The following is a 72,089-nucleotide window of genomic DNA, read 5'->3' as shown; positions in this document are numbered from 1 at the left end:
AGTTGGTGTGGGGTTGGGGTGGTTTGGAGTCTCTAGTGCCAACTCCTGGGGGGTGTTTAGAGTATCCGTCATGTAGCCGTATAACTCCCCAAGACTGGGAGGGTGCCCCAAAAGGTTATACAACTCCCAAAAGATGGTCTCCCGAAGATCAGGTGAGCCTGAAGAGCTTCTTGGCCACATGATGAACTGGAAAAAAGAAAAATCTCAGCTGGTGTGGGGTTGGGGTGGTTTGGAGTCTGTAGTGCCAACTCCCATGTAGCCGTATAACTCCCCAAGACTGGGAGGGTGCCCCAAAAGGTTATATAACTCCCAAAAGATGGTCTCCCGAAGATCACGTGAGCCTGAAGAGCTTCTTGGCCACATGATGAACTGGAAAAAAGAAAAAACGAAGATTACTGATGAACTGAGAAGAGAAAAAGAGAGAAGGAAAGAGAGTAGAAAAGAGAGGAAAAGCGGGGATAAAAGAGAGGAGAAAGGAGAGGAAAAGAGAGGAGAAAAAGAGGGGATAATAGAGAGAAAAAGAGAGGAGAATAGAGGAAAAGAGAGAAAAAGAGAGAAAAAGAGAGGAGATAAGAGAGAAAAAGAGAGACGAAACGAGAAGGAAAGAGAGGATAAAAGAGAGAAGGGAAAAGAGAGGAAAATATAGAGTGCAATCAATTTTTTAATCATGCTTTCCCTTTCCATCATTCATGCAATCCCCTTCTTCAATCATGCAATCCCTTTCCATCATTCATGCAATCCCTTTCTTCATTCATGCAATCACTTATTTCCATCATTCAATATGCAATGCTTTTCTTGGAAGTGGAAGTGGAAAGGAGAGAAAAAGAGAGAAGGAAAGAGAGTAGAAAAGAGAGGAAAAGTGGGGATAAAAGAGAGGAGAAAGAAGAGGAAAAGAGAGGAGAAAGGAGAGGAAAAGAGAGGAGAAAAAGAGAGAAAAAGTGGGGATAAAAGAGAGGAGAAAGGAGAGGAAAAGAGAGGAGAAAACAGACAGAAAAAGAGAGGAGAAAAAAAGACAAAAAGAGAGGATAACAAAGTGCGTCTATCTTCGCGTATAACATCGCGTCTATAGACGTGGCTATTTGTTTCGAACATAGAGTAGACGCGCTCTCAGACGCATTTTTAGATGCGCTCTCAGATGCGTCTATAGATGCGCTCTCAAATGCGTCTATAGATGCGCTCCGACAGACAAACAGACTATTCTAAAAACTCGAAAAGGACATGCCCCAACACAAAAGCACAACAGTTGTACCAAAAACAGAGCAACTTTCAAAGAAGATCAATCGTAAAGAGACTTACCTTGGATAGAGGTATGGAAGCTTCTTGTCCTTCTTCAAAGCTACTTCTCTTTCTTCTCTTTCTTGTTCACCCTTTGCTTCTCTTTCTTCTCTTCCTTGTTCACCCTCTTCTCTTCTGTGCTTGGAGATGATTGTGTAAGCCTGGAGATAAGTGTGGGTGATTGGAGATAAGTGTGGATGCTAGGCTGTGTCTGTGTTAATAGCAAAGCAAGCCCGTTAAAAGTATGTGAAGAAAAGCAAGCGTGCTAAAAGTAGGTTTGAAAATTGCGTCTATAAAAGCGCATCTAATATCGCGTCTAAAACCGCATCTGTTCTGTGTAGTGCACGTCTATAGACGCATCTAAATGCGCGTTTAATTGCATGTTTACAACACGGTTTAGATGCGCCTATAGACACGCACCACACAGAACAGACGCGGTTTTAGACGCGGTATTAGACGCGCCACAGAGTTTTTAGATTAAATATTTGATACAAGAGCAATTTTTTTGGGTTGTTTATTTGTAGAATGTCTTCATCTTCAACAAGTAGCTCCAGTGAGGATGAATCCCTCCGTATCCACCATCGCGAAATGTGGTTGGAGCAAAAAATCAAATGTATGTGTGATCGATGTCGAGGAAACATGTATCGTGCTGCACGCAGGATTACACTCAATCACATCTCAAAGTATGCAGAATGGGATGCGACCGTAAACATGGTAAGTGTTAAAGAGTTAAGGTTGATTGAGATACCTATGGGTGTTCATATGTTTGAGTTATGATCCCGTTTTAATTTGATACAAAGGATGCAGTGCCATACCCGCATATGTTGCCCTATGCTCGTCTCGTGAGGAGGCAAAGCGTCGTCGATATGAGGTGGAATCTTCAGGAGGGACCGTTACGGATGCATGGAGTGATGGTGATAGTAGCCCTCTGCCATTACCTCATGAAGCCGTGGAGGAGGACGCGTTTGATGATATGGTGCGGGATTTATATGTCCATCAATCCGAAGGGAGGGATGATAACATGAAGCAGGACGATCTTTTTACCATAACATCGAGTCCACTGTTTGAGGGGTGCACATTCTCTGTTCTACGTGCCTCCCTTGAGTTACTAAACTTACAAACCATCTATGGATGGAGCAATGAAAGTTTGAATGCATTACTCAAGTAAGCTTTAAAGTCTATTTTGCAAACATGGTGAATTATGCTAGTGGGTCAATTACTCGAATGCTTTTCCTCATTTATGGTCTTCACGTGCAAGCTATTGTGTAAAATGCTTCCAAGGGAGAATAAATTACCGACCTCAAGAGATATGGCAAGACAACATGTGACCTCTCTTGGAGGATTAGATTACAAGCGCATCCATGCATGCGTCAACGATTGCGTTTTGTTTCGTGGACTACATAAGGATGCAAGAGAGTATCCTACTTGTGGAGAGGGAAGATATAGAGCAGATCTCAAAACTTTGGACATGCCTCGTAAGGTTCTGCGACATTTTCCCATAATCCCTCGCATTCAACATATATTCAAGTGCAAATCCATTGCAGAGCTCATGTCATGGCATTCCTCCCATCGATCAACCGATGGCAAGTGGAGAACTCCCACAGACACTCTTGCATGGAATCATATTGAAGACACATGGCCAAGCTTCAAGGAAGAACCTAGGAGCTTGAGACTTGGATTGGGTATGGACGGCGTGAACCCATTTGGTCTCAAAAGCACCTCTTATAGTGTATGGCCACTGATATTGGTGAATTATAATCTTCCACCCTCTATGGCGATTAAGAAAGGACATGTTATGTTATCCCTTCTAATTCCAGGGAAACATAAAGTCAAAAATCTTGATGTTTATTTGGAGCCTTTGATTGACGAGCTAGAGATACTTTGGAGAGGTATCGAGGTGCATGATGTAATCAGGCCTCCCTCGTCATCACGAGACTTCAACTACAAAGCAGTCTTGATGTGGATGATGCATGACTTCCCAGGCTATGGCGAGTGTTCAAGTAAGCATTGCACTTCTAATTATGAGTAGGCAAAGGATGTGGCACCCTAAACCCAACTTCAACTCTTAATTGCGTCTATTGTTCAGGTCTCACTACATCGAGTTACCATGCATGTCCTGTTTGTGGTCCTTTGCTTGTTGCCTCACGGGAAGACGCATTGAATAAGGTCATCTATGAGAATCACCATCGATTTCTCCCACCTGATCATCCTAGATATGTTGCCCCTTCGAATGAAGTCCTCCCACAATCACTCACTGAGGGAGATTGGATGAGAATTTGGGATGGTTCCACGACTCCTCCACCACTTGGCATGAGCCGGTAAGGGTTTGTAACTATTGTGTGCTATATTGGCTGGAAATAAAGATTGCCCGCTAACACCATCTTTTGTTTAGATACTCCATCTTTTATCGTTTACCATATTGGTCCCATCTCAAGATCAATCACCTGCTTGATCCCATGCATATCTTCAAGAATGTGGCATCTACCATTTGGGAACATTTGAATGGGACACGAGATTCCGTAGGCATCAGGGAGGATCTACGTACCACAGGGAGGATGCATGAAGCTTGGCCACAAGAGAGACCAAATGGACATATTTTTTTACCTCGTGCACCGTGAAGGTTATCAAAGCTAGAGATGGTGGCGGTGAAGCGTGCTATTACTACAATTCGTACTCCCACACTGGGGATGCATGAGGTGTTTGAAGGGGGCCTTTACAAAGAGCAAGAAAAGAGGTGTAGAGCAATTATATGAAATCTCATGATTGGCACAAGATGCTCCAAGTAAGTATTTTATGTGCATAATATCTTTTTCCTTTCAAATTTATGAGTGAATTAGAAGCAACTAATCAACCATTCCTCGTGTCTTCAGTTCATACTACCTACTAGCATTTCTCGTAGTGCATCGAAGGACGTGAAAGATTGTATTTACAAGATAGGCGAGCTTGTGAGGTACTTTACATGATACAAAATGTGATGCGTATCAATGCTCCATGCAAGGTGTTCATATTGCTAATATGGTGTACTTTTTCATTTCTAGGTATGTGAGCACAAAGGAAATCGATCCCACCATGCTTGAGAATGCTTGAGTTATGTCAGTGGAGGTGGTTTGTTTAGTGGAGGAGACATTTCCACATTCTTTTCTTACCAGCCAACTACATCTCATAGTGCATTTGGTGGATGAGATTGCTATATGTGATACTATACATGCACGATGGTTGTTCTTCCTCGAGCACTTCATGAAGACCTTGAAGGGTTTTGTGAGACAAAATGCAAGACCCGAACGTAGCATGGCCGAGGGTTGGTTGGTACAAGAGTCACTTGTATATATTTTTGAGTTTCTTGTTGATGTGAAAAGCTCTCTCCCACGACTATGGAGAGATGATGAAGACCTAAGGATGACCTCTATTGTGTCTCAAGGAAAAGGACGCAACAAAGTAATAGACACGGAGTTGCTTAATAATATAAACCTCTATTGCGTGCAAGAAGACAAGAAGAAAGGGCCCTCTTTCATACACACCACGGATCTCGTGTGCCATACCCTCAGTATCTAAGAGCACTTCCAAAGGATATTCATGTGGATTGGCTACTTGACGAAATGGAGAAAGCAGAGAAAGACAAAGAGATGCATATCACAATGGAAGAATGGGAGTATACTAGGGAATGCATGAGCAAGATCGGTATATAGAATGTTATGCATAAGTTAGGATCTTTCAATAATTTAGATTGCTTATTTAATTGATTTTGTCTTGGTGTAGTGCACTATGTTCAATGCTATATGGTGTCAAGGCAAGCATTTTCGAACACAACGGTGTGATGATAAGAGAAACACACAAGATTGTGGCGTCATTGCTAGCTTTGAGGGAGCCAATGGAGCCATGGATGATTATTGTGGCATAATCCAAGATATTATTAAGCTTGAATTTCGACGCTTCTTTGTGTATGTTTTGGATATAAAGTGGTTTAAGGACGTGGTGGAAAGAGGCCCTAATGCAACAATCAAACGCCATGCAAGTGGCTTTGTAACTATTGACTCCACAAGGTGTTGGCAAAGTAAGAAAGACACACTAGTACTACCGCAACAATGTGAACAAGTACTGTACACACATAAGAAGGACACACTAGTACTACCGCAATAATGTGAACAGGTACTGTACACACATATAAAAATACTCACTTTTAAATATTTGATACCTTCGATGCAAGAAAAATATCATGATTGTATTTGTGTTTGAATTAGGTTGTCTAGCAACCAATGGTGGATAATAATAGATGGTGGCATGTCATACCTATTATGCCACGTTCCAAAGTGATGTATAGTACATTTACGAATATGGAGCGTATGGAGGATGATCATGGCCATGGAGGTGATGATGACCGTGATACGAGAGAGGAGGATGATCATGAGATAGGAGATATAGATATTGAGGCTATTACCTGTGAGGATGAGCCTACCATTGGTGATGCTGATTTCGATGAGCACATGAGTAGCACAAGTAGTAGTGGGTTGAATGTATTTGTAGATCTAAACATTTATTTGGATTTTGAAGTAGATAGTTTGGCAAGGGTTGATCTCATTGAGGATGAGATTGAACCGTAGCCCATCATTGATATTGGCAAAACTATTTTACAAATTGTCTCATTCTCCTCACCTCACTTAATTTTTGTATATGTGGGTTTGCAAAAAAGCATTGATGTTTTTGTTAAAATTATGTGCTTTGGTAATCATGGGCAATTTTTGGAAAGCAGTGATGTACATTTACCAGCCTACACCAAAATCTCACTTTTTGTATTCTCTGTTTTGCATCTAAATACGCATCTAATTCTCAGTGTAGACGCATTAATAGACACGCTAATACACGTGCTAATACACACGTAAATAGACGCGCTGTTAGACACAGTGTTAGATTCTCAGTGTAGATGTGCTAATAGACGCATCAATACACGTGCAAATACACGCGCTATTAGACGCGCCCGTAATTACTCTATTCAAGTAACGCCTATAGACGCGTCTGCTATTTTGCGCGTCTATCAAGCGCGTCTATAGTTGCTTTATGTTGTTGTGAAGCCATATCATATGTATATTAATCTTGAGGAAAAATATGCGCCTTTGAAGAAAAAAAACCAATGCAAGCTTTTAATCAATGTAAGAGAGAAGGAAGAGATGAGAGCTTTCAATCAATTTTGTAGCACAGTTGGAGTATAATCATTTGAAAGGATATACACTACTCTTCAAAAAATCCATTTACATCATTGAGGAAACCACCTTTTAAACATTTATCTTATGATAATTATTGCTATATAAAAATGACCATAACAATGAGATATGAGACATCCATGGGATCTAATATCTCATATTGTGTTACTATGGCCAATTTAGAATAACCTTATTTTAATTATTTAAGTGCTTGCATTGAAATGTCAATTAATAATTAAAGAACTGCTCCAAAAATATAGTATTGCATTCAAGATAAGAGTACAAGAGACTTTAAGACTGGATGATGTTTCTCCAATAGTTGTCATTGACATTTGGTATGTTTGACATCATAGACGTGTCTGGCATACCTCCAAATCCCGAGAAAAATTATGAATTCCCTATATTGCGTTGTAGTGGTCATTCTTGTTCCATGTCTATTTTTACCATATATCCTCGTTCCGTCATCGGAATGCATTGATCCAAGAGTCGTTCTTGGAGTTTTGAGGCATGCCGCTGGTGGACGCATCTATGATGTAAAAAACAACAAATTTTAATCACAAAAACTATTGGAGCAACATCATACAGTCTGAGTCTTAGAAATCATATCATATTGCATTAACGAGACACCATAAGTAGAAATCAAAATTGAATCATAATAGCATAATTCATAATACTAATCTTATTGGATTACTATAATTTATGCTTCAACACGTGATGGAATTTTCTTTAGATATTTATTTTATTAAAGCAAATCCATCTCATAATGTTTAGTGAAGGAGCAGTGGATAATAATACTTTTAATGACGAAGTAAAGAAGAAATATGGTGAAAATAGACCCATTTAAAAGGACCAGAATAACGCAATCTGAAACGAAAGTCAGCATAAGATGTCTCATATTGCGTTGTTGTGGTCGGTTTTTGCATTGAGAATATTTTGCTTCAGACACCTAAAACAACATGATATGGGACATAAGCTAACATAGGATGTCCCATATCGCATTGTTGTGGTCGTTTTTTTCTTTGAGAGTATCTTGCACACCAAGCATCCGGACGCATCTCTGATGCAAGAACGATAAATTTTAATCACAAAAACTATTGAAGCAACATCATAGTCTTAGAAATAATATCATATTGCATTAATAAGAGACCATGAGTAGAAATCAGAATTGAATCATAATAACATAATTCATAATACTAATCTTATTGAATTACTATAATTTATGCTTCAACACATGTGAAACATGGTGAAAATAGACCCATCCAAAAGGACCAGAACAACGCAATCTAGAACAAAAGTCAGCATAAGATGTCCCATATCGCGTTGTTGTTGTTGTCGTTTTTTGCATTGAGAGTATTTTTCATTGTGGACAGGCACCCAAAACAACGCGATATGGGGCATAAGCTAACATAGGATATCCCATATCGCATTATTGTGGTCATTTTTTGCTTTAAGAGTATCTTGCACCAAGCATCTAGAATGATCAAAACAACACTAGAAGGCATTTTTGTATGGAGCAAGAAGCCTAGTTGTATTTTGAGCCACTTAATAAGCAAGATATTTTCATGTATGATGGCCTTCTAGATCATTTTGCCATATCAAGGAATGCAAGAGCACAAACAAGAAATGGCATTTGGTAGTGATGAGAGTGCAAAAAAGTGAGAAAATCATGCGTGTGTTGTTAAATGTGGGAAACGTCAGTTGAAAAGTATAGATGAGAAATGTACATTTAACCCTTGCGAAAATGTTAAATGTTGACAACATCCGACATACTAAAGAGAAAGAAAGAGAGAGAATGTCCATTTTAGTTTTCTTTAGAGCAAAGAAATCCAACCATTTTTGTATATTTTTCTCTTTTTTGTTGCATTTCTACGTTACGTAGACTTGTTTCTCATTGGTTGGGTGTCTATTTTTCTTTTCGCTACTAAAAGTCCCAAGAATGAGTCCCATATTTCCCTAATGATGAGCTAACGATCCTCATTATGCCATTGGTTAAGCGATGAGTAGGACTGCAAGGGGCCGATGGGAATGCTATAGAGAGGCAAAAGGGGGAGGGATCGTAGCCACAGAGAAAGAGGAAGGGGCAAATGGAGTGACTGCGGGAAGAGTCAAAGACGAGGGTGGGGGAGATGGGGAGGCGAGGGGGAGTGGGAGTGGGAGTAACACTATATTCGTGAGTTTGGGAATTTCCCAACTCCCATTTTTTGAATACTAAAAAGGTGGGACCTGGATAACATGCCTATAAGTTTTTCAAAACCATATCATGTGACCTATTGTTGGAAAGCGCTTGGAAAATGGAATCTAGTGAGCTATAGAGCGCTCAATTTGGAGTAACGGTATTCAAGTTATGATTAATCCAAAGATTTGACCACGTGTCCCAAACTTATGGAAAATTCCCATATATCCCCAATATGGTGTTGAGTGGGAGTGGGAGTGAGAGTGGGAAGGCAGAGAGGCTAGAGAGGGATGCTGCTGAGAGGTATCCATCAAAGAGAAAGGCTATTGGGGAAGGCTCGACGAGGCAAGGGTGTGGTCAACCTGAGTTCTGCAATCCCCTTACATTTAAACATGTGTTGGATGTGACGAATGATAGAAAAGTGTCTCAAATCCTTTGGAGGAACTTTATCGCCTTGCAAATCATCCCTAGGATCTTCCCACATTCTAGACATTGTGTTGCATCCTTATTAACCCCTCTAAATAGCACAATCATTGAGACATGCGTGTATTTTTGTGTAATCCATACCCAGCATAGAGCATTTTACGACACCCATCTCGTGAGTTTGGGAATAGATTTTGAGGGGAAATAATCTTCTTGAGAAGCCTACAACATAACACAAGAAATCATATGTCAAAATATTAGCAAGGAGAGTATATAAAACATGAAACATTTTCTATTTGAGATAATAGAATGAGGCAGTCTTACCGAAGAAAACTTGTGATACGCGCATCACTCCATCCATAAATTGTTTGCAAGTTTAATAGCTCCAAGTTTGCTCACAGTGTGGAGTACGAACATCCCTCATACAAAGAGGTGCTTGCTTCTCTTTGTGACATAATTTGGAGCATGCTTACTATCATCTATGACCTCCTGTCCAAAGAAGTCATTCACCATGTCATCCATGATAAGATTCTCTTCCTCCTTACGTAACAATGGTGAAGACACCTCATTCATTGATTGGGGTATAGGAGTCTCAACCATGCTTTCCATATGAAGCCTTGCCATCTTCCACACGCCACCCGATGTCACCGAATGGTGTGGCATGTTACCTAGCACTCTCCTATGGTTCTCCTCCATGTCATCATCCGCACTTGGTCATTCCAATACCTCATGAAGAACATATATTCGGATTAGGGTTAGGTCAATAGACTATGCATAGCCTTATGCAATAAGCATTATGCATAAGCCTATTTCAATAGGCTATGCATAGGCCTTATGCAATAGGCTATGTATAAGCCCTTATGAAATAGACTTATGCAATAGCCTTATGCATAAGCCCTTATTCAATAGGCTTATGCATAAGCCTTATGCAATAGATTTATGCATAGGGACCTCATACAATGGGCTATGCATAAGCCCTTATGCAGTAGGTTTATGCATAGCCTTATGTATAAGGCTTATGCATAAGCCCTTATGAAATAGACTTATAAATATGCATTATGCATAGGCTTATGCAATAGGCTATGCAAAAGCCTTATGCAATAGATTTTGCATAGGAACCTTATGCAACGGGCTACACATAAGCCCTTATGCATTTATGCATAAACCTATCAAGCATAAGCCTTATGCATAATATGTTAAAATGAACTAGAAGAGGTAAGCCCTCTTTTTTCATTCTTTGTTTATGATTCTTCTCTTCACGTTTTTGCACCCTTGGACGCCCAAGATTAGGGATAGGTCAATAGTCTATGCGTAAGCACTATGCATAGGATATGCATAGGCTATGTATAAGGACTATGGCCCCTATTCATAGCCCATGCATAATGCTTATGCATAGGCCATGACCCCTATGCATACCATGTGCATAGTGCTTATGCATACCATATGCATAGCCTATGCATAGTTCTTATACATAGGCTATTAACAAAAAGAGCTATGCTTACCCTATGCATAGGCTATGGATAGCTTATGTAGCACTATGCATAGGCTATGCATAGCCTATACATAGGGTGTGCATAGCCCTTATGTAATAGCCTATTATGCTTAGCCCTCATGCAATAGCCCTTATGTATTCACCTTCAATTTTTGTCATGTTATGTTTTGTAGGTTAAGCATTGTTGTTTTCTCTAAAAATAGTGGGGAGCATGTAGAAAGTCCTCAAAAGTTATCATCTAAAAGGGACGCTGTCCACCCTCCTTGTCTACGAAGTATTATAAGAGGTCTCAATAATGTTCTAATATCACATGTTGCCTTTTTTGTCTAAGCGTTAAGCATGGCTTTTGTTAGAGCAATCGTGTTTTTTTACCTCATGCATGTATGTATAGACAATGTGGATCGACTACTCATAAGACCCAGATGTGGCAAATCTGCTATCTATTTTAAACGAACAATATAGGCAGCAAGCTTGGTCTCAATTTATTCAGACACAAGTATGGTTCTATCAATGCGTTCTATAAGTCTTATTTTTTAATCTAACATGCAGGCGGACTAACAATCTACCCCACTTGGCCAGTCGGGACAGACCATACCTTTGATAAGCATGAGGCATAGTGGTGTAGGGCCGAGTGGTGCAAGCCCATCACGATATAGTTTTGATGAGCCCATCCACCTGCCTTGACTAGACCCACCCCCACTCCCTCACGTCCGTCTTCACCACAATGACTACGTAGTCTGGGGGGGGCTAGTAGATGTGCTAGTGGCGGGGAGCAAGAATGCACCCTCTGAAAAAAAATTAATGTGTTGAAGTGAATAAAAATCAAATGTCTATATATGTAAAGTTTTTTCCAAGAAGAAACCTAGTGCACATCCCCGCCATTTACTATAATGAAGCACGCCTAAAATGTAGCCAGTACTCCCTTTTAAGATGTTTAATAATGCACCTAATTTCGTTTGGTGTTTCGTGGTTCTTTAAGAATAATATCAAAGAAATAGTAGTGTATGATTATTTTTTTCAAAGATGCGCAAAGCCCAGCACCACAAGTACAAAAGCAGACTCAGCCTATTAGACAGAATAACCTCCACATTCAAAGGCAGGCCACCACAAAATGTGTTCACCAGCGACCCCAGATAACACTTGTTGATGGTTTTCATTTGGACAGGTGGCTAATCTAAGGAATTCTTAGAAGCTCCGACACTAAAGAAGAGTGGAAGATCCGCCATGGGTGCAACGAAAGAGTATTAGGTTTTAAGATGAGTTCCGTTTTCAATTTTCTCATGTGGTGCTCACATGGCTTCATAAACTACACAGGAATGTGGGGATCAAGTACCCTCCAAAGCTGAAATTTGAAGACTTGCTAACTGCCCTAATCTCAAATCGAAGACCTTTGAAAGAATTAAAGCGTCAACTGTGAAAGGGGTTAATAAATTAAATTAACGCCTGAATCGCAGAACCACAAAATCTTCAAATTTCAGCACTGGTTTTTTGCTCACACCGTGCTAATTTATAATTGTAACAGAGAAAGAAGCCTACATTTCTTGTGAGCATAAGAAACAGTTTTCGATTAAGAACAGCTCTAAAACATGTCGTCCTAAGGATTCCAATGCAAAATACAACAATACAATAAGGCCGGTCCTCGTGATGAAGATGACGAACATAGCACCGCCCTACTGCATGGGGATGATGGAGCCATGGCCAGTGGCGTCCATGCTGTCGACGAAGCCGATGTTGGACGCGTGGGCGGCCGTGACGTGCAGGTGGTGGTGGGCGTGGCCGGGGCTGTCCACCATGACGTACTGCATGTCCTCCGACGGCTTCCAGTGCCTCTTCCTCTGGTTTATGAACCAGTTGTTTATCTGCTTCTGGTCCAGCCCCGTCGTCTCCGCCAGCGCAGCCTTCTCCGCTTCCTAAAAGATCCACCCCACCACACACAACCATTATAAGCTCATCATGCCACCATTCAATACCTGTTACTATGTTAGTAGTTGTTCTTTGATCATAACTTGCCAATGTAGATACACAGTGATTAGGTTTAATTAGCTCTAATTTCACTGCACATATAAAGCTCACCCTAGGTAAACCTAATTCTATGCTTAACCTTTAGTTTTAGCTCCATGTCAACCACCATCAGCTCATTCCTAACCGTCACTCACTTCTGCTTAATTATGTACGAAACCTCGATCAAACGTCTAACCGCAGCTTGTTCCTCGTCTACATGTGTCTCTTTGGTACAACTGCACTACGTAGACCTAATTCTATGGTTAACCTAAGCTTAAGCATTGTCAATTATCAGCATCTCTCATTCCTAACCGTCACTCACTTCTGTTTATATACGTGACTCTAATTATGTGTCTAACCTATGATTATTTTCTTTGTGAAGATGCATCTGATTAGTACAATAGACATAGAAGGAAATCACAACCCACACGACAGTTACAAAAGAACAGCAGTTAAAAACTTTATAGCATACATATCACATGATGGACACATTGTATCATATAATTCTATGAACTTCCTGACAAGAAAAAGGCATTAGTTTATAAGATTGTAGGTTGTGAAGCCCAGGGGAAAATGGTGTGATAATCCATAGCAGGCGCAATCTGTCAGAGTCTGGTTTTCAAAAAAAAAACAGAGGGAAGTGGAACCTCTATTCAGTTCATGCGAGAAAAACAGCATTTGAAAAGCTGGGTATAGTTAGTCATTAATGCATCGTCAAGGTCTATGGAGAACATTGTGCAGACTGGCAACCAATGGTCTGTGACCTTTTTGTCTGCGCCATGGCTCATGATTCACATTCAAACGTCTCTTGCCATAGCTTTGCAGGTGGGCAGGTCGGGGTTTGAATCGCAACTCATGACATCTCTTATGCAATAGCTAGCACATATGCTCCCATTTGATTCGTAGAGAAGCATCTCTTGTAATTAATAAATGGCCTTAATCTAGCTCTATGATCACGGACAGGAATTACGACAGTACAATATTCACCTTCCTAGCAATTGAAAATACAGACTTGAAAAAAACAAAACCTTAGAAGTGGACAAGGAGGGCGATCGTGTTAGAATCATAATCAAATCTTCCTCTTGCAAATTCCAAAGATGGCTGTAAATGATATCCACACCGACGATACTCCACTTAGAAGAGCCCTAAGAAATGGGGATCCCCACCCACACACACACACACACACACACAACGCAAAGCCCCCGAGCATGTAAACATTACTAGTCGATGGCATCCATGTCAACACGTGGCATGTGTGTCAACTTTTCAGGGAGAGTGCCCAAGGTTTGATTTTAAAGTAAAAAGTTCTCTCCCCAAGGTTTGATTTTAAAGTAAAAAGTTCTCTCCCCAAGGTTTGATTTTAAAGTAAAAAGTTGGACAATCCTAGTTGTGTGCAACCAATAAGGTTGGGCACTGTTTGTATAAGAGTGATAATTTCTTTTGACCCAAAATTTGTACGATCAACATCATAGTCACAAAAAAAACCGTTTCTAACTTTCAAAACCTTGAAACTTCGAAACAGATTCAAAATTTGTACAATACGGTAGTTTTGCCCAAATTTCAGGTTCCGTTTTCTTTCATTTTTTTGTTTTGCTTTGTTTTAATTTTTTTCATCATCTTGCAACTTCTCTCCTACACTTGAAACCCTCTGCAATACGGTAGTTTTGCCCAAATTTCAGGTTACATTTTGTTTCATTTTTTGTTTTGTTTACCTTTTTTTCATCACCTTGCAACTTCTCTTCTCATCCTTTGTCTAAAAAACCAGCCTCGAGGTTTTTTCATCATACTATGTTTTTAGATGGCTTTTTTGAAACCTCGAAACCTTGAGGTTGAGGGACAAATCCTTTCAAAAGAAAACTCCAAAAGCCTCGAAACGAAAAAAAAAACCTCGAAACATTTCTTGTGACTACGACCAAGATTCAAAACAAGTTGCATATCATGCCCTCCTCATATCCTATGAATAAGGCATGCATTCCCTGCTCAAACCAAGCCTGCCAATGGGTAGACCATAATGATAACTAGTGTCCTATCAAGGATCACAAAGATAATGTTCCATCCCCAAAAATGATTGTGTTTGTACAACAAAGCTTGTTATCCACTTGCTCCTTTCGTTCCACCACCAACCTCTAGCATTGGCATTATTTTCTCTTCATGCATGGTTACATCATCATATGAGTGACAAAGGACTTAATGAATGCCAAGCAAGAGGGATTGGCACTATTCAAAACTTAAGACATAATAGAGAAGGGATATGTAGACCTAGTCTATGACACATTGGGAAAAACACTATATTTACTATGATGTGAACTTGGATATTTGGCATGCAAAAGAATCCTGAGTATCCACCACTTGTGCATCCTCTTAACACAAATGGGGACTCCTAGATCTTACCGATTTCGCCTAGCTGCTACTCTTAGTCTTGGTTATCTAGCTCTTTAAAAATAGGAAAATGAGAGCAATTCAGGTTTAGGTCTAGTACGTCCCTTATGATCCCAAAAAACCATTAAAAATAGCCTTAATTGTGTTCATATCAGGCCCAACTCGTTTATCACAACTATTGGCCAATGTCTTGGGCACCTCTGGGTGCCTATTCGACTCCCAAACCTACCAAAATTAGACAATACTCACTCTATCCCATACTTTGCCTAGAATATGCCTACAAGTAAAAAGCATCCCATACATTGCCTAGAATATGCCTGCAAGTAAAAAGCATGTCCATGTGACACTTACATGGGTGATGCTATTCCCTAGTGCTAAACTTGGAGCACTCATGCAAATTGTGCATCTTTGCTCCACTTCTATTTCTTTCCATCTATAACCTCGACTCCAAATCCACTAACTTGAAATACAAGTTCTGTAGTTCAATTAAAAGCGGATACTAGAAACCTTTCCAAACTCCTCAAATAGTACAATCAACTCTTCCAGACATCCTCTCAGGTCAACTCCAACCTCCAACACCTCTAATCATCCACCAAAATAGCTCAACTCACATCCAACTGACATCCTCTCAGGTCAACTCCAACCTCCAACACCTTTAATCATCCACCAAAATAGCTCAACTGGCATCCAACTGACCAAAACCCTTTTCAAGTGACACTGCGCTGATTGTAACTTGCTTCTGAATGCTAATGCTAACTCCAAGCCAAAATGAGTCCTTCAAGATTCTCTATTGTCCTCCAACATAAGCTAACCTCAAAACCATAACCCCAGGGCCTTCTTGGACACCTTGCCAACCCTCTGCTGACACCTCACAGACTGAACCTGCCTCGACAATCTGACATAGAACCGCCTGATTCGGAAGCCTCAACTAAATAATAAATCTTCACTCATGTGTTCTCTGACCTTCCCTAGTTCTTTGGAAGTTCCAATATCAAAGAGATATCACACCAAAGACTCACCGCTGACTCCAATTGACACCATTCTAACTACTCTGACCAAACTGACTCAGTCAATTCAACTGGGTCAAAATTCCTCTCCTCTGTGTCCGTTGACACCTCCAATCCCTCAAACACTTCAAAACCCACCACGACTCAACTCCCTACAATCACAATTAATAGCTGCTGACAATCTTCTCACTCAAGAAAACCTTTCCTTTCAACTTTGCCTGACTGCTGAGAGCTGACTGTCAGACTTGACCCAAAACTTTCCCCTTCAACACAGAGGCCAAAACTACCCATGATCGAATCCTACTAGGCTTCTGCTGATCCTAGTTGACTCCCTTCTGACCTGGGACAATCCTCATTTGACACCTAGACCACTAGCAATGCCCAACCTGTCAGAGTGACTTTAGACTGGTTCTAATTGTCGGCCCAGATCTCACAAATGTTAAACAAGACAAGACAAATACTTTAACAACCTCAACTGACTTATCGTGACACATGACTGATAAAGGTTTGATGCTTAACTGGTTCAGTTTTGACACAACAAATTATAGGTTTGCACTGACAAGTGTTCCTCCTCCATAATCTCAATGAAAACAACACAAATATAGCACCATGGCAAAAAGTCTTATCAATTCACAAAGAACTCAAGCTCCATGCAATGTATACTTCATTGAAAGAAAACTAGACTGTCTCAAAATCCATGGGTCCTCTGTTGATAGACTAATGCGACAGTTCTTCACAGCAACATCTTCATCCATGGCTTAAAACTTCAAAGAAATCACCACTCAACCGATACTCTACAGCTACTATTGAGGAATTCTTGTCTTGACCATGTCTCTAATAGAGGAGCTACACAAAAAATCTAGGGAACACACCTCCTAGCGGACTCTGATCTCCAGCTCTTCCTCTACTATGACCCAAACGATTCCTCTCACTGGCTTGTCCTTTTGTCTACAAACCTTCAACAACTTCAAGTACTCCAACTTGCAATCTACAACAAAAACAAACCAACATGTAAGAGTCCACTCTCCAATCCCTTTGATATTCTCTCTAGCCATCCCCCCTAGGAGAGTCCCCTGATCTTCGATTCCTCCTCTTGACCTCGTCGCCGCCTCAATTATGTGTCACTGCTGCCCGGCTCCTTAGCTTGCCATATGCTTTCTTTTTTTGGTTTCACGCATGTATGCTTACACTCTTGGCCACGCAACAGTCATCTATTTTCTACGGTTCCAACCATACATCTACTAGCTTATTTCAATTCTGGTGTTTCGATAGGCGCATCTATTGGGCTCATCTCTTGGGCTCAAAAAAATAACCATCAATGTGTTTGAACAAAAAATCCAAACAATAAGAGAGCAATTACATACAATCATAACCTGAAGAATTATGACTCACCCATGCACCAGAAGCATAAATAATTTCTTATTGTTTTCTTCCCTCTAATCAATATGGTTTGACCTTATCACTTGATTTTTCTTTCTTAAGAGCTGATTGGTGTTCTTTAGAAAGAGTAGATATCATGGAATTATAAAACATTAGCTTATTTAATTATGTCCTTAGTAATATAGATATAACCTAAAAAAGAAGTGCATGGGTGGACCATGCCACTAACCTTATTAGTGATGGATTGAAAACAAAGATAAGAATAGGGCTATCAAAGACTTCAAAAACGTATGAATAGTACGTATTTTAAATGTATTTTGAAAGGTAAGAACTTGAAAGGAGAGAACCATACGCTTATACAAATATAATACACACATGCATACACAATATGTAGAATACATATGTATGCATGATGCATGTTTTTGTGTGTGTTATGAGATTTAAAAAAGGATTTTATGGTACCATACATTAGAATAATATGTCGTACCATGCATCTCACCTTGACACCAATCAACTCTTAATAAATAAAAAATCAAGCGATCAAGTCAAACCACAATGATTGAGTAGTTAGTGTAGAGGAAAAAATGCAAGAAGAAATAATTTATGCTTCTAGTTCCATGGGTGAGTCATAATTCTTTAGAAAGAGTAGGTGTACTTTATTTGTCATACCGATCATGAGACCATAAAAGATTCCCTTATTTAATTACATCCTTGAGTCATAATTCTTTCGAAAGAGTAGGTGTGCTTTATTTGTCATATCGATCATGAGATCATAAAAGATTCTCTTATTTAATTACGTCCTTGGCAAACAAATATAATCCAAAAAATAAAGTACATGGGTATAGCATGCCATTAACCTTATTAATGATAGATTAAAAACAAAGATCATAGTTAACAGGGCTATCACAACCTTCAAGAACATGCAAATTGTACATATTTTGAACGTATTTTGAAACTTAAGATCTTGAAGGAGAGAACTATACACTTATACAAATATAAGTATATAAATATATACATAAAACATACTTATAACTAAACATACACACATGTATACACAATATTTAGAATACATATGTACATATATATGCATGATGCATGTATTCAAGTGCATGTTATGAGTTTAAAAAAAGGGTATTAAGATACCATATATTATAAATAATACAAGTCATACATTACATCTCACCTCGTTTGACACAAGTTTTCAAGTATCATCAATTGCGAGTTTTTCATCTTACAACTTTAAAAAGTTCATGCAATTCTCCAACTCGTGATTTTTAAAAGCTATCCTAATAACTAAAAAACCCATTTCAAGAACACAACACTACTACAACACATCAAGGACACAACAATGTTTTGCAAGGAGGAGTGTCGAGGCTTTTAATGCTACTAAGCAATGAAAAAGAGTTGCTTAGCGCTATTAACAGTAACTTTTCGCTACTCTTCAACACTTTCTTTTACTGCTCAACAATGTTTTCAACAACAAAAAACCATTGCTACACTGTAAAAAAAAATTTTTGAAATCTACTCTGCAACATGGCCTAGAAAAAGTAATCCCGCTTCTTTTGCTGCCGTGGAATGTTATAACATTGATACCTTGGTTTTTTTGCATGTTTATATCTAATCTATCACTTCTACCTCTCCTATCCTCTTCAAGCTCAAGCAAGGTATGTTTTCTCTTTTCCTTCATCTCTTTTCTTGTAAGTATTTTCCTTATTTTTCCTCTCTTTTAAGTTTCTCTTTTCTTCCTTTCCGTTCTCATTGAAGCTTAATCCTAACCCTAACTTCTACATAGAAACCCTAATAGAGAGCTTTGATGGAGAGTTCTCCATCAAAGCTCTCTATTAGGGTTTCTATGTAGACGCTAGGGTTAGAGGTAGGCTCTAATGAGAAGCGAAAAAGAAAGATTCAATAAGTTTTCGGTGTTATGCAAAATCTTTCATTAAGATTTTTATTAAGATTAGGATTTTGTACGGAGAGCTCTCCATCAAAGCTCTCTACTAAGGTTTCTATGTAAACGCTAGGGTTAGGGTTAAGCTCTAATGAGAAAGAAAAAAGAAAGATTCAATACGTTTTCTGTGTTATGCAAAATATTTCATTAAGATTTCTATTAAGATTAGGATTTTGTATATGGTTTCTTTTAAGGTTACTAATACTTTTTTTTTTCTTTATTTGGTTTGATTTTGTAAGATATACACACATACAAGCCTGATAAGGTAACAAATATCTCTTTTATGTTTCCTCTTTTACGCTGTTATATATTATAGGGTTTGTAAGTTTTATATCAGATTATTTCGGTTTTTCTTTATAGTACCCATAAATTGATATCACTTCCGGCTTCACTAGAAAAAAAATTCTACCGTGGATACAGACTTTGCATCGATACGATTCTGTTCCGTGTCTGGCATTCATTCCAGTACTTGACCCCAGAGATCGTTGACCAATTAATCAGTTTTCATTATGGGGAAAGAGCTTTTATTTGAACGGGTCGCACACTAAGCATAGCAAAAAAAAATTTATTTGAAAGAAAAAAGTGAGTGTAGATTGTTAGAATTGGAATAGAATGAAGCTGTTGTGGATTCAGCCAATATTTCTCAAATAGTTTCACTTCCTATGGAAGGAATCATTCAGTATCCATAAATATCCAAATCTTTATGCCTAAAACCCCATGAATCGTTTGGGCCGGACAGTAGCAATAATTTATACAGGCCCTACTAGTCTGGAGAGGAACTCTACCCTCCCTGGCCCACTCGACTCGAGCCATTTCACTACAATTGAGACGTCCAGCTATTTGTATCTTAATACCTTTATTACTGGTTCTTCCAACCAATTCGATAGCTCTCTTCATGGTCCTTCGAAAAGCAACCCTATTTTTTTGACTGTGAAGCAACATGTTCCGCTAGGATTTTTGGTTCCCCATATGGTTGAGCAACATTATTCAGGGTTATTCGAAGCTTTCGATTCCCGAGACCTAACATATTTTCTATATCGCTTTTCATTTGATCAATTCCTAGACTCTGCTCCTCAATGAGTAGATCGGGAAATCCTGTATGTATCTCAATCCGAATGGGATCCGTCTTTCGCTGAATCTCTATATGCCCAATCCCGCCATAATTTGAAGAATCCTTCACGTGTTTTTCTACATACCTCTCAATGGAGGTGCGTATTTTTCTATCTTCTTCAAGAAATTTTGGATAATCTTCCATCTGTGCGAACCGGTAAGAATAATGCTTCTAATTTACACCGAGTGGATGAATCTTTCGCCCCATATATATCCTTCCTCGACTCAATATTAGATTAGTCTTTATTTGATATTCCTCTATCTCCCAATACGTCCTCAAAACTGTTATAATGTTATTTTTTCTCCCCTTTATGGATAGCCTTTTGACAGCCATGCTTCTCTCAAAATGTGTCCATATAGTCTCATGTATGAGGCTAGTGCATAAATCTTATGCATTAGCCATATGCATAAGCCTCATACATAAGTGAGGTGCCTAAACCTCATGCATGAGACTTATGCAATAGCCATATGCATAAGCCTCGTGCATGAGGCTTATTCATAAAGACTTGTACATAAAGCCTCATGTATAAAGTTTATGCATTAACGATAAGCCTCTATGCATAGCCTTTAGAGATCTCTCTGTCTGTCAAGAGGTGGCTATATGCCTCATGCATTTACAATTACATGAAACTAATGCCTAAAGCTTACAAGGCTAATGCCTAAACCTTATGAATGCATAAAGCTTATGCATTAGCCATATGAATAAGCCTCATGCATGAGACCTACACATTAGCCTTATGCATGAGGCGTATGCATGAGCCTCGTGCATTAGCATCATGTATAAAGCCATATGCACAAGCCTCGTGTATAAAGCTAATGCATAACCCAAGTACATAACCTTTATGCATGAGGTTTTATACATAAACCTCATGCATAAGCCGCATACATGAGACTTACGTATAAGCTCATACATAAACCTTGCCCATAAGCCGTATCCATGAGACTTATGTATTAGGCTTATCTATTAGGCTTATCCATATGACTAATACATAAGCCTCATGTATGCGACGACTTATACAAAAAGCTTATACTACATAGTTTTATGCAGACTAAGAATACATAGCCTGGTGTAAACTATGAATGCTATGCATACACCTATGCATTGTATTCATAAGGCCTATGCATAAGGCTTATGCATTACCCAAGTCCGCATAGCCTCGTGTAAACTATGAATGCTATGCATACACCTTATGCATTGTATTCATAAGGCCTATGCATAAGGCTTATGCATTACCCGAGTGTTATATAGGCAACCGGAATGCACCAAGAGCTCTCATTTTGTACTGGATGCTACCTAAGCATGCCAATAGCATGCACCCATAGTTATCGCTATGCATTCGAAGCTATTGGTATGCCTAGATAGCACCCGACATGCATTGGGTGTTCCCGGTGCTTGCCGCATACCTAGGTAGCACCTAGTATGCATTGGGTAGCTACCTAGGCATGTAGGTAGCTGCCCAATGCATGCTAGGTGCCACCTAAGTATGACATATACCGAGAACACCCAATGCATACTTAATGGTATCTAGGCATACCGGTAGCTTCCAATGCATACCAATAACTTCTGACATGTATCAAAAGCTACCGGCATGCACCGAGAGCACCCCAATGTATATCAGGTGCTACCTAGGTATGCCACTAGCTTCCAATGCATGCTGGTAGCTACTGACATGCACTGGGAACACCGAATGCATGCGTGGTGCTACCTAGGCATGCCAGTAGCTTCTAATGTATGCCAATAACTACCGATATACACCAGAAGCTCCCAATGTATACTAGGTGCTAGCTAGGCATGCCGGCAACACCGAATGCATGCCTAGTGCTACCCAGGCATGCCAGTAGCTTCTAATGCATGTCGATAACTACCGACATGCACCAGGATCTCCCAATGCATATCGTGTGCTACCTAAGCATGTTGGTAGCTACTGACATGCACCGAGAGCACCAAATGCATGTCTCGTGCCAGCTAGGCATGTTGATAGCTTCTAATGCACGCCTTAATGCATGTCGAGTGCTACCTAAGTATGTCAATAACTACCAACAAACACCAGGAGCACCCACTCCATGCTGAATGCTACCTAGGCATGTCATAGCTTCCAATGCATGTCGGTTTAATAAATGCCGATATGCACCGAGAGCTATCGGCATGCACCACGGCACCCAATGCAAGTTAGGTGGTACCTAGGCATGCTGATAACTACTAACATACATCACGAGATACCCACATGCACCGAAAGCATCCAATGCATTCCGATAGCTTCTTAGGCATGCTAGTAACTCTCCCCATGTACAGGACGCTCCCAATGTATGCTAAGTACTACCTAAGTATGCCAGCATGCACCAGGAACACCCAATGCATGTCATGTGCTACCTAGGCATACAAGTAGCTTTCAATGCACACCAATAACTCCATACATGCATCGGGAGCACGGAATGCATGGTGGGTTCTACTAGACATGCCGCTAGCTTCCAATGCATACTAATAACTACCGACATGCATCGAGAGCTACTCGCATGCACCGAGAGCACCCAATGCATATCGGGTGCTACCTACGCATGCGGATAGCTTCTAATGCATGCTAGTAACTAGCGACATGCACCAATAACTCTCGACATGCATAGGGAGCTCCCAATATATGATAAGTACTACCTAATCAAGTATGTTGAGTACTACCTAAGTATGCTAGCATGCACCAAAAACACCCAATGCATGTCGTGTGCTACCTAGGCATGCAAGTAGCTTTCAATGCACACCAATAAATCCCGACATGCATTGGGAACACCGAATGCATGGTGAGTGCTACTAGGCATACCGGTAGCTTCCAATGCATGCCGATAACTACCGACATGCACCGAGAGCTACTGGCATGCACCAAGAGCACCCAATGCATGTCGGGTGCTACCTACGCATGCCGATATCTTCTAATGCATGCTAGTAACTACCGATATGTACCGAGAACACCCAATGCGTGCCGGATGCTACATAAACATGCCGACAACTTCCAATGCATGTTGGTAACTAACTACCGACATGCACCGGGAGCACCCAATGCATGCTGGTAGGATCCTATGCATGCTGATAACTACTACCATGCACCGGGAGCTACAGACATACACTAAGGATACCCAATACATGCCGCGTGCTACCTAGGCATGCCAGTAGCTACGCTGAGAGATCCGAATGCCTATCGGGTGCTACCTAAGTATGCTGGTAGTTACTGACATGCAACGGGAGCACCCAATGTATGTCAATAGCTTCCAATACATGCCAATAACTACTAGCACACACTGGGAGCACCCAATGCATATCAGGTGCTATCTAAGCATGTCAATAGTTTCTAATGCATGCTAGTAACTATCGACGTGCACTGGGAGTACCCAATGCATGTCGGTTGCATGCCGGTAGCTTCATGACATGACGCTCATGAAGCTCATGAAGGTGGGATAGACAACTTTTGTTTAAGGCTAGAGCTGACTGGGAAGTTCTATGTGAATTCCCTAGTTTGTCCCCGCTTTTCTTTTACAGGTTTATTTTTGCTACTCAACAGTGTTATTTGGCTACTCAACAATGTTATTTTGCTACTCAACAATGTTATTTTGTTGCTTAACAATGCTATTAGCAACGTTATTTCACTGCTATTTTTTCTCCTAAGCAATGATTCCGTTGCAACGAAAATAGCCACGTTTCCAACAACAAAATAGGTCTGACATCTTTGTACCCTTCTAGTTATAAAGTTGCTTCTGTATTTGCTACTAGACCCTGATTTGTTGTAGTGCAACATTAAAATGGACACACATCGACACTTATTTGTTTCATTCTTTATGCTTTACATAAGGCCAACGTGATCCCATATTGACACATACCAACGTTGAAAAACGTTTTCTAAAATTGTGTCCTGTCAAACTTTTAAGAGTTCAAACATTACTATATCCAATAAGTTGAATAATTTTTTAATTAAAACTTAAATATATTTTATTCTCTTGTGAGCTATTTTTAACTTTTCTCGATCAAAACTAACTTTTTGTTGTTTTCTTAATAAAGAATACTTGCTATTTTAATTGTTTTGAAGTTTTGGTCCTTCAAATACCCTTGAGATAAGTTCATTATAGTAAATTTTATATGTTTCTTTTTTTGTATGATTAATTTAAAGTTTTAATTCTATCTTATTTTCTCCTTTTATATTAATGTATAGGAGCCTTATTTATAGAGTTATGTGCATAAAACTATGCATATAAAGTATACATAGCTCTATGCATATATATGCTTTGCATAAGATTTATGCTAGCATAATTGTGCATTATATAGACAATGGATCTATGCATGGAGCTATATGTAGAATTTCTATGCAGGTAATTTAATGCATAAGAGCTCGAATAAAAAAGATCTATATTCTAGCATAGAGGTCTTATGCATAATATACATAATAGTTCCATGCATAGCTCTATATGTAGAGTTCTATGCCAAAGCTCTATGTAGATAATTTTATGCATGTGCAATATGCATAGCTAGCTCTACACTTATACAATATATATGAATAGAGCTTCTTACATAAAGTTTATTCCCTATAACTTATGCATAAAACTACACGCATGGATCTTTACATAGAGACATCTCCATAGAACTCATACAAAAATCTTTGCATAGTTCTATTTGTAGGATCAATTCCTATGCGTAGAAGTTTATGCCACCTCCTCCATAGAACCATGCAAAATCTCTCCACAAGATCTACACGTATAGCATAGCATAGTTATATGCATCAAGCTATTATGCATATTATGCATAAGGACAGCTTATCTCTATGCATGTAGAGCTTGTTCATAAGAGCTTGAGCATGAGATGTATACCAATTCCATTCTATTAATTATTATTATTTTGTTGAAGTGGAGCGTTTGTTTCTTATTTTGTAGAGTCGCTCTAACACCAAATTTAAGATTTGGTGAATTAACCATTTTTTAAGAATTACATTCCTCTTATATAAACCTATACATAAAATCTAATTCAGTACGTATTTATCTTTGTTTGTATTCTTTCTCTTTGCATAATTATATATAGGTTTCCCACAATGAATCAACCTCATCAAGCTATTAAACTCTCATTTCTTAAGATAAGAGTAATCACCAACTCCCTATTTTTTATTTTTTTGCACACATATCTCACAACCTTGCACACTCAGAGAATTCAAAGTTGTCATGTTGTCTACTAATTCGAGGATGCTTACATAGAGCTTCTAACACATGTATTAGAGCTCTCTTGCATGGATAGATATAAGTATGCTTACTAGCTTAGTTGCATACATTAGATCTCTTATGGATGAATTAAAGATCTTCTACATACCTAAACTTGTATAAAAGGGCAAGCACTTAATGCATGCATTTTAGGCTCTAATGCATGCATAAGAGTTAAATATATGCATTAAGGATTTTGGTCATTGTACAATAAGGATTCTCATATTGGAATCATACCATGGGAATGGAACAAGGTTCACATAACTTGATTAAGTTATGATTCCAATAGCATCTTGGAAAAAGTCCCGAGTATCAACCACTTTTGCATCCTTACACAAATGAGGACTCCTAGATCTTACTGATTCTACTTGGTGTTGCTGCTTCCCTTGGTCTTGGCTATCTATTCCTTACCAAATAAGAAAATGAGAGCAAGTGAGGTTCAAGTCTGGTAGGACTCTTATGATCCCAGAAAGCCAATAACAATACCCTTAATCGTGTTCATATTGGACCAATTTGTGTCAAAAAACTATTGGCCAATGTCTTGGACACTTTTGGGTCCCTATTCAACTGCAAAAACTACAAGAATTGGAAAATATTGTATGCCATACTTTGACTACAATGTCCCTGCAAGTAGCAAGCATGTCCATGTGACACTTACATGAGTAATGTACATGCTATTTTCCTATTGCTAAACTTGGAGCACTCATACAAATCATGAATCTTTGCTTCACTTTCATTTTTGTCTTGCTATAGACTCGACTCCAAATCCACTAACTTGATATATAAGTTCTCTAGTTCAATTACTAGTGGATACTCTACATCACATGTACAATATCCTCAATTACTGGTGGATACTCTACATCACATGTACAATATCCTCAATTACTGGTGGATACTCTCCTCCTTATAAAACTCAAAGAATACTCGTCTAAAGCCGCTTGAAAACTAGTAGGTTGATGTCGTTCTCTCATGATTTTAAGAGATACATGTTTGCAAGTTAAATAGGTAGTTGATGTGGATTACTTGAAAAGATTCTCTTCCCAAATATTAAAAAATATATCTTTTTTTATTATTGAATAGAAATTTATAATTTGATTCTCACATAAGATTAAAATTTGCTTACATTTTAAGTATCTTAAAGTAAATCAAAACACTACCTTTAAAATATTTTTTAAAAAAACTTAAATCATCTTTGAAAAAACCATGTTTATAGAATGCTTTATTTTTTTATTATTACACAAATAGTAGCTTGTAAAGAAACAAAGTTTGTAAGATTTAAAAGACTTGAACATACAACATACAAGGCACGCTAGAAAACATAGATGTTAGGCATACAAATATAGAAGAAAAACATGCATATTTGTTGTGTGAAATTCACACGTAAGGGTCTTCAGAGTTGCAAGAGCCTCATCAAAGGGAGATGGTTTAGTTAGAAGCAACGTCATACTGGATAGTTGGGAGTTATTCTAAGATGCTAGTAGTGGAAGCATGTGCCAGCATAAGGTCTAGGCAGTGGGATGGTGGGTGACAAAGACAACAAGCTGGCGGAAATATAAAGGAAAGCGGGTTTGCATGTTAATCTCTAAAAGGAGAGAGGTTGGCGTGAGGGGAGGCGGTGATGTGTAAGGAGAGTGGTGAGTGGAAAGAGAAGTGTGTGGAAGAAGAGAACATAGCTTTGATAGGAGGGGAGGCAACGTAAGACAAGGAGAGGCACCTACGTACGAGGCCCCATGAGAAGACAACGAACGAGGCAATGATCAGGGAAAACAAAAAAAAGTACATGCTATTTTTGAAAAAACAAAAGATTTAAAAATGGAGGATGACACCATAATAGAGTGAGATACAAAGGAACAAGTTGAGAAAAGAGAGAGAGAGAGAGAGAGAGAGAGAGAGAGAGAGAGATAAACTTATGCTCATGTTTGTAGCAATTTCGATGTTCAACATCCAAATCGCCACAATTTGGATGTCGAGCAAAACATGCATATTTGTTGTGTGAAATTCAGACACGTAAGGGTCTTCAGAGTTGCAAGAGCCTCATCAAAGGGAGATGGTTTAGTTAGAAGCAATGCCATACTGGATAGTTGGGAGTTATTCTAAGATGCTAGTAGTAAAAGCATGTGCCAGCATAAGGTCTAGGCGGTGGGATGGTGGGTGACGAAGACAACAAGCTGGCGGAAATATAAAGGAAAGCGGGTTAGCATGTTAATCTCTAAAAGGAGAGAGGTGGTGTTGGCCCGAGGGGAGGCGGTGATGTGTAAGGAGAGTGGTGAGTGGAAAGAGAAGTGTGTGGAAGAAGCGAACATAGCTTTGATAGGAGGGGAGGCAGCGTAAGACAAGGAGAGGCACCAACGTACGAGGCCCCATGAGAAGACAACGAAGGAGGCAATGATCAGGGAAAACAAAAAAAGTACATGCTATTTTTGAAAAAACAAAAGATTTAAAAATGGAGGATGACACCATCCTAGAGTGAGATACAAAGGAAAAAGTTGAGAAAAGAGAGAGAGAGAGAGAGAGAGATAAACTTATGCTCATGTTTGTAGCAATTTCGATGTTCAACATCCAAATCGCCACAATTTGGATGTCGAGCATCAAATTGCCTCAATTTTCATTGAAAACATCCATATACATGTTTGAAGTGTTGATCTAGACCAAAAGTGTATTCGCTTGATATAGCCTCTAGAGGCAAGCATTTTTGAGAAAGCAGCCTGAAAATGACTACCAACCACACTAACGGTTCATGTCAAAAACCATATAGGCCATCTTGTAAACGACCCTTCGGCCTGAGGGATACATGTAGGGGTGTGGGTGTGCCCGTGGTAAAGGGCAAGAGTGTCTTTCGATACACGCAATTTAGTGAAAAATAGACTCCCGAGCATTTGAGAGAGGTGTGCGCACAAGTCCACTGCGTCATGGGAAGGGACTATGGCAGGACCCACGACACTCGACGGATATTTTTTTGGTGAAAATCCCAAGACCCCAAGGACGTGCTCCGTCCGCTAGAATAGCTGCTAATTTTCGTCAAAAGTTACAGATTTTAAAACTTTAGAGCTTAACTAAAGCTACTCTGGTCGCCCGTTTTAACTCCAAAAAATCCCTACGTAAAGTAAATCCATGCATAAGATTCCAAACTTGAATTCTGAACTATAAAATTCCAAGAAAAACTACCTCATTTTAAAAACACCCCAAAAAATCCCTACCTAGAGTAAGTAGATCCATGCCGAAGATTCGAAATTTGAATTTCGAATTATAAAATTCCAAGAAAAACTACCTCATTTTTAATACACCCTAAAAATATTAACTTTTGGTGAGAAAAGAAAGAGAGGTAAACTTATCTTGATGTTTTGTAGAGATTTGGATGTTCAACATCCAAATTGCCACAATTTAAATATTGAGCATCCAAATTGCCTCAATTTTGATGCAAAACATCCATTTGCATGTTTGCAGTGCTAATGTAGGCCAAAAGTGTACCCACTTGATATAGCCTCTAAAGGCATGTGGTTTTAGAAAAGAGGCCTATAAATGAATACCAACCACACTAACGACTGCATATCAAAAATCATATGAGCCATACCGTACATGACCCTTCGGGCCGGGGTATACATGTAGGGGTGTGCCCGTGAGAAAGGACAAGAGTGCCTTTTAAACATTGGGACACCGCTCGTTACCTACAAAGGGCACTGTGAAAAATAGATGCTCATGCCTTTAAGAGAGGTGTGTGCACAATTTGGGTGCTTAGCGGGTAGGGACCACAACACGTGCCCGAGACCATCCGATGGGTGTCAAATATTTTTTTTGATGAAAACTTCCAGGGTTACCCTGGGATCCCGAGAACGTGCTACGTCTTCTGATTAGCCATCCATATAGATGCTAAATTTGGTCGAAAGTTGCAAATTTTAAAACTTTGGAGCTTAATGAAAGTACTCTAGTTGCCCGTTTTGACCTCGAAAAAATTCCCACCAGTAGTAAATCTATAGTGAGATTCCAAATTTGAATTTAAAACTAGCTCATTTTAAAAACACTCCAAAACTAGTAAAGAAAGCAAGAGAGGTAAACTCACGCTGGCGTTTTGTAACAATTTGGACGTTCAATATCCAAATCCCCATAATTTGAATGTCGAACATCCAAATTTCTTTAATTTGGATGCAAAACATCCATATGCATGTTTGAAGTGTTGATTTAGGACAAAAACATATCCGCTTGATATAGCCTCTAAATGGCATGCACTTTTAGGAAAAGCGTCGCGTCCTATAAATGATTATCAACAACACCAATAGCTGCATGTCGAAAACCATGAAGGCCATACCATAAACGACCCTTCAGACTAAGGGGTATGTGTAGGGATGTGTCCCCTCGGACTCCTCTTGGGAAACGTGCCGTCGCACGCACCCCCTACTGATGTGTCTTATCGAGCAATATCATTATTGTTTCAACTGTGCGCCATGACAAAACCAAAATTTTCAACCCATGTGCAATATATAACTCACCACACAACTCACTAGATTATAACAATTTGGATGTGAGACATCCAAACAACACCAAATTAAATGTTTAAAAAAACATCAAAATTGTAACAACATGCCTAGGATGTTGTTCAACCTTTAAGCTATAAATATAAATGTAAACATATGCCTAGAATGTTGTTCAACCTTTAAGCTATAAATATAAACGTAATATTTAAATATCCAAATTGAAATAAACTAGATGTAAAACATCCAAACTATAATAAAATGGATATTGAACATCCAAATTGAAATATAATGGATGTTGGACATCAATTTTTATTCAATTTCGAGGAGTTGTCTACTTTTTAAAGTAACAATTTATTAAAAAATCTAAACTTTTTGACTTTATTTGTAATTTTGTATCATGTCAAATTTATACAAAGTGCCCAAAATTGTGTCATTTTTTGGACATGCTTGACTGATGAGTACAATGTTTTCAAAAAATGCCTTTAAAATATCTTTTTTAAAAGAGATCTTTAAAAGATACCAAATGTTTTTTTTGAGATAATATTACCTTTTTTACTCGCAAACGTGTTATACACCTCCTCATTAATTATCAAGCTAACTTCATCAGCATCCTATAGGGATTCAAAGATCTACTTGTAGTCTAGTTTTGGCTTTGACAAATCGGACGATAAACATCTTCCCATCTACAATAGTATCATGGATCTCCTCATGCCTAAGAAGCTCTCTCTCTCTCTCTCTCTCTCTCTCTCATGATTGTTGTCGGTCTTGGGCTACTGCTTAAAAACTAGGCCACTCTTGGATAAAATTGATAAGTACATGAGAATGAAGGATAATATATGAAGCGTAACCTTAGGACAAATGCGTACAAAGGTCAGAGGTGTAATCACAAAGCAATAGAGTATCAAAAGAGTTCATCCAAGTAGGTAGAAGCCATTCGTGGAGAATCTAGTAGGTGAGATCATGGGAGAGAGAATGTAGCTACGTGACGAGCTAGAATCAAGGAGAGAATTACGAAAAGGTGGCGGTGATTTTTGAGGTGGATTCTCGACCTCATCTCTCATGTAATCAAGTGTGTATTTGGGCTTATTTAAGAGACATCTAATGGAAAAATAAGCTCACATTTTATATCATTTTGCTAAACTTTTTGTTGAGAAGTCAATATTAGCTAATTTAAAAAAAATCTCATATTTTGGGAATCAGTCACTCTACTTAATTTTGGATATAACATGACAACTCCAAATTTGTCGAAGATTGCAAGTCTAGATTCTACTCTTCAAGATCTTTCCAATGATATGTCACACGAGGAAGTTTTGACAAAATTTTGAACAAGTTCACCATGATCCCATTTTTCAAATGGAAATGGATTTTTTCCCAAATTATCTAATATGGCGTTTGAGTAGTTTGCTTACTGTTATTCTCTCAATGTTGTGCATGCTTAGGCTTGCTTAATACACTATCATCTCTTAAGTCATACCATGCATTTCACCTTGTTTAACACAAGTTCTGACCCATTTTTTTTAATCTTACAACTTCAAAAACTTCATACAATTCTCCAACTCGTGCTTTGTTTAAAGCTATTCTTATAACCAAAAAACCCATTTCAAGTACACAACATTAAAATAGACACATTGATACTTAGCTTTTTTTAATGCTTTGCATAAATTAGCCAATGTGATGCAATATTGACACTTATACCAATGTTAGAAAAAGATTTCTAAAATTATCTGCCATGTCAAACTTTTAAGAGTTTGTTTTTGACATTTTTTCTTTTTGGCAATTGGGACCATTTAAACTCTTTCCACTTCAAGTCTAACTTAAAAGTTATTATTTCATTCCCTTATTTGCTTTCAATTATTTTGACATATCTCTATTCCATAATTTGTTATCAATTTTCTGAATTTAAGGATTTAGTTTTTGTTTCGCAAGATTCTCAAACACTACTATAGGATCCAATAAGTTGAATAATTTTTTTAATTAAAATTTAAAATTTATTTTATTATCTTGTGAGCTATTTTTTTAACTCTCCTTTCTTAAATCTAACTTTGTGTTCTTTTCTTAATAAAGAATACCTGCTATTTTAATTGTTTTGTAGTTTGTTGTCCTTCAAATACCCTTGAGATAAGTTCACTATAGTAAATTTTATATATTTCCTTTTTTATGGTTAATTTAAAGTTTTTACTTCTTTCTTCTTTTCTCTTTTTTTTTATGAATATAGAGGAGTCTTATGCATAGAGCTCTATGCATATAGGTTATGCATAACAAGCCATATACATAGCTCTATGCATACAAGAGCTATGCATAAAAGCTATATGCATAAACTTTATGCTAGCATAATTGTGCATAAAATACACAATGGATCTATGCAAGGAGACATATGTAGAAGTTGTATGCATGTAATTTAATGCATACAAGCTAGAATACAAAAGATCCATATTCTAGCATAGAGGTCTTATACATAATATACATAATAGCTCCATGCATAGCTCTCCATGTAGAGTTCTATGCAAAATATCTATACACATAATTTTATGCATAAGCGATATTCATAAAGCTCCACATATGTACAAGTTATATGCTCTACATATAGAGTTCTATGCAAAATATCTATACAAATAATTTTATGCATAAGCGATATTCGTAAAGCTCCACACGTACAAGTTATATGCATAGACCTCCTTACATAGAGTTTATTCCGTACAACTTATGCATAAAACTATATGTATGGAGCTCTTTACATAGACCCATCTACATAGTTCTATATGTAAGATCCATGCATAACTTTATGCATAGAGCATATGCAACTCTTTACATAGAGGCATCTACATAGTTCTATATGTAAGATCCATGCATAGCTTTATGCATAGAGCATATGCAAAGCTCTATCTACGCATGCAGCTCCTCCATAAAGCTATGAAAATCTCTGCATACCCTCTAAACATATAGCATAACATAGTTGTATGCATAGAGGTATTCTACATAAGCCGACCTCATCTCTATGCATGTAGAGCTTATGCATGAGACCTATACCAATTCTATTCTATTGATTATTATTTCTTTGTTGAAGTGGTGGTTTTGTTTAGGGTTTGGTCAATTAACAAAACCAAATTGTTTGGTCAATTAACCATTTTTTTAAATGGTTAATTGACCAAACCTTAAATGTTTTAATTTTGTCTCTAACAACAAATTTAAGGTTTGCTCAATTAACCATTTTTTTAAATTGTATTCGTCTCATATAAAGCTATATATAAAATCTATTTCATTATGTATTCATTTATGTTTACATCTTTTTCTTTGCAAAATTTTATGTAGGTTGTCCACAATAAACCAACCTCATTATGTATTCATTTATGTTTGTCTTCTTTCTCTTTGCACAATTGTATGTAGGTTGCCCACAATAAATTCTCTTTTCTTGAGGTAAGAGTAATCACGAACTTCCCAATTTATATTTATTTTCATGCATATCTCATAGCCTTGCACACCTACAGTCTACTACTCCACCATGCTTGCATAGAGGTCTATCTAATACATACATTGGAGCTCTCATGCATGGATAGAGATAGGCATGCATATTAGCTCAATTGCATGCATTAGAGCTCTTATGCATGAATCAAAGATATCATGCATACCTTAACTTGCATAAGAGAGCACTTAATGCATGTGTTTTAAGCTCTAATGTATGCATAAAAGCTCTCTAATGCACGCATAACAGTTGACTGAATACATACATAAAAGATCTAGGTCATGGTAGAATAAGGACCCTCATTTTGGGATTTTACCATTATGATGGAACAAGGTTGACATAACTTCAGTAAGTTATGCTTCCAATAGCATAATGTGAATTGTCATTTAATGGAGACTTGCAATGTACTCGATTGAGTTACCATACCTACCACATTGGATATCGGTAATGAGCACATAACTCCATTGAATACACGATGGACATTTTAAAAAATAGGAGTCTTTATACTAACGAGCATCATAAGTTGCCAGCTTGATGTAGGTAAGTTTGTTTGTAAATCACAACAAATCATCATCCAATAAGTAAAGTTACTTGTTTCTTTTTTTGCATCTTGTTGATCTCCTTCTCAAGGTGTTTTGATGTTTTATATATGGCAAATGGTGAAACTTTCAAGACTTACTCCTCTTGTGAAGTCTACAATAAAGAGGGTAGCATTGTGATACAACAAAAACACTCATCCAATTGAGGTTCAAGAGGATCTATAAATCTTACAATCCTAAAAGTAAAGGAATAGGAATGTCTTCTTGATCTCCACATGCACAAATTCTTTCCTTTTATATGCTACAAATGCAAGATTTATATCAACACAAGCTTAATCTTTCATGTAGCATTTTTTTTAAAGAGTCGATAAACCTTTCAAACACAAGCACTACTAACGACCATAAGTGTATCAATGCAAATTTTGTAGCACCACACTACACCATTAAAAGATGTATTATAGTGCTCATATTTCTCTTATCACAAGATAAATAGATCATGTTATCTTTTTTTCAAAAAAATAAGTCCTAAATATAAACAATACTAAGATGTAATGTTTTTAGTGCTACACCATCAATGTAGATAGACATTTTTAGTGAAGGAATATTATATATTGTAAAATGTCAATATCTCCATTGATGAACTCTTCATCTTGATTTAGATCTTGCTTTTGAATGCCTATATATGGATGCACATGAAGTTGATTTACATATTCATAGCCTCTTTGGTGATCTCTAAATGATTTCTTTTGGGAGTTGAAGACTACTTTCTAGACATTAGTGTTGAAATTGGTGCATGCAAGAATGAGATTCTCGTGAATAACCATTAACTTGACTTTATGTGGGAAAAATTGATAGTAACTCATATTTAGGTCATCTAGGGAATTGATAACTCATATTCAGGTTGTCTAGAGCATTAATGGTCTTAAAATGCCATCGAAAATGTCTTTTATTGGGTTCATATTGTACCTAACTTGTGTCCCAACTATTGGTTCATGTCTTAGGTAATATGCATAGGATCCTAATGCACATAAACAAGGATGGTGTCTTCGTCGACATTATCCTTGAATATGGCAATGAGGAGCATGTAGACTATTATTTATGAATATGTTGATTTACATATCCATAGTCTCTTTGGTGATCTCTAAATGATTTCTTTTGGGAGTTGAAGACTCCTTTCTAGACATTAATGTCAAAGTTGGTACATGTAAGAATGAGATTCTTGTGAGTAACCATTAACTTGCCTTTATCTGAAAAAAATTAATAGTAACTCATATTTAGGTCATTTAGGGAATTGATAACAACTCATATTCACGTTGTCTAGAGCATTAATGATCTTAAAATGTCATCCAAAATGTCTTTTATTGGGTTTATATTGTACCCAACTTGTGTTTCAAATATTGGTTTGTCTTAGGTACTATGCATAGGATCCTAATGCACATAAACAAAGATGATATCTTCATCGGCATTATCCTTGATGGTAATGAGGAGCATGTAGACTATTATTTATTGAGATGCTTTATGTCGATAGTATTCTCAACGAGGACGCTATGGATTGTTATGTGGTATCAGTTTGATATACATAGCTTGATCATGGTAGGTTACTATGCATGTTTAGGATACGAGAGATACATTTATATCTATCTCTTCTCCCATCTTGTGCTCATGGTCACAATTTGACTAGATCAAGTTTAAAGTTGCAAAAGTGATGCTAGATCTCTCTGGTGACTTTATGTAAATAAGCATAATAGTATATTAGATGTTTTGAGAGCTAGAGAGGTTATTGATGATTAGTTTGCAATCATTGTGAGTTATACTTTGGGTTTTTATTATTGTATTATGGGTCTCACTTTTTTTTCATTGTAACTTTTCTTGTTTATATGATTGTTGGATCATCATTTGGTCTCTATTTGTTTGCTTTCATTTATCTCCCTATTTGCAAAGTGAGGTGAAATTTAGAGCCATAAATGTTTTACCATTTGGTTAGAATGTGCGAATCATACACTTACTTTTTAATGTGATTGGTATGCATATTCCAACCAAATGTACTGTTAGGGTGATGGAACTTTGTAAGTGGGATCTCACTCTTATTAAATTGGACAAGTCAATTAAGGTCCAATTTTGAGTAGGCTCTCTAAGATTAGACACGTTAAGAAGCAAGTATTTGATCTGAGCACAATCTAAGTAAATTTACTTGAATAGTGACTAAAATTTACAAGTGTGTAGATGTGGATCTTATTATCACTCTTGCAAAGTTTTCGCTTCCAAGATCATTTGGTTTCAATGTATCGGTCAAAGGTTTCCTTTTAAGGGGGCTTTCTAAGACTAGGGTACATTCAAAGCAAGCGGCTAACCCACACATTCCAACCGAACGTGTCTAGATAGTGATACAACTTTGCAAGTGTATACATGTGGACTTCACTCTTTCTTGTAAATTTTGGTCACCATCTAAGCTCATTTGGTTGGATTGTGCAAGCCAAAAGCCTAATTTTGAGAGGGATCTCTTAGAGAAACATTTTTAAAAGCATGCACTTTGTCTGTACATTTCAAACAAATGTGCTTTGATGGTGACCAAAATTTCTAAGTGTATATATGTAGATCCGACTCTCTTTCAAAGTTTGGTCACCATCTGAGCTCATTTGGTTGTAATGTAGAGATTAAAGATCCAATCTGGAGAGGCTCTTAGAGTTTTCTCAAAATTGCATCGTTGGCCTACACAGGCCGACCAAATGCACTTGGATAGTGATCAAACTTTGCAAGAATGAGGCTGGGATCTAGATGTACACACTTGTAAATCTTGGTTACCATTTGAGCATGTTCGCATCATTAAGGGATAAACTTGTACATTTTATATTAAAAAAAAGGCTCTTAAGATACAAAATATGCTAAAAAAGAAGATGACATGTTTGGATAAATTTGTGCATGTGAGTACTATGTAGGTGCATGTGTGTGAATGTCTACATACATGAGTATGTAAGTTTTTTTTATGCATGTGTGCCTTGGAGAGAGAAAGAAAGAGAAATAATCACTTCTGTGAAACTAAATTGGAATAATGTATGAATATGAGAGAACAATATATAGAACAAATCATCAAACTGCAACACAAGGATTCTAGCCCACCTCTTCTAGGCTTAGTCATCAAACAACAATAAAAATACATCATATAATGACTATAACAACTAAGTTCTTACCTAGCTATTGTGGGTTTTGTCACTGTTACTATTCAAATTTATTTAATCAAGATCATTGTCTCTAAAATATCCTCACTGCCAAGGAGCATGTATGACTCACTAGGTAATAGTAGCCTCCCAACGTAGAGACTACATTATGGGTGTACGTAGGAAGTACATCCATAGTGTGGTCTCTTCACACTATCTCATGAGTCATGTTGGTGTCTCCTCTGCATCTCGCACTATTCGTAGTCTCACCTTTCTCTAGCTAGCGAGGAAAGTTAGCACGTACAAATCTCCCATTGAAGACATATAATCTTTTTTGACTTCAAGAAATCTGTCGAGTATACTAGAAGGAGTGATCAGTTCTATGCTGTGTTATCCATCGTCATCTTGTAACCCTCTCATAGAGTTTCCATCGATGACCTCCCATCCGTGCTATTACCTATTCTTTCTCCACTTTCATATGCTCCATCTATAGATAATCTTTGCATTGTCTCTATTAATGTTGGCTTCATAGTATGTGTAGGTGGTGCTTATGTGAAAGAATAAACACAAATAAGATATATAACAAAAATACATGAGATATTAACATACATATAAGAAGAAAATCAAAGATAGGTACCAACCTGAGTTGTTGTAGGTGCTATGAGTGAAACACCACGTGCTGGATACTCTCAGTGGCAAGCCGTACAATGATCCCAACTTGAGATATAAGAGCTTCAACTATAGAAAGTGGCATAGAGATCGGTTCAGCCTTAAAAGCTTGAAGGGTGAGAGGCAAGCTACCTTGCTCGCCTAAGCGACTCCTATTTGCACTACTACCAGGGCGGGCAATAGTGTAGTCTACCTCGAGTCCCAATACAAACTCTACATATAATTGCTATGTGAAGTATAACGAAATATCTTGATGGTGTAGTAGCCTTCTATAAGAAGTTGTATATCGGCTATAGCTATGTGCCGCCATAGCGGAATGAAAGCACGTAGAAATAAGAATTGTAGAACGGACTCATTGGACATCTCTAAATAGATCTAAAATCGTGAATACAAAGGATCTTGTCCATCGTATTCTAGGTGAGCCATGTGAAACGCTAGTTCTACTCTGCATTTGGAGCCACTCATTTATAGACCATAGCTACCATGAGTTTCAAAATTGCTTGATTTAAAAATGAGTTTTAGAATCATTTCACGAGTTTTGTATTTTTTTCAATGCCAAGAAAAGGTTGAATCATATAAAAACGGCAAAACATACATATTTTTAAGCATAGAATGAATATACATGAAATTACATATTTAGGCCTTGGCCTCTTCTTGTAGGCAAAATACTTGAAAACATGAGAATTCAATGTAGAAAACAATACAATGCTAGAAAGCATCATTTATATTCATTAATAATTAATGATGAATCATCATATAGATTCCAATCTATAGCATCCATAGGCAGATGAGAGTCTTATACTTCACTTAACAAAAAGATAAAACAACATCCTAATATAAATAGATAATGATAAGTCACGAGTCATGACTCATAAAACAAAGGTCCACTAGTGATGGTGATTGAATCTAGATAATCTCAAGAAAGTACTATTTACATTACTTTACAGCTAAATGACTACAGAGTTCAAGACTTATTCTCTTTCTCATCATCCTCCTCATCAGAGAGTCGAAACGGAAACGAAAACGGAAACACAACGTCAGCAAGGAGGTCTAAGGGAGGGGAGGGGTTGAAAGTTCATGATTGTTTGTATGCACATGTGATCCCATTATGACATGAATTTTATGGTTTATAAGAATAAAAGGGGAATAAAATGGATATCAGTTGTTGTAGTGTGAAATTTTCTTACTAGTTCATGTTGATTTGGGTGGAAAGATCTCCAAAACATGTGGTGTTGTGGGAAACGGCAAGCTGAAACGTTTCTCGTGTTAGCTGAAAGATTTTGGGCAGCCGTTTCGGGGGTTTACCAAAACGTTTCAGTGATTGGAATGCGTTTTAGTCCCCTACCTCATCATGCTCTCCATCATGAATATCCTCACTCTTAGTACCATTGGCTGAGTCCTCAAATGTCTCATCCTCATGATATACCAATGGTTTATCATCTCCTTGTACAACATGGAATATATGTATCTCTCCTCTTGGGGATGTCAAGAATCTCCTTGCACTTTGTGATATCAATCTTGTCAGGATTGACTTGGTGAGGCTCGATGGGGTTGTCTTTTTGCTTTATCAATTGTAAGTTGCAATGGTAGAATACAAGCCTCTCCAATTGTGTAGTTGAGAGCTTGTTCGTCATCCTGGTGTGGAAAAGTGCCCATGTACTCAAGTTTCTCTCACAAGGTCCTAAACTACGGTCTTGTGAGAGAACTCTCATGGCAATGCATCAATAAATAAAAATCAACTAGTTTCGTCATTGAATAGAAATGTAAGCTATGATCATGATTCATAATTCACATTGAATTATCAGTGTTCTTAGTACTTACTACCATGTTTGGAGAGCCAATGCTATACTTCTCCCACTAAGACACATGCTCCAATTGTGTCTCTTAGTTTTGTTGTTACCTGATCAAACACGTGGTTGTTGATACGATATATGAGGTGCATCCTCTAGCTTTCTTCTAAGCTCCACATCACCATCCACTAGCCTAGAAATGTGGGAGTTCGATCTTAACTCTAGCTCTTCATTTAGGTATTGCTCCTCACTTCTTCAAAGAGGATGCAAAATGTGTACAAATGCTTAGATTGGCCTATGAAATCAATCCCAATGTTGGTTTCATATCTCCCTAATGGCTTGAACTCTGCATATGAGTTCAAAGTTGCAAGTTGAAACACAAAAAGTAAGCATACACTTCATACTTCCATCCACCTTCCAACCTCAAGAGCAAGAGTGCGAGATTTACCTCTCAAGAGATAATATTGTACAAGCATCAAAGCTTCCCTAATTTTATCCATGAACTCATAAAGAAGTCCAATAGTACCTCATGTTTGTGAGTGAAAGGATACTATACATGGGCTGCAGTGTCTTCACAAGTGCATGTGCATCATGCCACCAACTTTCCCCTTGTGACCATACGAACAAATTATACTAACTTTGGTGCATCTCTATCATCCCATGTTGTCCAATCACACCATACCACTATATACAATAGGACATGGTGCACTCACAGCATACCACTATATGCAATAGGACATGATGCACTCACCATCCTATCCACCACAATGAACATGTAGGAAAATTTGGCTTTGGATGGCTTTAGGAGCTCAAGATAACTATTGGCTCTAAATATATTCAGGACTTTGGGCCTGTTGATGATAAACTTCACCATACTAGAGATTACAAAGAGAATCTTGCTCACCCAATTGAGCTTTTTTCACATCTTCTATCATCAAGTGTATATGTAGCACAAGGTTTCCATCTTCGGAAACTCTTCTTTAAGCATCCTTCCTATGGAAACACAATTCATTCCATTGCATGTTGTGATCTACACAATGTTGTCTAGGACAATTTCCTATATAACTTGGTGTTTATGGTTAAAGATAAACTCCATTTTTACCATTGTCCTTGCCATGGAGACATCTATGGCATGAATGACCATGGTGTCTTCGCATGAAGAGAGAAGAACGGTTATATGCATTCCTCTTATTTTCATCAAACTTACCATCACACATCAAAGCATAACCATACTTCACCCAAGTGGTCTTTAAAGACTCCACCTTTGTCTCCAATATATCCACTACTAGCTTCTCTTTTTGAAGCATTGAAGTATGCATGGTCTCATATGAGGGACCATCCCATCCATAGGTTATGCGTGTGATTCCCTTAATTGTTTTCCTCCATTAGGGAGTCCACAAAATGTAGGACAATGCATGTTGAGCAAATAGCTTGGCTACCTCTCTTATTGCCTTCCTCATGGCAACCTTTTGGTGGATGTCCATCACGTAACTCAAATGAGTTACATTATACCTACATGGAATGTTATACCTACATGGAATGTCCACAACATAACTTGAGTGAGTTATTCGGACCCAAATTTATGTTCACAACTATAGAATTTTTTTAAATGTAATTCGGACCCAAATTTATGTTCACAACTATAGAAGTCCTATCAATGAAAAGATCTAAGATTGGAGCAAATGTTAACAACGCTTACTATCTTCTATCTTTATGCCAAAGAGCATGCCGATATTTTTCTAATCGTACCTAGGCAACCTTACAAACATAGATTTTCTAAGATAGTCAATAAAATATTGAAATAAATACCTTCCATGAATCTTGAAAGATGATTTTTCTAGCTTTTCAGTGTTACTTTAACTATCCCCCTACATTGCAACATTTGTGATGCTCACATTGATTTTACTTTGTTCTCTTTTTAAATTATTCCATACAGGAGGTATGATCATATCTACATTTTGTGGCTTTGATTCAAGAGAACTATCGCAATCATGTCTAGATCATACACATTAAATTAGAATGTATCCATCAATACTATGTCTATCATGATGAACAAAGCACAAAACAAAACCTTATTCCCAAAATTAAAATATAAAAATTAGACTATTATGTATGTTGTCTACTACTTTATGTTAGAATCCCTATTGGACATCCAAAGAATGAATGTAATTTAAGTACACTAGCACATGTGAGGATTTTAAAAGTTTTTAGGAAGAGTATATGAAAGAGATCCATTGAATAGTTTGCATTTTGAAGCTAAGATAAGGTGTATCTCAATGCGTGAACATTTATATACCTTTAACAATTTAGCAACCATGGTGTTTTGGAAACTATGTGCATAAGAAACTCTTAATTGTCTCTTGATTAATTCTACCATATTTTTTTGAAATCTGCATTGATATAAGAGACTTTTTAATTGGATCTCTAATGTATATAGAATTGTTTGCAAGTCCAAAATATATGCTACACTTTAGAATGGAACTATGTTTAAAATTGTGGGAGTTCTACTAGTGGAGACATTCTCACAAAGCTCAACTTATAATCCTTTGACTATTATGCAAGATAAAAAAAATATGAATTTATAATGAAGGCTCTTCTCTTCATCTTTGCAATGATTTTACTTCAGATATTATAGTTTTGATATAATAGCACATATGAGGACCTTAATATACTTTTAGGAGAGAAGACTAATTAGATTTGAAGGTTCACCATGGTTCCTAAGAATGGGAACATTCTACAAGAAGAATGCAAAAAATGCGATTGAATCTTAAGCCCCAATAATTGGGGCTCGACATCCCAATTAGAGCCAATATCATTGAAGCATGCATATGAATGTTCTCCCAACTTCAAGTTATTTTCCTATTATGCATTTTTTGTATTTTAAATTTATTCTCGCTTCTCTTTTAAATACCCTCAAGTTGACTCTAATTGCTTTAATTTTTCAACATTCTTCTTTTATTTCTTTTCATTTGTTTGTTTTTATTAATTTTATCATTTTATATTCATTTTACACTTCTCTCTTTCTAGTTTCTCTCGTGTCTATTTTGCAACGTCCTTCTCCAATTCTATTTAAATTGTAAGCTTTTACTAAGACGTCCATGGTTTGAGAGAGCTTTTTTTTGTTTTTTTATAAAAAGAGAAACCCTATTCCTCTTACGTTAGATTTAGAAGATGGAAGTATGAAACTTATTTCTCATCTTCTATCTTCTTTAGATTAGAAGAGGAAAATGAGATATAGAGTTCACCTCTGCTTCACATGCATGTAGGAGAAAAGATGCCACTACCTATAAAAGCTTATGATAAATGCATAATTTACTGGACATGACAGCTTTATGCATATGTTGTATAAGAAGCTCTTATGTATAAAATAGCTTATGCATAAGCTCTTATAGCAGAAGAGCTTAGCTTTGCTTTTCTTTGCTCTTCTTCCTTGTGCATAGGTTTATTTTGTTATTTTGCCTAGCACATACGCTCTTGTTTTCACTAGTGATTTCTTATTTGTAGGGCTTTCTTTAGCGTATAAAAGCAGCCTCTCCACATCAAATTGACTGATACACTTGTTCTCCGATACAAATTCAGCTGCCTTGTCACATGGCACCCTTGGCTTTTTAAACACTTTCTTATTTCTTACGCATACCAATTCTTGCTAAATATCAAGCTTTTGTTCAGAATGAAATCCCCTAGTTCACTTAAATGGAAGAACTCCAAAACACAAGTTCAAGGTTTACCGATGATTAGCAAGCCGAGTAAAACCCGACTCAGCTGCACAGCTTGTGAATGACCAGAATCTTGTAAGAATTCATTCTAAGAGGCAACACAAACAACCGCGTCTACTGTATTTTCCTAAACAAGTCAATTGTTACGACCTAATATAGGAACGACAAAAATGCGCATCTTGAGGGTGAACCCGGAGGTCAGGGACACAGTATTGGTCTTTAGTAGTTGCTCGAGTAACGAAGTAGTGTTGATTGAAAAGGGTCCAGCTAGCATCTTTAATGTAATTGAGATCAAACAAACTTGGTTAATTTGTATGAAAACACACACAGACACACAGATTAGGGTTTAGTAGGAGATTGGTAAATTCTTATGAAAACAGAGAGAGAGAGTGAGAAGAGAGAGATGGGATATTAGGGTTTAGTAGGAGCTTACAGATGGGTAGGGCCACTTGTAGTGCTGACTCCACCAGTCGAGAAGCTTCTGCCTGGCGTCCTTCGGCAGCTTACCTTTCTTCTTCTTCTTAAGAAACTCCTGCTTGAGGCTGCAGATGTATCCGCTATACTTGCGCAGCAGCTGCTCCTTGAGCTTGTGGTCCTCGGCCAGCGGGTCTATCATATCATCATGGAAGTCCACCTCGCCACAGCTCCCATCCCCCTCCTCCTCCCCCTCTTCCTCTCCCGAAGACCCATGATTATTGGCCTCTGTCTTTTCGTCACCTTCAATACAAAGCAATAACAAAGACATCACTGGCTGTAAATTGATTAATGTCTGCTTAGTGCTGCTAAATCCAATAAGAAAAAAAATAAACTCATGTTTAAGGCGATTAAGGTGGTTTAGGTGGTGGTTTAGGTGGGTGAGCAGTGAGCACTGAGGATCTGTATGCTTGCTTGGGGGCACACTGCACAGCAATCTTTCAACGGCTACAAATACACACTTAATGACTTATGACACTTAATGGTTTGTGTACGTCTAATCTAAAAAGATTTGAAGGTACTTGTCTTTGCCTTAAGAGAGACAGCGTGTGATCTTTGAATCTCAGAAGTGCGTGGCCCGCGGTCGGCCAGCATTAAGATAACAAATATTACCATGATAAATCCACGAGATACGAAGCCTTTTGAGTCTTCTAGGGAAACGGATTAATTCAGAGGTGAGGTTAATGCATATCACATCAATATCGTACCCACCCACACCTGTTCCAGTCCTATGAATTTACACATCGATCAACGAAACGACGCCTCGGGATTTACAACAATGCTTCCAATGGCACAAAGAAGAAAAGCCCTTTCAAGGCGAAGATCAATAGGCTGGTACCTGGAAGTTGGCAATGCGTGACTTCACTTGTCTCACATGAAACAGTGAGACACAGTTAACCTTGATATCTTTCCAACCAAGCATCTTAGAAGCAGATCAAAATGTGTACATTTTATATCTTTCCAACCACGCATCTTAAGAGGTAGATCAAAATGTGTACATTTCTGACCTTCAGCGACCATGGCTTCAGGCTACGTAGAAATGACAGTTCCAAGAAAAGTCATGGCAGTTCCGAGAAAAGTCGATGCACGTTCCATTAACTTCAGGCTATGGCACTTTTGCAGAGCCATTTTGCAAAAAAAACTAAGTGGTTTTACCAGCTTTTCATGGTTTTGAAGGGCAGGAAAAAATTGCACTACTTTTAATTAATGATTACGTGTTGATTGTTTCTCACTCACGACCACTAAAGGCTAGCAGAAATAGGCCATTTCTGCATGCCATTTGGCCGTGTGATCTACCCTTGTATATCTCTCTCACACACTCTCTCTCCCCCCCCCTTCTCTCATTCATTCATTTGTCCACCACATGCCCCACCACCCTCTGGACGCCTCTGCTCTAGTTTCATATTTGATTAAAAATAAATAAAATTATATTATCACGATTCACAATAGCTTGATTATATAGACCTATACTCTTCAAAACAAATTTACATTAACCAAATTTGCAAAGACCTTGATTTAAAATTTTAAAAACGCGTCCTCATTGCCGATGTTTTTGTTCCACCAACTCAATAGGATAATACAAATATATATATATATATATATATGAATAATAGCTGGAACTAAATGCAGGCTTAATCCTTATGATAAATTCAGAAGTACATTACCCTCTCCCCCCAAAAAAAGAAAGCTTGTACAAAATGGCCCGCTTCTTCATTGCTTCTACTTCTCATATAATATACACCGACAACCCCCACACTGTCGGCAAGACAACAAGATGTAAATGTGGACTAGTTCGGTCGACCGGTGAACAATAATGGGCAAGCCTAGTGTGGACCCATGTGAAAAAAAAGGAGAAACTGATAGTGGACCAGCCCCTTTCATACCTGTAAAAGGACATTTGGCTGTTTAACGATCGTCTCAGTTATTTGGACCTTTCCCAGCTGACCAATATAAAGAGCACAACAAAAGAAGATTGCGAGAAGATGGAACGATCTGCGTGCAACAGGGAGCTAGCAACATTGCAATGCATGTAAAATTATCAACGTTAATTAGCCGATCGAGATCGGTTTTAGTTTGTGCTTTAACATTTAATTCTAATATTTCAAATATCTATCTTGTGATTGCTCGACCGGTACTTCGACGAGGCTCTGTATTGTTTAGAAGTATGGATTCACATGTGACTGCTCGCTTGCAATACTTTGCCCTTTGGAATGGCGCATTTTTGGACGCCAACAATACACACGTACCGGTCGTGCCCACCCAAAAGCTGTTAAGCCCACATCGGGTATGCACAGTTTTAATGGGGCACTTTTGCTCTGCTCCAAGCAGCGGGCACTATAATTAGGTAGTTCTCCTTACCCAAGAACAAGAGAATCCATAGAGGTCTTGAGGAGTTGATGCCAGGGTCTTCCTTAAGCAATGGACGTGGTTTCTGTAGCAGAGACTGCATGTATGCACTTAAAGGCTATCGTGTTCCTAAGGAAATGAAGTTGGCATTACCTAAAAAAGGCTCTCAAGGGTTCGAGAGAGAATAGTTTGAGAAAAGAGAATCCTTTTTTTAATGTACTAACGTAACCTTTTACATTTGTGAAGCAAAACCTTGCTTCCTTGCCTGCCATGACTATAGGAACACAAACCATAAAGCCCTAATGCCTCCTCCTCTTTGATGGGCAACTCCACGTTTTCTTTATTGTTAGACCTTAAACCAGAAGCCCTAAATAAAAAGAGGTAACTCTTGACTGCAATCACCTTTGCTACACCTGCAAAGTGTCTTGCTTGTAATCACCATAAAGCCCTAATGCCTCCTTTTCTTTGATGGGCAACTCTTCACGTTTTGTTTATTGTTAGACCTTAAACCAGAAGCCCTAAATAAAAAGAGGTAACTCTTTCTTGACTGCAATAACCTTTGCTACACCTGCAAAGTGTCTTGCTTGCAATCACCTTAATAGCCTTGCTTGCTACGATGGCATCATCATCATTTCTCCAAAAAAGACCTAATCACTACCGGCCTCCTACAATTAACTTACGCATCCTAAAAACAGAAATCAGAAATTTCATCCATTAACCTTAACCAACTAGCATTCAACATGCAACCACGTGTCATCTCATTCCTTTTGTAGTTGAGCAAGGATAGGTACTCCCTGGAGGGGGGGGTCTCCCCATCTTAAGGCATTGCAACGTGTGGTCAGAAAGAGTCCACTCCCTCATGAAGCCCTCACATATAGGGTACACACGTCGGCTCACACACCATGCCTTTATGTAATAAAGGTTGATTGAAATATGATGCGTTCCAATACATACAGACCTACCATTTGTATACAAGAGGGCAATGGCAATTACTTTATGAATTACAAAAGTGAAGAGAGTAAGATTGTATTTGATCTTTCATGATTTCATGTTCAATTTTTTATCAACCATTTATAAATATATACATGTGATGATATTCTTAGCTAATATTTATTGAAGTTTATAACCGTACACAACTCGTGGGAAATACAACAAGCATGTGCACATGGGGATGCGTGTACACCCAAAAACATAACAATAAAGTAGTCTTGCAATGTACTATGGTGATGAATTCAAAATAATAAAATTCTTGTGGCATAGACATGTCTTGCAAATTAGCATCAAACCCTACAAGAACCATGAATGAGAACTTTGCAATATACTCCTTGTCAGTTTATGATGAAAGAAGAAGTCTCAATCCACACCTACACTACATGCCTTCCAATCCCTCACTACCATTGAATATTTAAATGTTCAAACCGAATGTCGATATGGTATTTCATCAAGATATATAATTTCAAAGTGTATTATAAGGATGTAAATGTAGAAAGGAGCTTTGTACTCCGATTTACTCTATATGTATATATATGTATGTATGTAGAAAGTTAGAAAGGAGTTCTGTACTCAAATTTACTCTATATGTATATATGTATGTATGTATTTCATCAAGATATATAATTTCATAGTGTATTATGAGGATGTAAAGGTAGAAAGGAGCTTTGTACTCAGATTTACTCTATATGTATATATATGTATGTATGTATGTGTGTCTCTGTGCGTGTTTACGTATGTATATGTATGTATGTATGTATGTATGTATATATATATTTATATATATATTCACCAAAAAAAAAGAATAATTGAGAATCTAAGACACAAACTAAGATTTAGACCCTCATCAAGAGTAGATTATCTGTAAAGACTATGTTTCCTTGAATAATGCCTTCCAAGAAAAATGTTACTACATAGAATATATTGATATAAAGATACATAGTTTTGATTGGTAACCATCTCCATGTTTTTCCAAACTAACTTTCTTATTTTTCTTTTAGCCTTAACAAATGCTCATCAAGGAAAAAGAAAGAAATTATAAACCCCCGAAAAAAAGTTAATTAGCAATGCGAGATAGAGAAGTTTCCTCAAATTTTTAATACACTTTAGTACTCTTTTGTTTAATTATTAATACTTGATGCAAATGGAGTAAAAGAACATTTGCTAACAATAAATGTTTACTTATGAATTTTTAATTTATAATCCATGTTTTACTCTTTTTTTAAAAGCACATACTCAAGGATACTTTGTTGGATCTAAGGTTAGCGATATTATTACAATTTTGAACTCTAATATAACTATTAAGATCTATAAGAATATGTAACACATTCTCTAAGATCCATAAACAAGAGTACAAAGATATTAAATAAATTAGCGAATCTTAAACAAGTAGGATTTCTCTCATTAGCATGAGCGTTATTTTTTACAAGTTTTTTAATAAAGAGTTGATAAAGAGAGCCTAAAAAGAAAGAGTGATATTTATAAAACTACATTAAACATGAAAAGTTTCCTTCTCAAAGTGGTTTTCAATACCTTTACTAAGACTACTTTGGCAATAGAACATAAAAGTTTCCTAGGACACTTCTTTGTCTTGTCAACTGGAAAACTTTGTGAAACTCTTTTAACACATTGATGATATAGTATGCATTTTTATTGTTTGACATATAACTATTAAGATCTCTAAGAATATGTAACACATTCTCTAAGATCCATAAACAAGAGTACAAAGATATTAAATAAATTAGCGAATGTTAAACAAGTAGGATTTCTCTCATTAGCATGAGCGTTATTTTTTGCAAGTTCTCTAATAAAGAGTTGATAAAGAGAGCCTAAAAAGAAAGAGTGATATCTATAAAACTACATTAAACATGAAAAGTTTCCTTCTCAAATTGATTTTCAATAACTTTACTAAGACTACTTTGGCAATAGAACATAAAAGTCTCCTAGGACACTTTTATGTCCTGTCAATTGACAAACTTTGTGAAAATCTTTTAACACATTGATGATATAGTATGCATTTTTATCGTTTGACATATAGTCAAAGCATGTTTAATAAATATATTAAATTTGTTACGAGCATGTCTACACCTTTAGTGATTGAAATAAAATTCAATAAAACAAAACTTGAGCATCAAACACTAACTATTTTCGGAGGGTGTTTAGGATGCCTAAAGTTGCAAGTTCAAATAAGCCAATTGATCATTGATTTTCAAAACTTTGGAGGCCTTATACTTCACAATATGTCCATAGCATAATCTTGCTCGATTTAAGTCTCACTCAAAATGACAAAACTATAGCTTTGGAAGTGTTTTTTTGGTGAGTTTGACTACATAGATATATATTTTTGAAGTTTCCTTTTCTTAGAAAATAAGCATCGAACTCTTGAATGATACTTACATGCATGTTTAATCGATGAAGGGATGGTTTCAACATGAACTAGCAAGATTTACAATAATCTTCCATTGAAAGCTCCAAAGATATACAAGTTGATCTCTCGCCAACTTCATTGTGCCAAAAAAATTATAACTTAAGACTATCATCTTGGAAGTTCGTATGTCACTAAAACAAAAGCAAGAAATAGTGACGCTTATTTCCGGTGTTTTAGCAGAACTTTACGTTACAACACTATAAACACCACTAGGCAACATTTATACATAAGTACCGCTATAAGAGACGCCCAACGAGGCTAGAAAAATAACCTTTCAAACCTGCGCGACGTCCCCGAAAAAAATTTCTTCCACACCTTTCTTTGAAAGACTATACCAGCTCCATCTACTCATCAATCTACCTCTTTCCTTCCTCTTCCTCTTTCTCTTTCCCTTTCTCCTTATTCATCACTACATGGCTATGGTGTGACCTAATGAAGATATTCTTCTCTCATGCTTAACTCTACTGATTAATAAAGTATATAATGAGATTAAAGTTAAAGTTTCCAATACTAACCTTCTTTTAGCTTCTTCTCCTTCTCTTCTTTGTGAGCATCCAAGTAACATAACGAAAGCATAGTGATAGTAGGGTCGAGATACCACCGCCCTCCGAACCGAACGTGAAGGTCTCCCCTCATCTGGCTCTCTGCAGCACTTTGAGATAGTCCCCATCACTACTTCCCCTAATATCCGCCATATACCGTATGGGGGTCTACAAGAGATCCCAAAGCCGACACTAGTAGTTACGTATGGCTCTTGCTGAGATCGTTATTTTCCCGTGCTCTAGCTATTTCTTTGTGAGCATACTTAATGTGTTGGGTCTTTTCTATGTCTCCTTTTTTTTTAAGGCAAAGTTCATTAGATGTGTTACTAATCACTTTTTTTAATTTGATATTTTGTAGGTCTTGCACTAATCCTCTCCTTCGCCTTGACAATAAAAAGATAGGCCCTCTTTTTTTATATTTTTTAGTGCAATCTCTATGTTTAGTTCACCCTTGGGTGCCGACTTTAGGTTTAGCTTAGTGCATAAAGCAATGCATAGAGCTTAAACTTCTGCATAAAGCTTTATGCATAGAGCTTAAAACATTAATAGAGCTACGTGTAAGACTTAATGCATGCGTAGAGCTTATGCAAGCTTTAAGCTTATACCTAATCTATACTTTATTTTTGTGTAGGACGAGAAGTTACAAGTTCTTGCTTATCATGCATATAATACAATAAATATCTCCATTTGAAATGACCTCACTATCACAATTTTTTTTAATCACTTTTATATTTTTCTAAGATTTCTTGGTCATATAAATATATCCTATAAAAAGTTCAACCCTTTTATAGAAGATGCATTTGTTTAAAAACATATGAAAGAACACCTTTATGTCATGTAGTGTCACCAAACTATTATTAAAGAAAAGAGAGATCATGAAAATATATTATCAATATATAACTCTAATGAAAATTTCCTAGTTAACCCTATCAAGGTAGCCTCTCAATAAGCCTTTCTTTCCTTGGGGACTTTTTCCTAGTAAACTATCCTTGGGATAATTTTCATAGTGAGAGGCTTTTATTCAATATAATGCACCCGTATATTTCTCATGCTTCCAAAATTTTTATAAGACTATATTTAATTTAGTTCTTAAAGTATTTTTCTACGAAAATTGAGAGTATAATTTGTGGGTTACTATGGAGTTTTTCATATAAGTTAGGACTTTCTATAGTCATATCTTGAATGGAATTTTTTGAAAGACACTAATTTCAAATCAAGTATAAAAATTCCCCAAGGCGATAGCCTAGTGGAAAAGATATTAGACTTTCTATAGAAGGTCTTGGGTTCAAATCCTCTTGGGAACATCTTACACTAAGAGTGTGTTCGCAAGCAAGTAGACATGTAGACAACCATCCACACACCTCAGGCTATCATCGCTAGATCGTCATGGTGCTTGCTTCCACCGTCCTCTTTGGCAATCCTGTGGCAAAAATAATGTGCAATGCTTGCCCTTCAAGCTCACGCTCTAGATCAAGAACGATGGTTGCCATGGACATTAAAGATCATCACTCAACTTGGGACGCTCAATTCTATCACAGCTCTGCAAGGTGTTAAGTTAAACACACTCCAACCAACAGAGTAACTGACTTCTGAAATTCGTCCCTCAACTTGTCCACTACCTATACAGTCGCCAACATTTGAAAGAGCGGTATCCCCTTGTGGTACTCAGATGTGTGTAGTTAGTATGGTGTGTGTGTGTGTGTGTGTGTGTGTGTGTGTAGCTGGGTGAAATTCCCATGTACAACTAGGAATGGAATAAGACCTCATGAAAAAAATCAAGTATAAAAAGAGGTTAATTAAATTCTTTCGTAAATACGTAGCATTTTTATTGAAGACTCACTTTATTTTGAATGATCTAAAAAAATTTTGTAAAGATAGTTTCTAGGATAATTAATACTTTGCTATAAGAAGTGATGCCTTCCAAATAATTATAGTCTATTGTTTACAACATCTATAGCGTGATAATAAAGAAATAGTTATCGAGAAAAAATCAAAACATAATCTTCATACAAATTGAATAGAATCCTCCATGCATAACTTTTTGGATTAGAGAAATAGTTTGATGAGAGAAAAACTCAAGACCTATCTTAATATAATCAATCATGTGTTACTTTTTGAATAACCTCCATTTATTTATTTATTTTAAAAACCAACAAAATGAACTAAATAAATTCTTCAATCCTAGTCCAAGGCTCTTATTTTATTTCTAATGTTAAGACTTATTATAGTACTTACGGATATGGATTCCCAAGAGACTCATAGAAAATATACACAATAACTAGAATAGTCATGTCTTATTAAAAGCACCACTTGACAAGATATGTTAATCTTAAAAAACTTAAGGATCACTCTTATGTACTACTTATAGAGTGCTTCTTAACATTGACCACAAGTATGATTAATGCCAATCAAATCTACAAGTATACAATTGACAAGGAGAGAAATATCATGTATTGTATTTTGCCAAAACATGAATCGTACAGTGTTGATCCCAAATTTACACTAAGATCTAATCTCGTAAAACATACAAACTAATCTCATATAATATAAAATATTCCTCATTACCTTGCACTATTGCATTATCTAATACACATAAAAACTACCATGTACTAGTAATTACAAGCTTCTCTAGTGATCCACCAAATCCCTTGTTTTTCTTTTGGTCTTGTGAACTCTAGCTAATGGATGCTTACAAATGACCCTTTGCTTGACTTTATAAAAATTTGATAGCAAATTATATACGAGTCGACCATATGTTTTCAAGGCTTTTGGTCTTGTGAAATCTAGCTAATGGATTCTTACATTTGACCCTTGATTTGACTTTATAAAAATTTGATTGTATACGAGTCGACCATATGTTTTCAAGACATTCCCACCTCCTAAACTAGGAGCACTATGCTACATGTATTAATGCAGCTTTACTCTTAAGAAAATTTTTTTCTTTTTGATTCATGTTAGATTCTATACCTTGTAGTAGATTTCACCATGTTGCCATATAGACCAAGAGGACTTCATCTAGCACTTCTTGTAGTTGTAAGTGACTTTAGTTTCATGTGAAAATGAGAGCTGTAAATTGAGAGGAATACTATCAATAGACTACTCTATCTTTACCACCATTAGATCATTTGCTATTGAGTTAACCATCTCAAGAACCATTACATTACTTATAGTCTTGTCTTCCTCCACACTAGAGTTAGAGGACCCACAAGACAATTCTCAAAACCTTGGTTTACGAAATGCTACCATGTTGATCTTATCCTCATCTCCATGGGATTCACAGAGACCCACTACAACAAAATGCATGCATAGGTATACTTATTTGACATTTGTGTCGTGTTTTAGAGAATATTTCTAAGCGATGCTATAAGCATCGGTGAGTGATGCCTATAGCAATGCTACGAAAATTATACTTTTTGCACCCATGATACTGATGCTCCTATATTTTTTAAATATTTCCAAAATAGCTTTCCGCTAATCTGCATAGTTGTACCTTACCCTTAACTTATTCTTCTCCTCATTGTTCATCAACATACACTTCTCTACAACTATGGGGAATGAAAAGATAATATTTTGCCTCTTCTTCTCTTTTCAATACTTACGATTTACAAAACTATTAGTATTAGAAAGTTATTATCATTGTGCCAAACCCAAATAGTATTAAGAGAATCCTCATACTATTAGGGCTTACTACACCATAATAGAAATAGACAACTTTCTACTATTAGGTTTTTTTTTTCTCAGTAATCTTGTTTCTCTCTTTTCTTTTTTGTAGTTCCTTCTTTCAAGTTTTCTTAATCGCGCGCATTACGATAAGACTCTACACTCCAAGTCTCTTATGCTCTACTAAGAATGTTTGGGTTATATTCTTGTAAAGATCTCTACAAGATGTATTCATAGATAGAGAGCTCTATGGATGGATAGGGCTCTCTATGTACTCTATGCATGCATAGAGCTTTCTATGCATGGATAGAGCTCTGTATGACCTCTATGAGTAGAGATCTCTATATGCTAACCCTAACCATGCTCTAGTTTTTTTTAGGCTACCCTAATTACGCTCTATGATTTAATCATATTTTTCTCGTGGGTTTGCTTGGTCTAAAAACTTCATTCACTCTCTTTAATCTCCTATCGCAAAGCTCCTACCAAGACATTTTCTTGTCCTTATATCTTGCTTTTTTTTTCTCTACTCTCGAGTGCCATAAGTTTATATTTGCCAATTGTTTTATTATTATTTTGCAAACCTCTCCATGAGAGCGATGCATACATAGAGAGATCTATGTATGCATAGGATTTTTAAGAGCCCGAATAGGGGTAGCATAAAGCACATAGGACACTGTATGAGCTCTATTCATGGATATATCTCTCTCGACATGCATAGAGCTCTCTCAGTTTAATGTATGTATAGAGAGCTTTATGAATGGATAGAGGTATCTACATGCATTTAAGGCTCTATGCATGGACATAGCTCTCTATGTATGCATAGAGATCTATTCCAACTTTTTTCCATTGGATAGAGCTCTACAAATGCATAAATCTCTTTGTGGGATCTATGCGTGCATATAGAGACCTATGCATGCACAAGGCCTTATATATTCAGCTCCATTAAGGTAAGCATAGAGAAAAAACAAAATCTTTCCAATTCTCCAATTATCTTTGAGATTTGCAATTGTCAAAGCTACATTTGGTGCCTAGATCTCTCTTGCTCCATTTGAGGAAAAAATGCACATCTCATGAATAATCCCATGAATAAAGCAACTATTAGACTTAACCTAAGTTGAATGTAACATACTACTATATGTAAAACTTATGTAAGAAATTGTAAAATCAAGCACAAAACTAATTGCAAATGTACAAAACACAAACACAAATTCTAGTTTGTTATACACACTCCTTACAAACACTATCCAAGAAGACCTTAGATAATGTAAAAGCTATTGTGACATAGTATGATAAATTAACCCTGTAAACTACTTATCAAAACACAATATACAATAAGAGACCTAATCTATTGTATATTAATAAAACACAAATATATATAATGATGATCCAAGATCTACACAAAGATTTGATGTGATATACATTGTAAACTAGATACAATATGTACAAAAGTTTCTTGGCTATCCTCTATTTATACAAGTAATGCACATGAAAACTACTATCATTTTGATTTTAGAGATTCTCTAGTAATTTAGCACATAGCCTTAGTACGTCTTTGATTTTGGTCTCTTAGTCACTAGCTAATGGATGCTTAGCATTGACCTTTCATCTCCCTTTATATAAGAATCTAGTGGCAAGTTATAGGTTGGTCCACCATAAGTTTTTAACTACAAAAATATCATTAAAGATATCCTTCAACATGTTCATATGATCAACTTGTGTCTCATCCACTTTGACAACTTCAAGCACCTATTGGACTCTAAAAACTTTCCAAATAAAATAAAACCAAATGTTACCTTATCTAAAATGTGGTTGTAATTAGAAATCTTGTGAATGTCACACCAAATTAGGTTGTGTATATTACATTTAATATATTTATGTAAGATTGACACTCATCTTCCATTACATACCAACACCAATATTAACGAGGAAGAAATATTGTGGCTTTCCATGAAATTTAAGCACTACAACCAAACCATGAAGGCGTACGCCTTCTCAAATTTTGCAAGAGAACTAAATAGACATTTAAGCACTCTTGTATAATAATGTAGACAATCTAAAGGAGTTTTCTCATGAGTCCAACTAAAGACTCTGTTGGGTCTTGTTAAAAAACCAATGATACATAGAATATGAATTAAAGCTAATGGTAATTTTATAATAAAAGTTACCTCGCCTACATCTTCCTTTAAACCTTGGTGGACGGAGAGAAGAAAAAGATGAGCTCAAGAAATGCAATGAAGCTCTTTGCATTTTGTATGTTCTATGGCTATCTATATCCCTTCATGAAAAACAAGATACCAAGAGATAAGTTTCCTTTAGGACAGTTTTACTATTATGAAATTCTATTACTATCGTATGCTTGGTTCTCAACACTCATCTACAATTTCCCTTCATGGGCTTATCTCTCTTAATAACATCAAGCATTTACTTGGTTATAATATCAATAACACTTATCAAAAAATTACTAGGATGCTTATACACGAGCTCCTATCTTTAGAGAGATAAAATGGTACAAGGCTCTATTTTGGGTGAGACGATAAACGATGTTTGTCATGACATAATACTATAGTTACAATATTATTACAACTTAATACAAGAGATCACACAACATTGATGAATGTTCAATGATTAGGAATTATACATTTGTAATCACTCATAAGCTACAAAGAAATTACTAGGATCCTTATAGACATTATTTCCCATCTTTGAAGAAACTAGTATGATGCAAGCATCTATTTCAAGAGGTGATAAAACATAATAAAAGAGACGTTAACTTTATGAGATCATTCTTTGATAAAATGTAGCCTTATCTATATTGCACTTATCGTCGGGTTTAATATAATTGAAATGCTCTAGAAGAGAACCAAATGATTAACATTAAATTCAGAAAAGATAAATGTTCTATCATTATTCCCTCAAGATTTGTGCTAAAGGTTAGCAATATATCAAGATAATCAAAAGTCACCACCTTGTGGAGTATTTACAACATATATTCCCACATGTTTGCATACAGAAAGACATAGCCCCATTGATCATTACATAGTTATTAGAAAGTATCCATGCCATTAAGAAACACAAAAATTGTAGAATGCCTAGACATATGAAAATAAGTGATGCATCTATTTTAATAAAATAGCTAAAAAAACATTTGGTGGTCTAAAAACTAGATAAGCACTAGATAACCATCCACAAAGTCCATGGTGTCAAACCATGGTTTGAGTGATTTTGATACTTTTCATGACAATAAAGTTTGGAGTATAAATGAGATGTGCAATTACTAGTAGAAGGCACACACAAGGTATTATGAGATTTCTCAAGGCTTCTTATGCTAAGCCAAAGTTATTGATATGATGTTCCTTGTTGGTTTAGTTTGTAGTCCACAAAGAAAATATAAGGATGCTAAGTAGAGATGATTAATTTAAATATTGGTGAACAATTATCTATCACACAATAATGAAACGATAGATATAAATATCCATTTTATTGTTTTTTATTGGTGTTTTGTTTTCATACTCTTGTTGTTAATATACAATATATTGAGATGATATTCTTCTCTATATCTGCAAAAATTGTATAGTTTAAAATTTAAAATAGAGTTCTAGTTGTTTTCTCTTGATATACTATAGAGATTCCTTCTCTCCTTTTATTATTTGTGGTATGTCATGACACGACTAGGGAGACGATGAGGAGAAGAATGTTACTTGTTTTCACGACGACTCTTCTTTTTTTGTCATGTTTTGTAGTTTACTTTATTGTGTAAGTAATGTGTGTATGTGTATATGTATGTGTGTATGTATATAATCTATGTATGTATATGTATATACACACATATACATCTATATACGTACACGTGTGTACATACGTACATACAGACATATGTATGTATACATGTATGTATGTATATGTATATATGTATGTATATGTATATATGTATATATGTATATATGTATGTATATGTATATATATATATATATATATGTATGTAAATATATATGTATATATGTATACATGTATACATATATACAAACACACTTATATGCGCACACACACACACACACACACACACACACATATATATATATATATATATATATATATATATATATATATACAGACACACTTATATGTATACATATATGTATACATACATATATATATGTATACATATATGTATACATACAGATATATACATATACATATATGTATACATATAAGTGTATCTGTATATATATATATATATATATATATATATATATACAAATATACAAACACACTTATATGTATACATGTATATATATATATATATATATATATATATATATATATATATATATATATATATATATATACAAATATACAAACACACTTATATGTATACATGTATATATATATATATATATATGCACATACACATACATTATGTGTATATATGTATATATATATATATATATACAAACACATATATGTATACATATATATAGACATGTATATATATATATATATACATGTATATATGTATATATATATACACACTTATATGTATACATGTATATATATATATATATGTACATGTATATACATATATGTATACATATATATGTATACATGTATATATTTATGTGTATGTGTGCATATATATACATATATGCACACAAACACACATACATACACATACATATATACACACATACATACATTTATATATGTACACACATACATACATATAAATATATATATGTATACACAAACATATACATACTACATACTAATATATACATACTACATACTAATATATACATACATATATGTATACATGTATATATATACACACACACACACACACATACACATGTACACAAACATACATATAAATATATATATGTATACACAAACATACATACTACATACTATGTGTATGTACGTACATATATACGTGTGTACATACATACATATATATATACACATACATATATATATATATACACATACATATATATATATATATACACACACACACACACATACATACACATGCATACATATGTACACATGCATACATATGTACACATACATACATATGTATACACATACATATATACATACATATAAATATATATATGTATATATGTGTATGTATGTACATATATGCCTGTAAGCATGCTATCAAAATTGCAAAGGAGATGGTCATATTTATGAAACAAATATTATAGTTGTAGAGATAGTTCAAGAGAAATTAAAATCTAAATCTCTCAAGGTGATTGAGAGTAGACACAAATGATGATGATGTCTATAAAGAGAGAAGCATAAAGAAGAAAGGCAAGATTAAGAATAGAAAAGGAGGGATGGAGGGTAGTTTCAAGCAACTAAACAAGACCCTGCGAAAGCCTTGACATTTGCCTCTCTCATCTCCTAATCGAATGAATTGAAAACATAACCAAAAGTAAGTGACTCTTTATATAATAGCACGTTATATTCATCTATTGTGTGTTTAAAGTAACTCGTCATATGGGGATAAGTATTTAACTTTGATTCAATAAAGAATATTATATTAAGAAAAAGGAAACCACTTGTAATTGGAGTGGTGGTAGAAGTGTGATTGCTTCTAATGACTTGACCCTACGCAAGATTAGTCATTTCCATCAATAAAGAATATTATATTAAGAAAAAGGAAACCACTTGTAATTGGAGTGGTAGTAGAAGTGTGATTGCTTCTAATGACTTGACCCTACACAAGATTAGTCATTTCCATCACTATCTTCTAGATGACTGAGTGAACATAAACACGTGAGGGTAAGCATAGTCATTTTCCTCTCTATCTCCTAGATAAATGAATGAGAACATAAACACGTGTAGGTAACTCTTTTTATAATGACACCTACATTACTAATATTCATCTCTTATATGTTTAAACTAGCTCATCAAATAGAGATATGTAGTAAACTTTGATTCAATAAAGATTATTGTATTAAGAAGGACAACGAATGCACTTGTAGTAGGAGAGGTAGTAGAAGAGTGACTGCTTCTAATGACTTGATGGTGGGAAATAAGTAGTGGCACATCTCTCTCTCTCTCCCCCTCTCTCTCTCTCTCTCTCTCTCTCTCTCAATGGAGGGTAGTTTCAAGCAATTAAACCCATGTGCAGAAAAGTGAAGATGTCAAAGAGTGGAACAAAGATGAATATCTCTAGGGAGGACCAATTCATGCAAGATTGAAGATGTTAGTTAGAGGAGTTGATGCACCATTTTACGGCACTCACGGATAAGGCAAAGAAAGATGGGACCTACAACGAACATTTTGCATCGTACTTTGAAGAGAGCACCACATACAAGGGCAAGAAATGAAAGAAATATAAGAAGGTTTGGTGAATGGGAGTGCGTGTCACCTTCATCGAGTAGAAATGGTGAGCCACGCTAAAAGAGCACATGAAAGCTTAAAAGTGACCATGCAACTTAGTCACTTGGTGTGGGAATGAGACATCGCCATATTTAGATGAGGATACTCGGTGATTTGTCTCTTAACAAAGGAAAACATCATGAAGACAACACCTAGCACTACTCTCTTAGTGCGCATTTTTAGAAGGAGACAGATCAAACAAACATAGGGTAAATATAACAACCGACCCGACGTGTAGGCTATAATCAAGTCCAGTTTGCCCATAAACCTTTTGTTATGAAGAATTGTTAATTAGGTGGAATGCACAACCATCGGGCAGATTGTGTATGTAGAGATGGACGAGCTACCTGATTGGGACATCCTCAAGTTCCCCTTGCTGAGAGCGTTCAGTTGTAGTTCGATCTTCCTGAAAAACGCCATAGCTTCTTTGAACGGTTGCGTGAGCTCCTCATGGTACTTCTGGAGTATATTGTAATAGGTTTCCTGAAATACAGATTGCGGCATTGTGACTCTACTCCAAAGCACCCGTCGTGCGGCCGCGTATGAGTAAAAAATGCGCCAAAACAAAGTACCATAAATTGATCCAGTTCCGGATCCGCTCCAATAGCACTAGGTGTAGGTGATCGAAAGTTTTGATACTTTTTGCTGACCTCGTCCAACCTCGTGACCACCTCAGGCGGAGCTCCAATCTACGTTACATACAGCAGTTTGAATTGATTGCAAAATTGAACAAACAAACAAAGCCACTCTAAGTAGCAATGTTAATGGAGGCTAGTGCAAAGGAAATAACAACCTCGTAAGCTCACCTTATTGCAATTAACGTACGCTACTACAAGGCGAGGGTATGTAGGGTGTGCAATAATTTTAGCTCTAATAGGGTCGGGATGATCCGTCGGAGTGTTTGTATCCGTGTCCATGGATGCTGCTGCACCCCTGGTATCATGTGTGGTAGAATTAGCCCCAGGGCTTACAAGCATGGAGGGCCCATTAGAGATATAGCATTCCCGGCCACCGCTAAATTGGCCAGCCCCATGGACTAGTTTGGAGGCAAGGTCTGGCTTTTCTTCTTCTGCTGAAATCACAACAGCGTGCCCGTCCAACTGCTCGAGTGTGCAATGAGGCTGGGGCTCCACATGGTGGATATGGTGGAAAGCATGGGCGGCTTGGAAGAGGGCCGACTGAAGATATGGTTCAAGTGTTGCATTATAGTAAGCGAAGGAAGGCGCGTGAACGGCTCCGGCTGTGGTGGCCTGCATGATATTGAGCTGCTGCTGTTGTTGATGCTCAGTCTCCTGATGATCCGTCATTAGAGCCATCATGGACCCAACTGAACCTTCTCCGTAATTCACCACATTGCAAAGCGATGGGTGCATGGCCCTCAAGTGGCTGTCATAGTCCATCTTTCAGAGTGTATACTCCGCTGTCTTGCTAGCTGTAAACCTTAGATCTCCACAAATCCAAGCACTAGGGCTTGACTACGCTTTCACCTTGCAGCTTTAACCCCGGCTTTTGGTCAAATCTCCTGCATACTGCACACATACACAGCAAGCCCGGGTTGCAGTTGAACAAAACAATTTCTAATTTTCTCGTGATCCTCAAAATATAGTATAATCTAACATCAAGTCAAAGGGACAATAAAATTGAAGCCGACAATAGAATAACCGACAACCTTTTCAATTGTGCTAAGCATAGCCATAGCTCATGTGAAGCGTATAACAATATTTTGAGAGAGAAATTAACGGCAAGTTTTACGAAGAGTAAAGCTCAAGAAATGTGAATAATATGGCGGCAGTATGGGGCAGGCCAGTAAGAAAAAGAAGCACGCAGTCATGGCACAGATAAGGAAGTATACGTTGAGAAGGAGATCCGTCGGCAAGCTCGGAACAACGCCGGCGGCGGATGTATGTTCTTCTTTGAGACCGAAGGCTGCAAATACTTCAAGAATCTATAACTTCACTTGAAGGCGTAACCATCCTAAGAAACAGTCGGGAATTGGAGAGGGCTGAGGACACAGTAAGTGGGACGTACAAGGGGCTACAAATGTTGCAGTCACTATTGTTAGGGTGCACTGGTGAATTCATGATCAGTGCAGGACGTTTGAAGTTTGAGCCCGCGACTATTAGAAGCGGAAAAGGAGGTAGTTATGCTCAGAGGAGGGGGGCGTTAGAAATCTAATGGGCGACTGTGTGCGCGCGTGCTGGAGCCTGGCTGCCGCGCATGAGCAAGACAGAGGAGGGGGGCAAGCAAACTATGGAAGGTCAAAGCTCAGGCAGAGGAAGGGAGGAGGGGGATAAGAGGGTGTCGGCGGTGGAGGTGAAACTATGGAAGGTCAGGCTCGGGCATAGGAGAGGAGGGATAAGGGAAAGTTGAGAGAGAGAGAGAGAGAGAGAGAGAGAGAGGGGGGGGCCGTATAGAGAGAGAGAGACGAGACGAGACGAGGTAGGCCAGCGGCGTGCAACCTGACTGTGCGAGGGACAGCGACGTTGTTTTACCGGGAGTACCGATACTTTACTGAAGCCCCCTTGCCTGCCATACCTCTACACGTAGCGCGTAGGAGGCCATGGCCACGGGCGCGTCAGATGAATTAGATCTACCGAGGGTGAAGTAGGTAGTGAAGAGGCGGGGCTTTACTATGTTTGACCGAGTAAAAATACAAGGAGAAAACTACGGCGAGCCAGGATGGCGCACTGCCCGACGGCTGGATTTCGGAATAAAATAGGCCTGGCTGCAGTAAATGGAAAAGAAGGTCGAAAAGAAAGGCACCTCGGGATCCCCAGGGTGGTGGTATGGGCGGCCCACGGGCGGACCGCCGGGCGCCGCTTCTGTTCCGCCCGGACGTCTGAAGCTGTCTTTTCCTTGCTTGTCTCTCTGATGCCTCCACATGGCCTAGGACCTTTGCCTCGCTCTAATGCGACCTAAGATTGGTGGAAGCTGTACGACCCAATCAAGATGGCCCGTACTCGCGTCCTACACACTCGCCAACTATTGGTGAGCAGTACCGGCCCGTCCGTTGGCACGAGCTCTTTTTGCTCCCTCTCCCCGTGCCGTATTCGTCGATAATGCATGCATGATGTAGCCACTCCACCAGCCTCCCGCCCTTCCTCCCCCCCTGTTTTTGCGAGCCTTCCTTAATGCCCCGTCTTCCCCTCCCCCTTTTTTATTGGAGCCCCGCCCCCCCCGCCCCCCTCGAGCCATCATTTCTTTTCATCACACACACTCACACACACAGCTTTCCTCGAGAAACAGCTCATAGCAACTTCTCGTTCCTTCCCAATGCATCCAACCTTTTCACCCTAGTAGCAGGCTTCCACAATTTCTCTTTTCAGTTACACCGTTCTTGCCGCTTCAGCTTCTCTCGAGTTTACAATGTACATACTCTTTACCCACACACCGCACGCCAATCCACGACGCATTGTGAGAGGCCCATCAAATCGATGATTAGTTTTCTGTGGAGATCCAAAATTATGACCCAAATCCGAGCATTCTAATAGGTTCATGTAAAGAGCTGTTGGTGGGCCGTCCTTTGCCCCCCCCCCCACCGTCTCAAACTACTGCTTATGCCTAAAACTGGCCTTTAAGAGTCCCGTTTGCACGCTATCGACGAACCACAGTGTGACGATTCGATTCCAGTTCCTTTCACCTTTTCCCCTACTTTGACATGATGTGTGCAGCATCATTTGCGCCCGAGAGTAACCCTGTCCTTACATAGTGCGGTGAGGTGCGGCGAGATTATTACATGTGCCTGCTCGCCAACCTCGGAGCACTTCCTTTGAGCTAAACCTGTAAGGCTATGGCTTTCCCACACATCCTACGGGAATATTTCATCTCGTTTCATAGCCATCCCGACCCTATTTAGGGTCCATCTCTGCCACTGTTCCCGTTGAAAACTCATAAAATTCCCAAATGACAACAGATCATAGGATACGTTGTACCGATCAAAGGGCTAAGTTAATAGTATCAGTGACCACCTTTGCAAAGCATTTTTTACGTGTGACTCCTAAGTCACAGGATTGCACTGAAAGCCCAACACGATTGCCATGCGTATAATTTGTGTTGGGATGATTTAGTTTGTTTGAGATTCTTTAGAGCAGTCACCTGTTTTTGCTAGAACTATTGGACATAGTCCAAGCTTCATGAATGCCATAGTTAAACTTTGACAATTGCCATACATAAATTCTAGGCCATAATCAAAGACCCAATTTTTAGTCATGTGATTTTCCATGTTTTTTTTTGGCAAGGAGTACAACACACACAATACTCTTTTTTTTTCACCCCTTTGTGGAGTGAGGGGAGGGGTGGCCCCGAATTGAACCCCGTCCATGAGGAAAAGGACGTCGCCTTATCCACTTGGCTATTTTCCCGTCTCGTGATTGATTTGCCATGTTCATAAGCATGTTTGCATAATTTGATTTAAGAACTTTTAGAGGAATATAAAACAGGGGAACAAAGTTTTTCTACTTACTTAATGAAATGCAGTAAAGTTGATGATGCCAAACTGCATGGTGCATTCATGACATGGAAACAAGGTGATCTTAAAACTTAACACATCATAAAACACGTTATATTTTTAAATCATGTGTGCTTTAACAATTACTCTCTTACTACCAAAATGCAATAAAGACAAAAGAACTCCAACTACAACTTTGGTAATCATTATGCTTCAAATATGCCTAGGTAGACCTCTTAACCCACTTAGAAATTTGTGCTTCCTAAAGAATTATAAAACACAACAAAAACACCCACTAAATAGGCAACTATTTTTAATGCAAGCATGCTCTAAAGAGGCTTTTTTCAAGAATTGTTCAAAGAAATTTCTTATTTTTTTGTGTCAATATGTGCTTTTAGTCTTAATAATAAGTCTCCTAGTCTTTGGCCTACTACATAAATCTTGCAACACCAATTACTTAAAAGGGAGGTGTTGTCTCAAATCATGGGGACATCTACACACCTCCTCGTAAAGGGGGTCTTCAAAAATTATGTGTGCACGTGTGTGTGTGTGTGTGTGTGTGTGTGTGTGTGTGTGTGTGTGTGTGATGTAGGCAGGTATAATAATTGCCACACCTCTACATTACCAATGGTTTCTGAAGTGCTCCACCTCCTCTATGACAAATTAAGTGACATCAATAACATGTGTATTGGGATCTTCAAAGATATGGTCTCCATCGTATGGTCTAATCTAGTTGTGATGCATATTCTTATGGCTTGCCCATTGTGTGATAATTGGCAAAATATTTGGAATGGTGGTACCCCATGTACTATTGGTTCATATGTGTGTGTGTGCATTTGTGCATATGCACGCGCGCTTGTGTGATTGTATGTGAGGCTATGCATGTGTGAGTTTTTGACAATGATGCTACAACGAGAAAAGAGATATGCAATGTACACACACACACACACACACACACACACAAAGTGGTTTCTTTTAATCCTCACACATTATTTCAAAAAAAAAATCAACCTTTCTAAAGCTAGATAAACATGGAGTGAAGGAGCATATATTCACATTATTCTCTAGCTGTAAGGACAGTATTGCATTGATGCTTGTCAAATGGATTGATTTTGAGTTCTTACAAGTGACAACTTTGTGTAGTTGATCGTCACATTGTAAAGTAATTGAAGGAACTAATATTTTAAGTACTAAAGCATCGTAGTAATGCCCATGTGGCTTTTTGTCACCCCCTTGCCCCCACGTTACCATTTCTTTCTATATTTATGATTCACCTTTTTGCCCCATTTGGGTAATTTGCATGCATACTCCAATTAGACAATATTTCTTTTAAAAGTGTTCTTAAAACAAAAGTTAAGTATTTTTAATCAAAGTGATCAACTTTACATCCACAAATTGATAACAACTATGATAGATTGTGACACCCTAGTATGTGCCTTTAAATCAACAATGATTCACTTTTGTATGTGTTGTGTCTTATTCACTTTATCATATGATATTTGAGCATTGATATTTATGCTCAAAAACCCTTTTATTTTTATCTATTATTATATAAAATGCATCATTGCATGCTTGATTGTGCCTTGATCTACAAAATCGACAAGATCTTAAAACATTATCATCAAATAAATTTAACAATATTTTTCAAGTAAAGTTTAAAAAGTTTTATCACACGAGTTTTCTTTATTATAACACTAAGATTATAGCACTTTTACTTATGAGACCATTTTATACAATGTATACGTGTTTGATTATATGGCCACTCATTACCAATATGCTTCTACCTGGGATGAAAATTGATGTCAGTTATGCATGGCCTGTTATCACTTAAAGTATCCTCAAATACTTTAGTCTTAAATCATTATAAGTGTCAACATGAAACTCTTATGCACAAGTTAAACCACCATATTTGTTAGAAAACCAAGGCATTAATAACAATGAAAAATACAATGTGTGCACACGTGTGTGTGTGTGTGTGTGTGTGTGTGTGTGTGTGTGTGTGTGTGTGTGTGTAATTAACTAACAATTACATGTTTTAGAGTTTACTGCATTAAGAGTCACTAACACAACGCTATGTTTTGGTAGAACCTTTTGAGAAAACTCATCGAGTTATCTTTCTTTATATACTTAAACATATAAATGTTTATGAATTTTTTAGCAATTACATTTGTCTAATTATCACTACTCTCCTAATGCTGCTCAATGCCCATATATGAAAAATGATGCATATTGCTTAAAGTTTTTCATAGCATCACACTAATTATGTCATTCGTATTATCATTTAGAGGTTAGTTCTGGACTAGTTATTTAACATTAAAGTTTTTCACGACATTCTATTATAATAGCCATTAATATAAAGGATAGATTTAACACCTCAAAGGCTTGTTTTAGCCTTGTTTCTATATTTGTCTATCCTTCTCTTATCTTCCTCTCTCTTTGTTTTGCTATATTACATGTCTCCTTGCATAGAATTTGGCTCTATTTTATGTGGGTATAGACTATGAATATTTCCCTCATATAATTTCTATACTTCTGTCTATCCTTCTCTTATCTTCCTCTCTCTTTGTTTTGCTATATTACATGTCTCATTGCATAGAATTTGGCTCTATTTTATGTGGGTATAGACTATGAATATTTCCCTCATATAATTTCTCTTTCAAATATATATCATTTGTATAAATGATTGTTTTCATATAGCATAAAAGATTGCCATTAAATTAATTGTTAATTGAATGAATGTACATAAAAGAACAAAAGTAAAAGATTGCCATTAAATTAATTGAATGAATGTACATAAAACAACAAAAGTAAAAGATTGCCATTAAATTAATTGAATTGAATGTACATAAAAGAACAAAAGTAAAAGACTAAGAGTAAAATGAGTTAAGTATGCACACACACACACACACATATCACACTAAAAAATTTATAGTATACAAGAGATCTATCCATTTGTCATAAGATGAAAACAATAGCTGGTCAAGATTCATCGTCCATGTGCTATATATAACGCACAACAAGAATCTATATAAAAATGGCGTCAACAATAATCATATCCATGTATGTCGTTTTTATAGTGACGTATCATTCAACTCTCTACATTCAGAAGGAGTCTCATCCTCATACCTAGAAGACTCTAAGAAATGTGAAGAGCCCATGTCAGCCTTGGCATCCTACCATGATGTAATATAATGATGAGTACTAAAAACTTAATGATATCAATTATTATACTTTAAAATAGTTTTTAAAAACAAAATAATGATTTTATAGAAAGGTCCTTTTTGTAAATGTACATCTCTAAGTGGCTTGTCTCCACTCAAATAGAGCCACATTCATGTGTATCTATGTCACATTAGGTTTCTTAGTAATGATAGGTGGGGGATGATAGTCTTTGATTTTGGTTTCAATTTAAAAAATATGTAATTCAATTCAAACACATGAGATATTCAAAGGACTTTGGATGCCTTTCTTGTATAAATAAGAAAGGCATCTAAATGAATAATATAAAATAGAGATAATTTTACTCATAAATCTAGAAACAAAGAAGCACCACCCTTGTTTTTCCAAGTAGCTCACAATCCTTTCCTCATCCCCTTATCCATCATTGCTTTTTAATGCTTCCATGTCTTTGTTGCCTTCATATCATCCTTCAAGTCATCCATGAGGCCTTGTTAACAAATAACAAACAACAAAATTTGAGTTTTCATCTTCTTACATTTATCATTAATGGATAAATAAGACTTGTAACAAATTAACAAGTGTATAAACCTACTCCAAAACATTTAGCATAAAAGAAAATAAATCACTGATATAATTTTCGAACCATGAATGAATAGACAATTGATATTTTTCTTGACCATTGCCATTTGTGAACAAACATTTAGTAGATAACTACATATTTCATAAAAAAATTGTGATTTATATACAATAAATGGTACAAACACATCTTGCGAGTTACAAAATGTCACTACGTATGTGTGAAGTTACAAAATATTCTAATGCTCTTGATCTTCACTTTGGTTATTTAGGCTCCCAGACTTTGCCTGCTCTTGATCTTCACTTTGCTTATTTGGGATCCCAGACTTTGCTTGCTCTTGGGCTTCACTTGGTTTCTTTGGACTCCCAGACTTTCCTTCCTCTTGTCCTTGAGCAGGAAAATGCACCAAAGTTAAGGGGCTTCTGAGCAGAGGGCTTGTTTGCATGAGATTTCTTTTGTGAGGTCCTCTTTGGCTGAGATGTCTTGTTTGCAGAGGACTTCTTTTCAATGGTTTCCTTTGAGGCTTTTTGCATCTTCTCAAATTTTAAAGGAGACTGCACTGGCAAACCTTTGCCTTTGCCTTTATGTCTTTTTTAGCTTCTTCTCCTTCCCTTTTCTCTGAGCCAGATCTCCTAGAGGAGGGGAGTCGGGATCTATAGGTGTAATTGCTTTGTCTAACATTATCTCAATACATCTCTCTCTTATCCATCAAATATAAGATTCAGGGTATTTATTGCATTGCTAAAAAAAGTGAAGTTCTAAGACAAATAATGTATAAATACATAAAGAGTAATACGCGAAGGATTCTCTAGTTTTCTTACATTAACTTATTGTTTTAACAACGTAAAATATATTGTCCTGTAGGCATTTGCAATCACACTCCATCCACAACTAGTAACATCAGACTGAATTGGAACCTGAAATAATAGTGTAATTAGAAGAAATCCATCTTCAAACAAAGAAACATCAAAACTAAATTCTTAATACCTCTTGTTGTTGCTGAAGATACTTAAATGGCTTCTTTGTATCTGCAAGATCTTCATACTTTTTCTCTAAATATGCTAATATAATTTTGCAAGCATTGCAATAAAGAGCATATCAAATAGGTGCAATGTTTGTAACAAAATTGTGATAGTTGATGAAAAGAGGTAATATGGTAGTTGATGAAAAGAGATACTTACGTTTTGCATTGACCATGGATACTAGCTAAGGAGTTCATGAAAATAACCTCTCTAATCAAAAACATCAATGAATATAAGACTCCAATGGTGACTGCAAATAAAACAATAGTAAGAAAATATCTACTCACATGAGTTATGAATTTAAAACTATTAAAAAACACTACCTTAAAACTAATAAAAAATAATACCTTTCATTTTATGGAATAAATATATAATAGTTTCTCAGGCTATCATATGCCCTAAAAAAACGTTCAATATTTGATCCTGTCTTTGAAAAGATATCACTTGATATTAGAGGATCAACCACAAATATGCTGCTTGAAATCTCTATGGGCATTTTAGAAATGTATGCCCTATAATCAAAGATAGTATTAAGTATGGCAAAAGGAGAGAAAATGACAAAACTATGGCTAAAGAATGATGCTTACCTCATGCAACATAATATTACAGCATCAGATATTTCAATATCTGTCTTCTCTAACATCACTTTGTCCTCAAGTGAAATGCTTAAGTAATATTCAATCTCAGGGTTGGAGGAGACATTGATAATCATTTGACCATACACTTTGCCCATTCTATCATAATTCATACCACCAAGTCTCTTAACTTCCTCTTTATAAAAATTATCCTCCATCTCGAAAAGCATCTCTCTTTGGTCAAGTTCTTTTCTTATTCATACTCATGTGTAACATCTTCAATAGTAGGCCCTTCAGCTTTCCGGGACCTCTTGGGAGGAATTATAAGGATATCAAAGGCCCTAGTATCTGTGGGTGGGAAGTGGCTTGAGAACTTTATCAAATCTATACCTAAGCCTGCTCACCACACTGAGAAATCCTTGTTCATTAAAGTGACTATGTGTGCATGTGCAGCAGCAATGTAGGCATCATTCATGAAATCTATAAGAAAGTCTTCAGATGCTTCTTGCAAGCACCACAATGCGGAAGCTTGCCACTTTTTGAATGGGGCATTACTTTTAGTTAAGACACCAACATTGTCACATGTTTGCTTTACTACACACGGATGAAGGCAACCCTTGGGATAAGATAATGAGTGTCAGTTTGGGCCTTCCTGATCTCTGAAAAACACCTCTTCATATATAAAAATCTTAACTTTCTTTTTTTCTTAGGACTGGGTGCAGAAGAAACCTGTGCTATCTTTGGATCTTCAGTATATACTTTTCTTGCAATTTTCTTTGTCCTTGCCATAGATTGCACACTGAGAAATATTTGAGAAACACTGCAAAAAAAAAGTGAAAATATTTTCAAGATTAATACATGACCCTCAAACAAGAAGAAATAAAGAAAGTATACGTGGCCAATGATTTCAAAAAAGGCACACAAAAGTACTCTCTCTGGCTATTGTAAAATGGTGACAAATATAAGTGAATAAAACAAACTAGTAGAATAGCAAAACATTTGAATAAAGTAATCTTTAGGAATAGACATTATCAAGAACTATCCATGTCATGTCAGTCCCCATCCGATAGTGCTATCAATGATAGTACGCATACACTATGAGTCCTTTCCACAAGCTATTGAGTACCAGCTAACAAGAGTATGCTTCAAGAACCGAATGTGTCACCCATAGAAGGATGTCCGCAAACAAAGTGCAAGGGAGTAAAATGGCTTTGTGCTTTGGATATGGTCGCGCCATTTGTGGAATGTTAAATGCAAAGATCGGATTCGATAGTGCCCATTAACTATCTGATAGTGCTATTAATGACACTACGCATACTTGATGAGTCCTTCTTTCCAAACCCGCTGAGTACCGGCTAACAAGAGTATAGTTCAAGAACCGGATGTGTCACCCATTGAAGGACGTCCACAACACAATGGCGCACAAGGGAGTAAAATAGCATTGTGCTTTGGATACGGTCACGCCGCTGTGGAATGTTAAAAGCGAAGATCGCAGACGGTAGCCACATACAAAATAGCACAAACCCAAGGAAAACCAAATAGTATTGTAATTTCTACACAAACCGAAGGAAGGTCCCACACTACACAGACCTATACCTTATTGACCGCCAAAGGCAGGTCCTATGGCATCAAAGAAGTTTAAGTCATCACGCAAGGCTCGTGGTTTTCCTGAGATAGTAGTGGTGTCTCCTACAGAGAGAATGTTGGATTTTGTTATTAAAAGTGGAATTGAAGCCTTATTCTTCTCAATTGCCAAGAATATTTTCATTCCAGAAGTTGATGTGTCAATGATTATTTCTCATGCCATGCCATTTATCAAGGAGGACTTTGATGAATTTGAGCAAACTACAGGGCCTTCTATCTTGATTAAAGGCAAGGAGTATGTCCATGTCTCTGTTGGGACCTCCTCTGTCCAGAGACAAACATTTACAAAGAGATGTAGTATGTATAAACTTCAAAGGTTTTTATTAGAAAATGTAGAATGCTCCTCTCATCCAAAAGGTTGCAGGAGAATGGTCAAAGTTGCTACCTTTATAGTTTTCTCCGTTTGT

General features: G+C 37.0%; 1 protein-coding gene across 2 annotated transcripts; it reads right to left on the bottom strand.

Annotated features, from left to right (window-relative positions):
• Nucleotides 1-11,986: 11,986 nt before the first annotated feature.
• Nucleotides 11,987-62,572, bottom strand: LOC147620060 (homeotic protein knotted-1-like). 2 transcript variants are annotated; one of them, XM_086772211.1, is made up of 6 exons: nt 62,090-62,572; nt 61,044-61,766; nt 60,810-60,926; nt 60,585-60,720; nt 43,841-44,124; nt 11,987-12,468 (listed from the first exon to the last, which is right to left on the bottom strand). In XM_086772211.1, the coding sequence occupies exons 2-6, from the start codon at nt 61,635-61,637 to the stop codon at nt 12,229-12,231; spliced, it is 1,371 nt and encodes a 456-aa protein (XP_086628337.1). In that variant the 5' UTR covers nt 61,638-61,766; nt 62,090-62,572; the 3' UTR covers nt 11,987-12,228. The 2 variants fall into 2 exon arrangements, with proteins under 2 accessions (XP_086628337.1, XP_086628339.1); XM_086772213.1 differs by lacking the exon at nt 62,090-62,572 and adding an exon at nt 61,907-62,056.
• Between the last annotated feature and the right edge of the window lie 9,517 nt (nt 62,573-72,089).

Source organism: Cibotium barometz, chromosome 32 (assembly GCF_041138505.1).
Source record: "Cibotium barometz isolate CiBa-2024 chromosome 32, ASM4113850v1, whole genome shotgun sequence".
NCBI lineage: Eukaryota > Viridiplantae > Streptophyta > Polypodiopsida > Cyatheales > Cibotiaceae > Cibotium > Cibotium barometz.
Note: the sequence above shows the minus strand (reverse complement) of the source record. Positions and strands in the feature narration are given on the sequence as shown.

Coding starts and splice junctions, on each gene's coding strand:
- LOC147620060 (XM_086772211.1), bottom strand. CDS start 61,637: ATGGACTATGACAGCCACTTGAGGGCCATGCACCCATCGCTTTGCAAT. Junction 60,721..60,809: donor CGGAACTGGATCAATTTATG/GTACTTTGTTTT, acceptor TCTGTATTTCAG/GAAACCTATTACAATATACT. Junction 12,469..43,840: donor ACAAGTGGCCCTACCCATCT/GTAAGCTCCTAC, acceptor TGGATCTTTTAG/GAAGCGGAGAAGGCTGCGCT.